We start from the raw sequence: 72089 nt of genomic DNA, 5'->3' as shown, positions 1-72089 counted from the left end.
CGTGGTAAAGGAATGGCTAAATCGGGCTAGGATGAAGGTTTTAGAATGGCCTTCCCAAAGTCCTTGTCACTGCTGCAATCAATCGCCGGCAATCTGCACACCTGGAGCTGATGATCATACCTGCCTTCAAAAGCCTGCACAACCTGCCATCCCTCGCCGAAACATAGCCTTCTGTTGATGTCCCGTAAGCGATCGTTAGCTCTTTTGCTCTCCGTGCTTGATTTGTCCCCTTGTGCCCCGCAGTGTTTTCCTTCCTTCGCCTTGGATTCGAGCTGTGCGTCTCGCTTTCTTGCACCCCACCCCTGGATCTTGACTGCCTCCCTTGATCCTCGACCCCCGCTCTGGACACGGACCTCTTGACGCCTCTCTCTGCCCCACGGACCTCGCCTAGCACCTTTGGATTTGTCTGCTTCCTCATCCAACAGTTATGGTAATACTCAACAGCTAATTATTCATACACATAGTCTTCCACCATTCCTTTGTTGTTTCATTAAATTATTATTATATTATATTGTAAATCCCAATGTTGGAGCCCAGTGTAAGGTGCAAGGTTCAAAATGTCAATGCGAGGGTCTGCCAATGTGATTACAATGGTCATAGTTCCGAGAGCACCCATGTGTTTTTAGGAATTTTCTGCAAACATGTTACTGTCTCAGGGGCCACTTATTCATCATAAATACAACTGTTCTCGAGACTTTTAAAAAATATACATATTTTATATATGTATGTATGTATGTATGTATGTATGTGTCTCTTTGCAGATTAGACAAACTGCCTTCTCCTTACACTGAAGAAAAAAACAGTCATATGTCCACTGATGTTTAAAAACTCTACACTCAAAATCTATTTTATGTTTCCCCAAAGACGTTTATTGGGAAAGTTACTGACTGTTCAGTCCAAGCTGGCGGACGACTGGCGTAAACACTCCACAATATATAATAAATACATAGAGCAATATTGCCCCCTTGTGGAACTGTGCCGTCACAACTCCCTCCTCCAACCCATAACAGTCCTGACTTAAACGTGCGGACAATTTAAGAGAAATAATTGATAAGAAAAGTCAATTCCTGCTCCAGAGGTTACGCTTAGAAAAATGTGAACATGACAATAAACCAAGCAAATATTTGGCTAACCAACTAAAATTAAACAAAGAAAAAAACTCTATACCATCCATCAAGGATTCAGCTGGGAACATTACACACGTTCCTGAGGAAATTAACTCCATCTTTAGAGACTTTTACAGAAACTTGTATACACCCCAGATTGACCCATCTCTTTCAGACATTGAGACATTTCTCAATGGTATAGACTTACCTAAATTGAATACAAGGCAGGTATCAAATTTAGATCTTGCTATTTCTGTAGGCGAACTACACGATGCTCTTCAACAGATGCCAAACAATAAAGCACCAGGGCCTGATGGGTTCCCTGTGGAGTTCTACAAAACATTCTGGTCACTGCTAGCTCCGATATTTACGAAAATGGCTTTAGAGATTAAAGAAAACTCATTCCTTCCTCCAAATATGAACTCTGCCACGATCAGTCTCTTGCTAAAACCTGATAAAGACCCAACACTTCCATCCAGTTACCGGCCAATCTCCCTGATTAATGCTGATCTTAAAATTATCTGCAAAGTATTAGCTCAAAGATTAGAAAAAGTCACTCCATATATAGTACATTCTGATCAAACAGGTTTCATCAAAGAGAGACAATCGTCCAACAATGTTCGCCGTCTACTCAATGTGATAGACTATTCTGTTATTCATAATCTAAAAACAGCTGTTGTTTCATTAGATGCTGAAAAAGCATTTGATAGAGTGAACTGGAATTTTCTTCTAGCTACTCTACAGAAATTTGGATTTGGAGACTCATTTATAGAATGGATTAAGGTCCTATATAGTTTTCCTACAGCTTCGGTTAGAACGAACAGCCAAATAACTCCAAGGTTTAATCTTATGAGGGGCACAAGGCAAGGGTGTCCACTTTCTCCGTCACTGTTTGCTATATTTATTGAACCTCTTGCAACCGCTATTCGACAGCATGCAAATATTAAAGGCATCCATACCGCAACCGTTCATCATAAAATAAGCCTTTATGCTGATGATGTATTACTTTTCTTACAAAATCCACATTCTTCTCTTCAAGATACAATCTCACTTATCAATAAATTCAGTTCTATTTCAGATTACTCCATCAACTGGTCCAAATCTACTGTGTTACCAATTAATTTTGACTTTCAGAGCACCTCATCGATTCCACTGCATAAAGGGAACATTAAATACCTGGGAATCAATATTTCCTCCACATTGTCAGATCTGAATCGCTTGAATTACTCCCCAATCTTAAAATCGATTGAGGATGATCTGGCGCGTTGGAAAACACTGCCAATCTCACTTATGGGAAGGGTTTCTACCGTGAAAATGATGGTCTTGCCTAGGGTTAATTATCTATTTTCAATGATTCCAACCAAACCTTCTCAAATCTGGTTTAAGTCACTAGACTCACACATCAATCAGTTTCTTTGGAAGAGTAAACCAGCACGAATCAGCCTTAAAACTTTACAAAAACCCAAAGAACATGGGGGTCTAGAACTCCCAAACTTTTCCTATTATTTCCTTGCAAATAAACTACAATATATATTAAAATGGATCAATCCAACTTTATTAGATAGTTGAACAATCACTTAGCCAGGAGATCCCAATTTCTAACTTGCCCTTTATTAGCCAAATTCTCCGAAAACACAACTGCTTTAAAAGTATTAATATACGCACTACCTTAACAGCTTGGTGGGAGTTTTTGAAAATAACTGGGTCCCCGCTCACTCCATGCCAATTTACGCCTATTTGGAATAATCCTGATTTTCTTTTAAACAAGAAGCCATTGAACTTTCCAACATGGTATGATAAGGGAGTCGGATGCCTTGGGGATATCATCAATGCAAACAGTTTTATCTCTTTTAAAAGTTTAATAACACAAAACGTGCGGACAATGCTGAAGAAACAAGTCCATGTCAGAAAAGCAACACATTTAGCTGAACTTCACCAATTTAGTGGTGAAGTGGTCAAGCAGAAGCTTGTGGATGGCTACCAAAAGCGCCTTATTGCAGGTAAACTTGCCAAGGGACATGTAAGCAAATATTAACATTGCTGTATGTATACTTTTCACCCTCACATTTTTAGTAGAGCCATAATAAATTCATAAAAGAAGCAAACTTCATGAATGTTTTTTGTGACCAACAAGTATGTGCTCCAATCACAAAAAAAATAAGAGTTGTAGAAATGATTGTAAACTCCAGACAGCCATGACATGATGTTCTTTACACGTGTATGTAGACTTTTGATCGCGACTGTACGTGGATGGAGAGATGCAGAGGGGCTGCATGTGACACAGACTATGGTTTGTGTTTTGTCGGTGGACCAGAGAAGATGCGCTCTCAAAGAGGCGACCTCCACCAATGCCAGCCCTGCAGCGTGAGAGAAAGGCCTGTCGTCTGCCACCGAACTCAACTTTTCTTTGCTAAATTTGTGCACACATTCGATTTTCAACCCGTACTAATCTATACTCAACACCTTGTTTAGGTTCCTCGTCAGTCTGATCTGTGAGAATTGTGATGAAGACATTTTCTTCCTCATCTGCGTGCGCCTCCATAGAAGTTCCTTTATCTTGCCAAGGAATCCCTCTTGTGGTTAATTACAAAACTACAAAATTATGTCATTATCGCACCTTTACAAACGCAGCTAAAAAATTCATACTATGAACAGATTCTGGGTTAAATATCATGTTTTATTAAAATCATGTATGTCTTGTGACCGGAGAGGACATACATGCAATGTAACAAATGTATTTTAACAAACAATTAAATGTGTATGAATTTATTTTGGAAAGAACTAATCAATGAATCTGTAATGATAATGTCAATAATGGAGCATTGGATACATTTGTGTGAATTTAGCTTGGAAAGTAGTTATAGTCTGTAATAATAATGAACTATTATTTTTGTGTTTCTGAATAATGCAACACATGTTATCGTTCATTAATTTTTGTTTTATATACAGGTAAAAGCCAGTAAATTAGAATATTTTGAAAAACTTGATTTATTTCAGTAATTGCATTCAAAAGGTGTAACTTGTACATTATATTTATTCGTTGCACACAGACTGATGCATTCAAATGTTTATTTCTGTAACGACTTGGTCGCATAGTGATGCGGGTGTGGTTCTCCCAAGGATGCAGACGGCTTCGGACACAGCTTGCAGGTAGGAAAATGATTTATTTACAATATAAATCATTCGAAGAACAAACAAAAAACGTGCAAATAGCAAAAGGCAAAAACAAAAAGACTAGCGTGGGAGCTAGCAGGCAAAATGGCATAGCGTGAAAAGCTAGCGGGAATCAAAGTTGTCGTCATCAGTTGTGTAAGAACAAACTACGAAGCCAGACAGAGTGAGGCCAGAGCAAAGACTAAATAGCCCTCTGATTAGTGCCCGGGCAACAGGTGCGCGTCCCGAACACTAACCAGAGGCAGGTGAAAGTAATCAGCTGACATGGCAACTGAACACAAACAAAATCAAATGTGCTGAAAACATATGTGACGAGAAACATAAACAAACTATGATCCGTGCAGCGGATCGTAACAGTACCCCCCCCTTAAAGGACAGATTCCAGATGTCCCTTGACACTAAATAAAACTAGAACCCAAAAAACAAGAAATAGTTCGAGAGTCAAGGGAGGGTGGAGGGAGGATTTGGTGGTGGGTCGCCAGGCCACGTGTCCCCGAATCCACCGGGGAAGAGTCAGGTGGCGGCGAGTGGAACGCCGCTGCCGCAGGCGAGGCGGGCGACCACGGAAAGGCCACATTCGTGGCTGACGAGAAGGTGGGCGTGAGTGGCGCCAGAAGATCAGCAGCCGGAGAGTTCTACGACTACGTCTCGGGTGTCGCTGCTGTTTGCGCCACTGGCGTCCATAAACAAACCTCCGAGAGCGCCGCTTGCGCAGCCAGACCACTCGAGGTCGCTGAGACGAAGACAAGGAGAGAGCAGACGTCGCCGTGGAAACAGGAGGAGCCGACGTCGCCGTGGAGGCAGGAGGAGCCGACGTCGCCGTGGAGGCAGGAGGAGCCGACGTCGCCGTGGAGGCAGGAGGAGACGTCGTCGCCGTGGAGGCAGGTGCAGGTTCTGGTACCAGCCGTGGAGCAGATGCAGGTTCTGGTACCAGCCGTGGAGCAGATGCAGGTTCTGGTACCAGCCGTGGAGCCGGCGCTGGTGGAGGTACTGGAGACGAAGCTTGGTGTGTCAGCCGAGGTGCAGGAACAGGTGCTAGCCGAGGTGCAGCTGGAGGTGGCCTAGCTGGCGGTTGTGGCTTAGCAGGACGAAGGACTGGTGGAGGTGGCCGTGCAGGAGGTTGCGGTTTAGCACGCCGGAAGACTGGTGGCGGTGGCCTTGCAGGAGGTTGCGGTTTAACACGCCGAAAGACTGGTGGCGGTGGCCATGCAGGGGGTTGCGGCTTAGCACGCCGAAAAACTGGTGGCGGTGGCCGTGCAGGAGGTTGCGGCTTAGCACGCCGAAAGACTGGTGGCGGTGGCCGTGCAGGGGGTTGCGGCTTAGCACGCCGAAGTTGTGCCACCGCACTAGCACAGTTCCCAGTACTAGCCCCCCCCTCAAGACGCGGATACCAGACGCGCTCTTTGCGGTTTGGAACCGTCTTCAAGGGCGGGTGGGGGGAGGTATGGAGGGGGGTATACTCTTCTTTAAATTGTCCAAATTGACTATTATAATCCCCCACTTGAGATTGGGTGGGAGCACAGGGGGAAAAAATATGTGCAGTGGGCGGAGCAATAGTCACTGGGGGCGGAAACAAAGTCACTGGAGGTGGAGTTTGAAAATCAGAATGTGACTGACTAGATTTACACTTAGCAAAAATGTCCTGATACTGTTTTATCTTAGAATGAAAATTATTTGGCATTGGCTGACAGAAAGAAGCAGATGGAAAAAAAAAATCTTGCTCAATGAAGTCATCGGGAGTGGGCGGAGTTACCTCTTCGGGGGGCGCCAATGAAATGACGTCATTGTTGGAAATGTCCATGTGACTGACAGCCCAATCGGAGAAGTGTTTGGCGAAGTGGTCGATTGGGTTGCCAAACGTCTGAGCTTGTAGCTTGCTTTGGTCCGAGGGAGGAGTTTGCAGGAGCGGCGCGTCTTGGCGGCGAGGGAAAGACCTTCTGGCCGGCTTCCGTCTTTGACGGCGCGCACCGTACTGCGGGGGTGTGGCGATGTCCTCGGGCCAAACGGAGTGGATTGGGACCAGCTTTCCGTTGGGACCCCATATCAGGTCCTGGCGCTCCGAGGGGGAATAGCGAAGAGTTTCCGCTTCCATTGCTCGCAACACCTCCCACGTACCTTCGTCAAACTCCTCAATGGCTGCTGCGGGAGAATTGTTATTTGCTGGCTTCGTACTGTAACGACTTGGTCGCATAGTGATGCGGGTGTGGTTCTCCCAAGGATGCAGACGGCTTCGGACACAGCTTGCAGGTAGGAAAATGATTTATTTACAATATAAATCATTCGAAGAACAAACAAAAAAACGTGCAAATAGCAAAAGGCAAAAACAAAAAGACTAGCGTGGGAGCTAGCAGGCAAAATGGCATAGCGTGAAAAGCTAGCGGGAATCAAAGTTGTCGTCATCAGTTGTGTAAGAACAAACTACGAAGCCAGACAGAGTGAGGCCAGAGCAAAGACTAAATAGCCCTCTGATTAGTGCCCGGGCAACAGGTGCGCGTCCCGAACACTAACCAGAGGCAGGTGAAAGTAATCAGCTGACATGGCAACTGAACACAAACAAAATCAAATGTGCTGAAAACATATGTGACGAGAAACATAAACAAACTATGATCCGTGCAGCGGATCGTAACAATTTCATTTAATTTTGATGATTTGAAGTGGCAACAAATGAAAATCCAAAATTCCGTGTGTCACAAAATTAGAATATTACTTAAGGCTAATACAAAAAAGGGATTTTTAGAAATGTTGGCCAACTGAAAAGTATGAAAATGAAAAATATGAGCATGTACAATACTCAATACTTGGTTGGAGCTCCTTTTGCCTCAATTACTGCGTTAATGCGGCGCGGCATGGAGTCGATGAGTTTCTGGCACTGCTCAGGTGTTATGAGAGCCCAGGTTGCTCTGATAGTGGCCTTCAACTCTTCTGCGTTTTTGGGTCTGGCATTCTGCATCTTCCTTTTCACAATACCCCACAGATTTTCTATGGGGCTAAGGTCAGGGGAGTTGGCGGGCCAATTTAGAACAGAAATACCATGGTCCGTAAACCAGGCACGGGTAGATTTTGCGCTGTGTGCAGGCGCCAAGTCCTGTTGGAACTTGAAATCTCCATCTCCATAGAGCAGGTCAGCAGCAGGAAGCATGAAGTGCTCTAAAACTTGCTGGTAGACCGCTGCGTTGACCCTGGATCTCAGGAAACAGAGTGGACCGACACCAGCAGATGACATGGCACCCCAAACCATCACCCAACCATGCAAATTTTGCATTTCCTTTGGAAATCGAGGTCCCAGAGTCTGGAGGAAGACAGGAGAGGCACAGGATCCACGTTGCCTGAAGTCTAGTGTAAAGTTTCCACCATCAGTGATGGTTTGGGGTGCCATGTCATCTGCTGGTGTCGGTCCACTCTGTTTCCTGAGATCCAGGGTCAACGCAGCCGTCTACCAGCAAGTTTTTGAGCACTTCATGCTTCCTGCTGCTGACCTGCTCTATGGAGATGGAGATTTCAAGTTCCAACAGGACTTGGCGCCTGCACACAGCGCAAAATCTACCCGTGCCTGGTTTACGGACCATGGTATTTCTGTTCTAAATTGGCCCGCCAACTCCCCTGACCTTAGCCCCATAGAAAATCTGTGGGGTATTGTGAAAAGGAAGATGCAGAATGCCAGACCCAAAAACGCAGAAGAGTTGAAGGCCACTATCAGAGCAACCTGGGCTCTCATAACACCTGAGCAGTGCCAGAAACTCATCGACTCCATGCCACGCCGCATTAACGCAGTAATTGAGGCAAAAGGAGCTCCAACCAAGTATTGAGTATTGTACATGCTCATATTTTTCATTTTCATACTTTTCAGTTGGCCAACATTTCTAAAAATCCCTTTTTTGTATTAGCCTTAAGTAATATTCTAGTTTTGTGACACACGGAATTTTGGATTTTCATTTGTTGCCACTTCAAATCATCAAAATTAAATGAAATAAACATTTGAATGCATCAGTCTGTGTGCAATGAATAAATATAATGTACAAGTTACACCTTTTGAATGCAATTACTGAAATAAATCAAGTTTTTCAAAATATTCTAATTTACTGGCTTTTACCTGTATATGTAGCAGGTATATAAGATATGTTGTATGCATTCCACCAAAATTCCCTCACGTTTTATTTGATTGCTGTATTGCAGTGGTTCTTAACCTGGGTTGGATGGAACCCTAGGGGTTCGGTGAGTCGGCCTCAGGGGTTCGGCGGAGGTCAAGACACACCCGACTCATCGTGTAAATAAAAACTTCTCCCTATCGGCGTATTACGGATACGACAACAGCAGAAGTCAGACTGATTTGCAGGTGTGTAATTTGTTGTGAGTTTATGCACTGTGTTGGTTTTGTTCTTTGAACAAGGTGATGTTCATGCACGGTTCATTTTGTGCACCAGTAATAAAACATGGTAACACTTTAGTATGGGGAACATACTCACCATTAATTAGTTGCTTATTAACATGCAAATTAATAAGATATTGGCTCTTAGCTAGTCATTATTAAGTACTTATTAATGCCTTATTCGGCATGGCCTTATTATAACCCTAACCCTCTAACCCTGACCCTAACCAAATAACTCTAAATGAAGTCTTTATTACTTAGAATATGTTCCCATAGTGTCCGTCCATCCATCCATCTTCTTCCGCTTATCCGAGGTCGGGTCACGGGGGCAGCAGCCTAAGCAGAGAAGCCCAGACTTCCCTCTCCCCAGCCACTTCGTCCAGCTCTTCCCGGGGGATCCCGAGGCGTTCCCAGGCCAGCCAGGAGACATAGTCTTCCCAATATGTCCTGGGTCTTCCCCGTGGCCTCCTACCGGTCAGACGTGCCCTAACACCTCCCTAGGGAGGCGTTCGGGTGGCATCCTGACCAGATGCCTGAACCACCTCATCTGGCTCCTCTCCATGTGGAGGAGCAGCGGCTTTACTTTGAGCTCCTCCCGGATGGCAGAGCTTCTCACCCTATCTCTAAGGGAGAGCCCCGCCACCCGGCGGAGGAAACTCATTTCGGTCGCTTGAACCCGTGATCTTGTCCTTTCGGTCATAACCCAAAGCTCATGACCATAGGTGAGGATGGGAACGTAGATCGACCGGTAAATTGAGAGCTTTGCCTTCCGGCTCAGCTCCTTCTTCACCACAACGGATCGATACAGCGTCCGCATTACTGAAGACGCCGCACCGATCCGCCTGTCGATCTCACGATCCACTCTTCCCTCACTCGTGAACAAGACTCCGAGGTACTTGAACTCCTCCACTTGGGGCAAGATCTCCTCCCCAACCTGGAGATGGCACTCCACCCTTTTCCGGGAGAGAACCATGGACTCGGACTGCTGAATCCCATCCCAGTCGCTTCACACTCGGCTGTGAACTGATCCAGCGAGAGCTGAAGATCCTGGCCAGATGAAGCCATCAGGACCACATCATCTGCAAAAAGCAGAGACCTAATCCTGCAGCCACCAAACCGGATCCCCTCAACACCTTGACTGCGCCTAGAAATTCTGTCCATAAAAGTTATGAACAGAATCGGTGACAAAGGGCAGCCTTGGCGGAGTCCAACCCTCACTGGAAACGTGTCCGACTTACTGCAATGCGGACCAAGCTCTGACACTGATCATACAGGGAGCGGACAAGCCACAATCAGACAGTCCGATACCCCATACTCTCTGAGCACTCCCCACAGGACTTCCCGAGGGACACAGTCGAATGCCTTCTCCAAGTCCACAAAGCACATGTAGACTGGTTGGGCAAACTCCCATGCACCCTCAAGGACCCTGCCCAGAGCATAGAGCTGGTCCACAGTTCCACGACCAGGACGATTGTGTCCAAATAACTCTAAATTAAGTCTTTGTTACTTAGAATATGTTCCCCATACTAAAGTGTTACCAAAAACATATAACTTTGTCTTGAATTTGAAAAAAACCAAACATTTTATCTTTCACTAAAGAAGGGTTCGGTGAAAGCGCGTATGAAACTGGTGGGGTTCGGTACCTCCAACAAGGTTAAGAACCACTGCTCTATTGTATTCATTGTCACTTTCATTTAGTAATTTCTTCAGCAAATAGTTCGTTTTGGGAGCATTTGTCATTTTATTTTGAAGTCCTACCTTCTTCCGGTAGTGACGTTGTCGCCCTCACTTGCTATGGATGCATTATTTATCAATCTGCTTCAGAAACATTACTTGGGAAAATAGACAGGATCCAATCACAGGCTTTAAGGTCATGTTGTGGAGCTACTAAATCAACCCCAGTTGCAGCATTACAAGTAGAGATGAATGAAAAACCTTTAGACATGAGGAGAGACCAACTGTCAGCAGTTTATTGGGCAAACTTAGAAGGGTCCAAGCAAGGACATCCAACTCACCAAGTGTTACTAAACTGCCAAGAAAAAGAGAAGAAAAAAATGAATAGTTTGGGATGGATAATAGGAGACATATGTAATTAAAGCTGCAAGCAGCATTGGTCGGGCCCGCGTATTTGGCAGGTGCTAGTCCTAAGTGTCCCAATACTTTTGTCCAGTTTTATTCCTAATTTGTCCCAATACTTTTGTCAAGTTGTAGTCCTAAGTGTCCCAATACTTGTATCCAGTGTAAGTGTCCCAATACTTTTGGCCAGTGGTAGTCCAAAATGTCCCAATACTTTTTTCCAGTCGTAGTCCTAAGTGTCCTAATACTTTTGTCCCGTGGTAGTCCGAAGTTTCCCAATACTTTTCTCAAGTTTTAGTCCTAAGTGTCCCAATATTTTTGTCAAGTTTTAATACTAAAAGTCCCAATTTTTTTGTCTAGTTGCAGTCCTAAGTATCCCAAAACTTTTGTTCAGTTGTAGTCCTAAGTGTCCCAATACTTTTGTCCAGTTGTAGTCCTAAGTGTCCCAATACTTTTGGCCAGTGTAAGCGTCCCAATACTTTTGTCCAGTGGTAGTCCAAAGAGTTCCAATACTTTTGTCAAGTTTTAGTCCCAAGTGGCCCAATACTTTTGTCAAGTTTTAGTCCTAAGTGTCCCAATACTTGTGTCCAGTTTTAGTCATAAGTGTCCAAAACTTTTGTCCAGTTTTAGTCCTAAGTGTCCAAATACTTTTGTCAAGTTGTAGTCCTAAGTGTCCCAATACTTTTGTCCAGTGTAAGTGTCCCAATACTTTTGTCCAGTGTAAGTGTCCCAATACTTTTGTCAAGTGGAAGTCCTAAGTATCCCAATACTTGTGTCTACGTTTAGTCCGAAGTGTCCCAATACTTTTGTTCAGTGGTAGTCATAAGTGTCCCAATACTTTTGTCAAGTTGTAGTCCTAAGTGTCCCAATACTTTTGTCCAGTGTAAGTGTCCCAATACTTTTGTCCAGTTGTCGTTATAAGTGTCCCAATACTTTTTGTCCAGTGGTAGTCATAATTGTCCCAATACTTTTGTCCAGTTTTCGGCCTAAGTGTCCCAATACTTTTGTCCAGTGGTAGTCATAAGTGTCCCAATACTTTTGTCTACTTGTAGTCATAAGTGTCCCAATACTTTTGTCCCGTGGTAGTCCGAAGTTTCCCAATACTTTTGTCAAGTTTTAGTCCTAAGTGTCCCAATATTTTTGTCAAGTTCTAATACTAAAAGTCCCAATTTTTTTGTCTAGTTGGAGTCCTAAGTATCCCAAAACTTTTGTTCAGTTGTAGTCCTAAGTGTCCCAATACTTTTGTCCAGTTGTAGTCCTAAGTGTCCCAATACTTTTGGCCAGTGTAAGTGTCCCAATACTTTTGTCCAGTGTAAGCGTCCCAATACTTTTGTCCGGTGGTAGTCCAAAGAGTTCCAATACTTTTGTCAAGTTTTAGTCCCAAGTGGCCCAATACTTTTGTCAAGTTTTAGTCCTAAGTGTCCCAATACTTGTGTCCAGTTTTAGTCATAAGTGTCCAAAACTTTTGTCCAGTTTTAGTCCTAAGTGTCCAAATACTTTTGTCAAGTTGTAGTCCTAAGTGTCCCAATACTTTTGTCCAGTGTAAGTGTCCCAATACTTTTGTCCAGTGTAAGTGTCCCAATACTTTTGTCAAGTGGAAGTCCTAAGTATCCCAATACTTGTGTCAACGTTTAGTCCGAAGTGTCCCAATACTTTTGTTCAGTGGTAGTCATAAGTGTCCCAATACTTTAGTTCAGTGGTAGTCATAAGTGTCCCAATACTTTTGTCAAGTTGTAGTCCTAAGTGTCCCAATACTTTTGTCCAGTGTAAGTGTCCCAATACTTTTGTCAAGTGGAAGTCCTAAGTATCCCAATACTTGTGTCAACGTTTAGTCCGAAGTGTCCCAATACTTTTTTTCAGTGGTAGTCATAAGTGTCCCAATACTTTAGTTCAGTGGTAGTCATAAGTGTCCCAATACTTTTGTCAAGTTGTAGTCCTAAGTGTCCCAATACTTTTGTCCAGTGTAAGTGTCCCAATACTTTTGTCCAGTTGTCGTTATAAGTGTCCCAATACTTTTTGTCCAGTGGTAGTCATAATTGTCCCAATACTTTTGTCAAGTTGTAGTCCCAAGTGTCCCAATACTTTTGTCCAGTTTTCGGCCTAAGTGTCCCAATACTTTTGTCCAGTGGTAGTCCGAAGTGTCCCAAGACTTTTGTCTAGTGTACCTACCTTGTCTGCATTGTGTGGGCACGTTGGTGCTTCCTGCTTTTAAGCAGCCATCTTAAAAAAACAGCAGCGCAGCGGTTCTTTGAAGGGTCGTAAAATCAAAACCGGAGCAGGTATCAAAACTCGTTCGATAACTTTTAATCAGAAGGGTTCAATCTCTCTCCTGTGTTAGTTTGAAGCCGAAACAACAAACGCGCTCAGAGGAGATAATGTTTGATGAAAGGTGACCGGTTTTTACAAAAATGATGTTTTGAAGGGGGAAAAGCAAACTTCCTGTAGAATTTTGCTGAGGGTTGTCAATTTATGAAATGTAGGTCTAAGTAAGACCTACATAGAAGTTTTTGTTTCATGTCTCTCCGACCTTCCCAGTGGGAGTTACAGGCAGTTTTGTCATTTTTTTCTTCCGAGGAGCAGTTTTTTCGGCGTTTTATTTAAAAATTGCAGTAGAGCGCAATTTTTAAATTTGGGGTTAGGTTTTTTTACTAGATCGCAATTTTTGCCAGTCCTGATGTGTGCGTTCAGTTTGGTGAGTTTTGAAGCATGTTAAGGGGGTCAAATTACAGCTCAAAGAGGCAAAAGTGACTGTTTTTAGTACATTTTTGTCTTGAAGGGGGAATAGCCAACTTCCTGTTGATTTTAAGTCAGACCTACATAGAGGGACGGCGTGGCGCAGTGGAAGAATGGCCGTGCGCGACCCGAGTGTCCCTGGTTCAATCCCCACCTAGTACCAACCTCGTCATGTCCGTTGTGTCCTGAGCAAGACACTTCACCCTTGCTCCTGATGGGTGCTGGTTAGCGCCTTGCATGGCAGCTCCCTCCATCAGTGTGTGAATGTGTGTGTGAATGGGTAAATGTGGAAGTAGTGTCAAAGCGCTTTGAGTACCTTGAAGGTAGAAAAGCGCTATACAAGTACAACCCATTTATCATTTATTTATTTTTCATGTCTCTCCGATCTTTCTAGTGAGAGTTACAGAGAGTCTAGTTTTTTTTTTTCCTAGGGGGCGCTAGAGCGCAATTTTGAGTTTTGGGGTTCGGTTTTTTTATTAAAAGGCAATTTTCGCAGGTCCTGATGTGTGGGTCAAATATGGTGAGTTTTGAAGCATGTTAAGTGGGTCAAATTACAGCTCAAAGAGGCGGCCGGTATAATAATAATAAAACCTTACAAATTCAATAGGTCCTTATGTCCCATTGCATAAGGACTCCCTTTGGGAGTCCTTATGCAATGGGCCATGCGGGCCCTAATTATGTCCCATTGCATAAGGACTCCCTTTGGGAGTCCTTATGCAATGGGCCATGCGGGCCCTAATAAAGCTCAAATTGACAATATTAAAGTTAGCCCTACAGTACCAATCCCTGCATTACCACCGTGGATGTATGACAACCCAAAGGTAAACATGCAATTACTAAAGAATAGAAATTGAAATAGTTACCAGATAGAACAATGGATTGAGGAAACGTTTTTAGACATCATCATGGTGTACACAGATGCATCAAAAACTAGAAATAATAAGGTAGGAGCTGCAAGCTGTTATCCCACAAGGAAATTGATTGATTGATTGAAACTTTTATTAGTAGATTGCACAGTACAGTACATATTCCCTACAATTGACCACTAAATGGTAACACCCCAATAAGTTTTTACACTTGTTTAAGTCGTGGGCCACTTAAATCAATCATTCTATATTGATGTGGCATAGAAGGAGAATGAGTGAAGACCTTTGTTAGATGGGAATCTGGGAAACATAGTATTAAATAAAATAATTAGTGATAAGTTATCTGTTTTTACGGGGGAATCGGTAGCAATTTATTTGTCAGTTAATTGGATGGAGGAAAATAAAGCAAGGAAAGTGTCATGTCTGTGTAATCATGTTTTGTTTTAAGTCATGTTTTGTTTAGTTATAGGACTCTTTAGTTTCTGTCTTTTCACTCCCTTGTCTTGTTTCCATGATTATACCCCATTAGTTTCACCTGTTCCACGTTTGGACTCATTGTGCACTCTTGATTGTCACCATAGCAACCCATTAGTTTTCACCTGTCACGTCACGCACCTGTTTCACGTCTTGAGTCACGCACCTGTTTTCGTCAATCATGTCTGTAGTATTTAAGTTCAGTGTTTTTCAGTTTGTCTTTCTGACGACCTCACCACATTTATGCTCTGTCCATGCCTGATACTTCTTTCCATGTCCATTTTTCATGCAACTATTTTTGTCCAAGCCAAGTAAGTTTTTGTTTCATGTTTATAGTCTTTTTGGTTTCATAGTTTGTTCTCCGCCATTGTGCGTGTTTTTCGTTTGTACTTTTTTGCTATAGTCTTTTGTAGTGATGGGTTGATGAGGCGTCATGAAGCGTTTCGACACATTGCAAAACTGTATTGATACTGTGTCGATACTGTGTCACTAAATACTGACATCTGCTGGACATTAAAAATCCCTACAGGCAACCTATGGACCGACTCAACTGACACTGATTTGATGCCCTAGTACAGGGGTCACCAACCTTTTTGAAACCAAAAACTACTTCTTGGGTACTGATTAATGCGAAGGGCTACCAGTTTGATACACACTTAAATAAATAAATATATTGTCATTTGTAAGTTACACGTAAGTGTGATTTAAACAAGAATAGCTAAATAAATACATTTATATATATAAAAAAATGGGTATTTCTGTCTGTCATTCCGTCGTATATTTTGTTTTTCCTTTTACGGAAGGTTTTTTGTAGAGAATAAATGATGAAAAAAACACTTAATTTAACGGTTTAAAAGAGGAGAAAACAAGATAAAAATTAAAATAAAATTTTGAAACATAGTTTATCTTCAATTTCGACTCTTTAAAATTCAAAATTCAACCGACAAAAAGAAGAGAAAAATTAGCTTATTTGAATCTTTTTGAAAAAATTAAAAGAATTTATGGAACATCATTAGTAATTTTTCCTAATTAAGATAAATTTTAGAATTTTGATGACATGTTTTAAATTGGTTAAAATCCAATCTGCACTTTGCTAGAATATTTAACAAATTGGACCAAGCTATATTTCTAACAAAGACAAATCAGTATTTCTTCTAGATTTTCCAGAACAAAAATTTGAAAAGAAATTCAAAATACTTTGAAATAAGATTTAAATTTGATTCTACAGATTTTCTAGATTTGCCAGAATCATTTTTTTGAATTTTAATCATAGTAAGTTTGAAGAAATATTTCACAAGTATTCTTCGTCGAAAAAACAGAAGCTAGAATATTTATTATTCTTTACAATAAAAAAAAATAAAAATTACTTGAACATTGATTTAAATTGTCAGGAAAGAAGAGGAAGAAATTTAAAAGGTAAAAAGGTATATTTGTTTAAAAATCCTAAAATCATTTTTAAGGTTATATTTTTTCTCTAAAATTGTATTTCTAAAAGTAATAAGAAGCAAAGTAAAAAATAAATGAATTTATTTAAACATTTTCTACCGCTTATTCCAAGTGAAGACCAAGTCTTTAAAATATTTTCTTGGATTTTCAAATTCTATTTGAGTTTTGTCTCTTTTAGAATTAAAAATGTCGAGCAAAGCGAGACCAGCTTGCTAGTAAATAAATAAAATTAAAAAAATAGAGGCAGCTCACTGGTAAGTGCTGCTCTTTGAGCTATTTTTAGAACAGGCCAGCGGGCGACTGATCTGGTCCTTACGGGCTACCTGGTGACCGCGGGCACCGCGTTGGTGACCCCTGCCCTAGTATATACAATAATATAAACCAAGTCATCGTATTTCATTTAGGATTATTTCATATCTTCATTTAAATAAAAATATATTTTTTATCTTTTTTAGATACAGTCAATAAATAATGTGAACATGTATCATAACATGGAAATCTAAGAGAACGTGTTGTGGATGATTGTGGACTGGGAATTTTTTTAATTTAATTTTTTTACACATTTTTATTAAAAAAAAAAAAAAAAGTTTTTCTGACGTATTACATTTTAGACGATTTCTCTTAGTTATTATTTCTCCGGCTGTAGAAAAGAGCCGCTCACAGGGCACAGAGGAGGCGACACAGTTGGCGTATCGGTCACGTGACCAAAACAGCTCATGATCGGTCACGTGACTTTCTAAAAGCGGTACGCGCACCGACACAGGGTTTTGCTCTATGAGCTCGACGCATGCGCCGATGCATCGGTGTAGCCGGACCCATCACTAGTCTTTTGGTTTCATAGTTTAGTCTCCGCCACTGTGCGCACTTTCATTTATTCCTTTTTTTTTGATAATAATAAATAAATCATGTACTTTCATTCCCGTCTCGCCCGAGCCAACTTTGCGTTGCATCCAGGAAAAGCACACACCCAAGACCAAGTCATGACAGAAAGCAGTCGAGTGCTCGGACTCCAGCACTGCATTGATGAGCAGGCCCGGCCCTAACCAATCTGGCGCCCTAGGCAAGATTTTAGGTGGCGCCCCCCCACATCGGCAGTGAAGTGTAAATATACTCACAAGAAACCGAATAGCTTTGTCTTTGACCTTTTTTTTTTACTTACAACTATACCTAATATATAAAGGGGTGGAAAAGTGACTATTACCTGCAGGGCAACATTAGCTAACCAGAAGGCAATAATGTAAACAAAAACACCTGCTTAAAAGATCTAATACAAATGTCCCTGAGGAATGTAAGGTGGGAGTACTGTAATTACCTAACGTTACATTATTATTTTCCATAACAATTTAGCCCCCTCCACAATATTAACCCGACGTTAAAACAGAACTAGCTATTTATTGATTAGCAATTGCCGAATCATGTAACATTAGCTTAATGCTAAAAAGCCAGGTTACTATCACATTCTGTAACAGACAAATAATTTCATGTAGGCTAACGTTACCTACCTGCTACCTCTGTCTTTTCTCGTTTCTCCTCCTCTTCTTTTCTCTTTTTTCTTCCCTGGGCACCTGACAGTTTTGGCCGTTTTGACATCTTGTGTTGATTTTTTGATGTGGTGACGTCCAAAAAGAGTCATGATACGGGAAGGGGGGGGGCACACCGTGCGGGGGGGGGGGGGGGGGGGGGTAATGTTGAAACAAATAATATTTCTATTAAATAGGCTTTAATTTGCATTTTAATTAACGTGGGATTATTTTTTGTATTTAGAAATAATAGTACCAACTTTTTTTCTTTTTTTTTTTCTCCAACATTTGTGGCACTGGCGTGGCGCCCCCTGATGGACGGCGCCCTTAGCATTTGCCTATACGGCCTTTGCCACGGGCCGGCCCTGTTGATGAGCATAAAAAACAGCATCAGAAACAAGGCAGGATTTAGTTTATGAAATAGTTCAGGCAATCTGCAGAATAAATAGAGCGGGAGGTGTGGTAACATTTCTTTGGGTTCCTGCTCATGGAGGAGTTGTGGGGAATTGAATTAGCTGATAGATATGCAAAACAAGCAACTAATACACGCATTGTGAGGGTTTGCTGGGAACGTCTGGCAGAACCTCCTGTCAGAGAGAGTTTCAATTCCCACCTCCGGAGGAACTTTGAACATGTCACGAGGGAGGTGCTGGACATTGAGTCCGAGTGGACCATGTTCCGCGCCTCTATTGTCGAGGCGGCTGATTGGAGCTGTGGCCGCAAGGTAGTTGGTGCCTGTCGTGGCGGTAATCCTAGAACCCGTTGGTGGACACCGGCGGTGAGGGATGCCGTCAAGCTGAAGAAGGAGTCCTATCGGGTTCTTTTGGCTCATAGGACTCCTGAGGCAGCGGACAGGTACCGACAGGCCAAGCGGTGTGCGGCTTCAGCGGTTGCGGAGGCAAAAACTCGGACATGGGAGGAGTTCGGGGAAGCCATGGAAAACGACTTCCGGACGGCTTCGAAGCGATTCTGGACCACCATCCGCCGCCTCAGGAAGGGGAAGCAGTGCACTATCAACACCGTGTATGGTGAGGATGGTGTTCTGCTGACCTCGACTGCGGATGTTGTGGATCGGTGGAGGGAATACTTCGAAGACCTCCTCAATCCCACCAACACGTCTTCCTATGAGGAAGCAGTGCCTGGGGAATCTGTGGTGGGCTCTTCTATTTCTGGGGCTGAGGTTGCTGAGGTAGTTAAAAAGCTCCTCGGTGGCAAGGCCCCGGGGGTGGATGAGATCCGCCCGGAGTTCCTTAAGGCTCTGGATGCTATGGGGCTGTCTTGGTTGACAAGACTCTGCAGCATCGCGTGGACATCGGGGGCGGTACCTCTGGATTGGCAGACCGGGGTGGTGGTTCCTCTCTTTAAGAAGGGGAACCGGAGGGTGGGTTCTAACTATCTTACTATATTTCAGCACCGAAGGCTTGGAATAACCTACAATCGAACATTAAACTTCAAACCCTAGTTACGTTGAATGAGTTTAAAGCTTCTGTGAAAGGATTGCAGTCTACCTTGTCTGTATGCACATGTGTCATGTGAGCAAGTTTTAATGTTGTAAATGTGATGTTTTATGTATTTGTTTACTGTTTTTAATGTAACCTTGCTGCTGCCCTCTTGGCCAGGTCTCCCTTGGAAAAGAGATCTTTGATCTCAATGGGATTTTACCTGGTTAAATAAAGGCTAATAAATAAAATAATAAATAATCGTGGGATCACACTCCTCAGCCTTCCCGGTAAGGTCTATTCAGGTGTACTGGAGAGGAGGCTACACCGGATAGTCGAACCTCGGATTCAGGAGGAACAGTGTGGTTTTCGTCCTGGTCGTGGAACTGTGGACCAGCTCTATACTCTCGGCAGGGTCCTTGAGGGTGCATGGGAGTTTGCCCAACCAGTCTACATGTGTTTTGTGGACATGGAGAAGGCATTCGACCGTGTCCCTCGGAAAGTCCTGTGGGGAGTGCTCAGAGAGTATGGGGTATCGGACTGTCTGATTTTGGCGGTCCGCTCCCTGTATGATCAGTGCCAGAGCTTGGTCCGCATTGCCGGTAGTAAGTCGGACACGTTTCCAGTGAGGGTTGGACTCCGCCAAGGCTGCCCTTTGTCACCGATTCTGTTCATAACTTTTATGGACAGAATTTCTAGGCGCAGTCAAGGCGTTGAGGGGATCTGGTTTGGTGGCTGCAGGATTAGGTCTCTGCTTTTTGCAGATGATGTGGTCCTGTTGGCTTCATCTGGCCAGGATCTTCAGCTCTCACTGGATCGGTTCGCAGCCGAGTGTGAAGCGACTGGGATGAGAATCAGCACCTCCAAGTCCGAGTCCATGGTTCTCGCTCGGAAAAGGGTGGAGTGCCATCTCCAGGTTGGGGAGGAGATCTTGCCCCAAGTGGAGGAGTTCAAGTACCTCGGAGTCTTGTTCACGAGTGAGTGAAGAGTGGATCGTGAGATCGACAGGCGGATCGGTGCGGCGTCTTCAGTAATGCGGACGCTGTATCGATCCGTTGTGGTGAAGAAGGAGCTGAGCCGGAAGGCAAAGCTCTCGATTTACCGGTCGATCTACGTTCCCATCCTCACCTATGGTCATGAGCTTTGGGTTATGACCGAAAGGACAAGATCACGGGTACAAGCGGCCGAAATGAGTTTCCTCCGCCGGGTGGCGGGGCTCTCCCTTAGAGATAGGGTGAGAAGCTCTGTCATCCGGGGGGAGCTCAAAGTAAAGCCGCTGCTCCTCCACATCGAGAGGAGCCAGATGAGGTGGTTCGGGCATCTGGTCAGGATGCCACCCGAACGCCTCCCTCGGGAGGTGTTTAGGGCACGTCCGATCGGTAGGAGGCCACGGGGAAGACCCAGGACACGTTGGGAAGACTATGTCTCCCGGCTGGCCTGGGAACGCCTCGGAGTCCCACAGGAAGAGCTGGACGAAGTGGCTGGGGAGAGGGAAGTCCGGGCTTCTCTGTTTAGGCTGCTGCCCCCGCGACCCGACCTCGGATAAGCGGAAGAAGATGGATGGATGGATGGATACTGAATCGCATTCGTACAACGTGAGAATGGCGATTTGAATGCGAATTTTTCCCCACACCCCCTAATATCTAAATAGTTCATTGAAAATGATAGGGATACATACTACAGGACTGTGTGACTGTTGTCATCACATAGAAAGTGTAGGTCATGTTTTAATACATTGTAGGAAATACAATAGAGAAAGGGAAATACTGGAAAGAGAATATTAGGTTAGCAGTGGAAGATATATTAGGATTGAACTCAGAACACATAGGATGTAAAGCAACATATTTAAAAAACACTGGGTTCAATAAAAGAATACAGAGTAGGGATCCACCTCGTTCCACACTCCAGTAGGTGGCGCTAATGCACACCAGAAGGTTGTGCAAAACAAAAGACGAAGAAGAAGGAAGGAGGAGTCAGCACCAAATACCGGTTGCTGTTGAGACACGTTTTGAGGAGGTGAGCGGCTTTTCTCTGCTCTCGTGTTTTAAAGAGAATGTAACTGTGAAACGAGGTTATAAGTTACTCTTGTGCTGCTAATGTTGCTGATACGTTCATGTACATTTGTTTTGCTCAGAGTTTGAGTGCTTCAGCAAACTTTAGCATCTAGCATTAGCATTTAGCACGGGTTGAGTTTTCCTTGCCCTTATGTGGGCTCTGTACCGAGGATGTCGTTGTGGCTTGTGCAGCCCTTTGAGACACTCGTGATTTAGGGCTATATAAATAAACAGTAGTGATGGGTTGATGAGGCGTCATGAAGCGTTTCGACACATAGCAAAACGGTATTGATACTGTGTAGACACTGTGCAGGTGCCGGCCCGTGGCATAGGCCGTATAGGCAAATGCTAAGGGCGCCGTCCATCAGGGGGCGCCACGCCAGTGCCACAAATGTTGGAGAAAAAAAAAAAAAAAAGTTGGTACTATTATTTCTAAATACAAAAAATAATCCCCCTCCCTTCCCGTATCATGACTCTTTTTGGACGTCACCACATCAAAAAAACAACACAAGATGTCAAAACGGCCAAAACTGCCCAGGGAAGAAAAAAGAGAAAAGAAGAGGAGTAGAAAAATTATGAAATGATTTGTCTGTTACAGAATGTGATAGTAACCTGGCTTTTTAGCATTAAGCTAATGTTACATGATTCGGCAATTGCTAATCAATAAGTAGCTAGTTCTGTTTTAACGTCGGGTTAATATTGTGGAGGGGGCTAAATTGTTATGGAAAATAATAATGTAACGTTAGGTAATTACAGTACTCCCACCTTACATTCCTCAGGGACATTTGTATTAGATCTTTTAAGCAGGTGTTTTTTTGTTTACCGTATTTTCCGCACTATAAGGCGCACCGGATTATTAGCCGCACCTTCTATGAATTACATATTTCATAATTTTGTCCACCAATAAGCCGCCCCGGACTATAAGCCGCGCCTACGCTGCGCTAAAGTGAATGTCAAAAAAACGCTGCGCTAAAGTGAATGTCAAAAAAACAGTCAGATAGTTCAGTCAAACTTTAATAATATATTGAAAACCAGCGTTCTAACAACTCTGTCCCAAAATGTACGCAAATGTGCAATCACAAACATAGTAAAATTCAAAATGGTGTAGAGCAATAGTAACATAATGTTGCTCGAACGTTAATGTCACAACACACAAAATAAACATAGCGCTCACCTTCTGAAGTTATTCTTCATTCGTAAATCCTTCGAATTCTTCGTCTTCGGTGTCCGAATTGAAAAGTTGCGCAAGCGTGGTATCCAAAATGGCCGGTTCTGTCTCGTCGAAGTCATCGGGAGTCAGTGTCGCTGTTGTTCTGTGAATCCTGCCTTCCGGAAAGCTCGGACCACAGTTGTGACCGAAATATCTGCCCAGGCATTTACGATCCACTGGCAAATGTTGGCGTATGTCGTCCGGCGCTGTCTGCCCGTCTTAGTGAAGGTGTGTTCGCCTTCGGAGCTGTGTGAAAAAAGCCACCCGGCCTCTTCGCGTAAACTTCCCTTAACCACTCGCTCATCTTTTCTTCATCCATCCATCCCTTCGAGTTAGCTTTTATGATGACGCCGGCTGGAAAGGTCTCTTTTGGCAAGGTCTTCCTTTTGAATATCACCATGGGTGGAAGTTAGCATGGCAAGCTAGAACCACAGTGAAGGATGACTTCTCATTCCCTGTGGTGCGAATATTCACCGTACGTGCTCCCGTTCCACAGTGCAGTTCACAGGAATATCAGTTGCTGTGAAATACGGTAGTAATCCGTGTGCGGATGGAGAGATTGCGTCTTTTTATGAACCGGATCCTTGTCGCGTAGTAGGAGCCATTTTGTGGTCTTTACAGATGTAAACAGGAAATGAAACGTACGGTGATATCCGCGCGTTTTTTCTTCTTCTTCCGGGGGCGGGTGGTTGCTTAAAGCGCTTCCTGTTCTATGGGGGCGGGTGCTTTCCTTGGCGGTTGCTTGCGTAGAAGAAGAAGCGCTTCCTGTTCTACCGGGAAAAAAGATGGCGGCTGTTTACCGAAGTTGCGAGATCGAAACTTTATGAAAATTAATCGTAATAAAGCGCACCGGGTTATAAGGCGCACTGTTAGCTTTTGAGAAAATTTGTGGTTTTTAGGTGCGCCTTATAGTGCGGAAAATACGGTACATTGTTATTGCCTTCTGGTTAGCTAATGTTTGCCCTGCAGGTAATAGTCACTTTTCCACCCCTTTATATATTAGGTATAGTTGTAAGCCTAGTTGTTAAAGTGCACATCATTAATGTTAATTAAGCAATATGTATGTAAAAAATATTGTATTTCATATATTCATTTTTAATTTTTTGCATTGATTTATTTATTCATATTTTTTTTTATCTTGTTAACTATTCTGATTGTTAATTTGCTTTCTTTAAGTAAAAAAAAAGGTCAAAGACAAAGCTATTCGGGTTCTTGTGAGTATATACACTTCACTGCCGATGTGGGGGGGGGGGCGCCACCTAAAATCTTGCCTAGGGCGCCAGATTGGTTAGGGCCGGGCCTGATACTGTGTCACTAAATACTGACATCTGCTGGACATTAAAAATCCCTACAGGCAACCTATGGACCGACTCAACTGACACTGATTTGATGACCTAGTACAGGGGTTCTCAAATGGGGGTACGCGTACCCCTGGGGGTACTTGAAGGTATGCCAAGGGGTACGTGAGATTTTTTTTTTAAATATTCTAAAAATAGCAACAATTCAAAAATCCTTTATAAATATATTTATTGAATAATACTTCAACAAAATATGAATGTAAGTTTGTTCATAAACTCAGTGAAGCACAAGCTCAGGTTTGTCACTAAAATGTCCGTCGAAAAGAAATGCAACAATGCAATATTCAATGTTGACAGCTAGATTTTTTGTGGACATGTTCCATAAATATTGATGTTAATGATTTTTTTTTTTGTGAAGAAATGTTTAGAATTAAGTTCATGAATCCAGATGGATCTCTAATACAATCCCCAAAGAGAGCACTTTAAGTTGATGATTACTTCTATGTGTAGAAATCTTTATTTATAATTGAATCACTTGTTTATTTTTCAACAAGTTTTTAGTTATTTTTATATCTTTTTTTCCAAATAGTTCAAGAAAGACCACTACAAATGAGCAATATTTTTGCACTGTTATACAATTTAATAAATCAGAAACTGATGACATAGTGCTGTATTTTACTTCTTTATCTTTTTTTTTTTTTCAACCAAAAATGCTTTGCTCTGATTAGGGGGTACTTGAATTAAAAAAATAATTCACAGGGGGTACATTGCTGAAAAAAGGTTGAGAACCACTGCCCTAGTATATACAATAATATAAACCAAGTCATTGTATTTCATTTAGGATTATTTCATAACTTCATTTAAATAAAAATATATTTTTTGTCTTTTTTAGATACAGTCAATAAATAATGTGAACATGTATCATAACATGGAAATCTAAGAGAACGTGTTGTGAATGAGGATGCTTGTGGACCTGGAAATTATTATTATTATTATTTTTTTACACATTTCTATTAAAAAAACAACAGTTTTTCCAACGTATTAAATTTTAGACGCTTTCTCTTCTTAGTTATTATTTCTCCGGCTGTAGAAAAGAGCCGCTCACAGGGCACAGAGGAGGCGTCAGTGCGACACAGTTTGCGTATCGGTCACGTGACCAAAACAGCTCATGATCGGTCACGTGACTTTCTAAAAGTGGTACGCGCACCAACACAGGGTTTTACTCTATGAGCTCGAAGCATGCGCCGATTAGAGATGCGCGGATAGGCAATTATTTCATCCGCAACCGCATGAGAAAGTCGTCAACCATCCGCCATCCACCCGATGTAACGTTTGATCAGAACTGCACCCGCCCGCCATCCGCCCGTTGTTATATATCTAATATAGACGATGCAAGGCATTAGTGAGGCATACCTGCCAACTACTCCGGTTTTCCCGTAATTCGTACGGTTTTCATCAACCTATTCCGGGTTACGTTTGCAGTGATAAAAAAATACGGTTTTTCATTAATAAAAAAAAAAAAAGGGTGAAAACTACGCGAATTGCACCTTGTGCAGACAAGATTTTTCGATCGGACACGGAGGAATTAGCGATGTAAAAGACCACGTTGGGACAAAAAAACACAAGTCTAATGCCGTTGCTAGCGATACAAGTGGAAAACTTTCAACGTTTTTCGTCGCCCAAACAGATTCTTTGGATGTGATAAATGCCGAAGTTTTATTTACGGAGGCAATAATTGAGCATGGACTTCCAATCGCACTGGCTGATCACATGGGACAGTTAAATGTTTGTAATGCAACCTTTAAAAATCATTACGCGGTGATCGCGGTCCCAAAAATAAACTTTTCTTGCATGATAATGTCCAGAAAAATTCGCTTTATATTACTATAGAGTCCTTTTAACGAATGAGTTTGATGGTTTATCACAAACCTTAAATGAAAGAAGTCCTTTGTTCTCCTGCACCATGCATATGCGCTTTGGCCTTGCTTCGTGTTTGGTGCGCAATCCTGTCGGCTGTATTTCACAGCACGACATACTGTTAAAAGTGTTTATACTATTTATGCTTTCAAGTCCAAGTTGAAGAAATCTTGTTAAATGTTGACAGCATAACTACCAAAATACAGAAGTATGTCCTTAATATTTTTGCAGTGCTATTTCTGTTGAAAAGTTCAAATGATTACATTAGAGATGTGATGTGCCACTTTTCAAGTGTCTGATGGCTTCAATTAATTTTCATTCATTTTTCATATTTTGAATTCTTTTGAAAGGCTTACAAAAAAACTACATTTGAATTGTAATTCCATGCTATTGACAGGACTATTAATTTTAATGAAGTTAGCTTACCATGTTTACAGTATGATAATTGTGATGGAAATGTGAATTTTAGGCACAGAATATTTTTTACAATTGAACAAGGCAGTAGATTATACAAGCTTGGACAGAAAGTTAATAATGACACCAATTTTTTTTTTTATGGAATTGTTTAGTACTGTTTTACCATTTGTTTACTGTAAAAAGTGTTTATACTTTCAATTAACAAATTGAAGTCTTGTGAAAGGTTGACAGGATAACTGGCATTAACTGTCAAAATAATTTCAAACTATTGAAGTTAGCTTACAGAATAAACATGTCAATCAACCCATATGATTTTTGCTGTAATATTTTTGTTTTGAAAAGTCACTGTGACTGATAGAAAAGTGATGGTTTTAGCAACATTTTAACCTGTCTGAATGCTAATAATCATTTTGCGTCGGGGGGCGAAGCCTGAACCCCCCACCAGGACTTTGTCCTGGACCTACCGGGGCCTGCGGCCCCTGGACCCTGGCTACTAGGTTTTTCTGATTTCAAAAGTTGGCAGGTATGGTGTTGTTGCAAGAAGATTTGATGTGCCTCCCTGTACAATCTCCAGAGCATGGAGGAGATTCCAGGAGACAGGCAGTTACTCTAGGAGAGCTGGACAGGGCCGTAGACGGTCCTCATCCCATCAACAGGACCCATATGTGCTGCTTTATGCAAGGAGGAACAGGTTGAGCACTGCCTGATCCCTACAGAATAACCTCCAGCAGGCTACTGGTGTGAATGTCTCTGCCCAAACAGACTTCACCAGGGTGGCCTCAGGGCACCACGTCCTGTAGTGTGCCCTGTGCTCACTGCTCAGAACCGTGGAGCTCCATTGGCATTTGCCATAGAACACCAGAATTGGCAAGTCCGCCACTGGCGCCCTGTGCTTTTCACAGATGAGAGCAGGTTTACCCTGAGCACCTGTGATAGACGTGAAAGGGTCTGGAGAAGCCAAGGAGAGCGCTATGCTGCCTGCAACATCATTCAGCATGACCCGTTCGCTGGTGGGTCAGTGATGGTCTGGGGAGGCATTTCCATGGAGGGACCAACAGACCTCTACAGGCTAGAGAACGGCAGGTATCTGGATGAAATCCTTGCACCCATGGTCAGACCCTACGCTGGTGCAGTAGGTCCTGGGTTCCTCCTGGTCCACGACAATGCCCGGCCTCATGTGGCAAGAGTATGCAGACAGTATCTGGAGGATAAAGGAATTGACACAATTGAATAGCCCTCACCATCACCTGATCTAAAGCCGATAGAACCCCTCTGGGACATAATGTTTGGGTCCATCAGACGCCGCCAGGTTGCTCCTCAGACTTTACAGGAGCTCACTGATTCCCTTAGACAGATCTGGGAGGACATACCACAAGACACCATCCGTCGTCTCATTAGGAGCATGCCGCCACGTTGTCAAGCATGCATACAAGCACGTGGGGGCCACACAAGATGTTGAAAAGAATTTGGAGTTGCAGAAATTGAACCCTTTTTGGATTCTCTCGAGGGAGTACTGGAGAGTGCTCCCCCGGGTGATTCCCTCGTTCTACTGGGGGACTTCAACGCTCATGTTGGCAACGACAGTGAAACCTGGAGAGGCGTGATTGGGAAGAATGGCCGCCCGGATCTGAACCCGAGTGGTGTTTTGTTATTGGACTTTTGTGCTCGTCACAGATTGTCAATAACAAACACCATGTTCAAACATAAGGGTGTCCATATGTGCACTTGGCACCAGGACACCCTAGGCCGCAGTTCCATGATCGACTTTGTAGTTGTGTCATCGGATTTGCGGTCTCATGTTTTGGACACTTGAGTGAAGAGAGGGGCGGAGCTTTCTACCGATCACCACCTGGTGGTGAGTTGGCTGCGATGGTGGGGGAGGATGCCGGACAGACCTGGCAGGCCCAAACGCATTGTGAGGGTTTGCTGGGAACGCCTGGCAGAGTCTCCTGTCAGAGAGAGTTTCAATTCCCACCTCCGGAAGAACTTTGAACATGTCACGAGGGAGACACTAGACATTGAGTCCGAGTGGACGATGTTCCGTGCCTCTATTGTCGAGGCGGCCGATTGGAGCTGTGGCCGCAAGGTGGTTGGTGCCTGTCGTGGCGGTAATCCTAGAACCCGCTGGTGGACACCAGCGGTAAGGGATGCCGTCAAGCTGAAGAAAGAGTCCTATCGGGCTCTTTTGGCTCATAGGACTCCGGAGGCAGCAGACAGGTACCGACAGGCCAAGCGGTGTGCGGCTTCAGCGGTCGCGGAGGCAAAAACTCGGACATGGGAGGAGTTCGGGGAAGCCATGGAAAACGACTTCCGGACGGCTTCGAAGCGATTCTACATAGAAAAACATAGAAACATAGATAAAAATAGAAATAAAAACATAAAAAATACTAGATAAACACTAGATAAAACATACATGGACCCCGACTTAAACAAGTGGAAAAACTTATTGGGGTGTTACCATTTAGTGGTCAATTGTAGGGAATATGTACTGTACTGTGCAATCTACTAATAAACGTTTCAATCAATCAATCAAATAGAAACATAGATAAAAAATAGAAATAAAAACATGAAAAACACTAGATAAACACTAGATAGAACATAGAAACAGATAAAAATAGGAATAAAAACATGAAAAACACTAGATAAACATAGATAAAAAAATAGGAATAAAAACATGGAAAAACACTAGATAAAACATAGATAAAAAATAGAAATAAAAACATGAAAAACACTAGATAAAACATAGAAACATAGATAAAAATAGAAATAAAAACATGAAAATCACTAGATAGAACATAGAAACATAGATACAAATAGGAATGAAAACATGAAAAACACTAGATAAACATAGATAAAAAATAGAAATAAAAACATGAAAAACACTAGATAAACACTAGATAAAACATAGAAACATAGATAAAAATAGAAATAAAAACATGAAAATCACTAGATAAACACTAGATAGAACATAGAAACATAGATAAAAATAGAAATAAAAACATGAAAAACACTCGATAAACACTAGAAAAAACATAGAAACATAGATAAAAATAGAAATAAAAACATGAAAAACACTCGATAAACACTAGAAAAAACATAGAAACATAGATAAAAATAGAAATAAAAACATGAAAAACACTCGATAAACACTAGAAAAAACATAGAAACATAGATAAAAATAGAAATAAAAACATAAAAAATACTAGATAAACACTAGATAAAACATACATGGACCCCGACTTAAACAAGTGGAAAAACTTATTGGGGTGTTACCATTTAGTGGTCAATTGTAGGGAATATGTACTGTACTGTGCAATCTACTAATAAAAGTTTCAATCAATCAATCAAATAGAAACATAGATAAAAATTAGAAATAAAAACACGAAAAACACTAGATAAACACTCGATAGAACATAGAAACATAGATACAAATAGGAATGAAAACATGAAAAACACTAGATAAACATAGATAAAAAATAGAAATAAAAACATGAAAAACACTAGATAAACACTAGATAAAACATAGAAACATAGATAAAAATAGAAATAAAAACATGAAAATCACTAGATAAACACTAGATAGAACATAGAAACAGATCAAAATAGAAATAAAAACATGAAAAACACTCGATAAACACTAGAAAAAACATAGAAACATAGATAAAAATAGAAATAAAAACATAAAAAATACTAGATAAACACTAGATAAAACATACATGGACCCCGACTTAAACAAGTGTAAAAACTTATTGGGGTGTTACCATTTAGTGGTCAATTGTAGGGAATATGTACTGTACTGTGCAATCTACTAATAAAAGTTTCAATCAATCAATCAAATAGAAACATAGATAAAAAATAGAAATAAAAACATGAAAAACACTAGATAAACACTCGATATAACATAGAAACAGATAAAAATAGGAATAAAAACATGAAAAACACTAGATAAACATAGATAAAAAAAATAGGAATAAAAACATGGAAAAACACTAGATAAAACATAGATAAAAATAGAAATAAAAACATGAAAAACACTAGATAAAACATAGAAACATAGATAAAAATAGAAATAAAAACATGAAAATCACTAGATAGAACATAGAAACATAGATACAAATAGGAATGAAAACATGAAAAACACTAGATAAACATAGATAAAAAATAGAAATAAAAACATGAAAAACACTAGATAAAACATAGATAAAAAATAGAAATAAAAACATGAAAAACACTAGATAAACACTAGATAGAACATAGAAACATAGATCAAAATAGAAATAAAAACATAAAAAACACTCGATAAACACTAGAAAAAACATAGAAACATAGATAAAAATAGAAATAAAAACACAAAAAATACTAGATAAACACTAGATAAAACATACATGGACCCCGACTTAAACAAGTGTAAAAACTTATTGGGGTGTTACCATTTAGTGGTCAATTGTAGGGAATATGTACTGTACTGTGCAATCTACTAATAAACGTTTCAATCAATCAATCAAATAGAAACATAGATAAAAAATAGAAATAAAAACATGAAAAACACTAGATAAACACTAGATAGAACATAGAAACATAGATAAAAATAGAAATAAAAACACTGGAGAAACACTAGAAAAAACATAGAAACATAGATAAAAATATAAATAAAAACATGAAAGCACTGGACTAATAATACACAACATTTTGTTTTGCCTTGATTGATTGATTGATTGAGACTTTTATTAGTAGATTGCACAGTACAGTACATATTCCCTACAATTGACCACTAAATGGTAACACCCCAATACGTTTTTCAACTTGTTTAAGTCGGGGTCCACGTTAATCAATTCATGGTAGAGTATGTAGCTGAGTGAAAAAGTGCTTTTCAAAATTGTAATTTGTTGTTGCGTGTGAACATTCTCAAAGCTTGCTTGTTTTGTTTTGGCGAAAAATATATATGAACATATATTTTTTTTGTTTCCGTCCAGTTGTTGCACGGGGGACTTTTGATAGCGACGGACACCGGGAGGCGCACATGTTTGCCGGCAAAAAGTAAGGAAGAAGTCGTCTCTCGACGCTAACTGTGTTTTGAGGCTTTTAATTTCGCCTTGTACCGATGGTGAACTTAGTTAGAGCTATTGTTGTGATGTTTGAGGCCTCGTTTGTTAAGTTTGGTTGGAGGGAAATCTGACTTTGTCAAACTTTGTGAAGTTAACGTTCTCCTTCCTCTTTGTCACGTGGTTTTGTCGCCGGAAGCAGAGACTGCTGACTTGTGTGCGTCAATTGACTGTCCTCCTTGCCACTTTTGTTCCATTCATAGGTATGTTCATCAAAATAATTGTGTCAAAAGTATTATCCTTGATAAGTAACTGCATAATTTGTATTTCTTTGACTGTGTCATGATGCTGTATATGTGTTGTCTGTCTAATTATACTGTTGCATGCTGGGTAGTGTAGTTCTTATATTCCCTAGCTTACAACATCACACTATACAGGTAAAAGCCAGTAAATTAGAATATTTTGAAAAACTTGATTTATTTCAGTAATTGCATTCAAAAGGTGTAACTTGTACATTATATTTATTCATTGCACACAGACTGATGCATTCAAATGTTTATTTCATTTAATTTTGATGATTTGAAGTGGCAACAAATGAAAATCCAAAATTCCGTGTGTCACAAAATTAGAATATTACTTAAGGCTAATACAAAAAAGGGATTTTTAGAAATGTTGGCCAACTGAAAAGTATGAAAATGAAAAATATGAGCATGTACAATACTCAATACTTAATTGGAGCTCCTTTTGCCTCAATTACTGCGTTAATGCGGCGTGGCATGGAGTGGATGAGTTTCTGGCACTGCTCAGGTGTTATGAGAGCCCAGGTTGCTCTGATAGTGGCCTTCAACTCTTCTGCGTTTTTGGGTCTGGCATTCTGCATCTTCCTTTTCACAATACCCCACAGATTTTCTATGGGGCTAAGGTCAGGGGAGTTGGCGGGCCAATTTAGAACAGAAATACCATGGTCCGTAAACCAGGCACGGGTAGATTTTGCGCTGTGTGCAGGCGCCAAGTCCTGTTGGAACTTGAAATCTCCATCTCCATAGAGCAGGTCAGCAGCAGGAAGCATGAAGTGCTCTAAAACTTGCTGGTAGACGGCTGCGTTGACCCTGGATCTCAGGAAACAGAGTGGACCGACACCAGCAGATGACATGGCACCCCAAACAGTCACCCAACCATGCAAATTTTGCATTTCCTTTGGAAATCGAGGTCCCAGAGTCTGGAGGAAGACAGGAGAGGCACAGGATCCACGTTGCCTGAAGTCTAGTGTAAAGTTTCCACCATCAGTGATGGTTTGGGGTGCCATGTCATCTGCTGGTGTCGGTCCACTCTGTTTCCTGAGATCCAGGGTCAACGCAGCCGTCTACCAGCAAGTTTTAGAGCACTTCATGCTTCCTGCTGCTGACCTGCTCTATGGAGATGGAGATTTCAAGTTCCAACAGGACTTGGCGCCTGCACACAGCGCAAAATCTACCCGTGCCTGGTTTACGGACCATGGTATTTCTGTTCGAAATTGGCCCGCCAACTCCCCTGACCTTAGCCCCATAGAAAATCTGTGGGGTATTGTGAAAAGGAAGATGCAGAATGCCAGACCCAAAAACACAGAAGAGTTGAAGGCCACTATCAGAGCAACCTGGGCTCTCATAACACCTGAGCAGTGCCAGAAACTCATCGACTCCATGCCACGCCGCATTAACGCAGTAATTGAGGCAAAAGGAGCTCCAACCAAGTATTGAGTATTGTACATGCTCATATTTTTCATTTTCATACTTTTCAGTTGGCCAACATTTCTAAAAATCCCTTTTTTGTATTAGCCTTAAGTAATATTCAAATTTTGTGACACACGGAATTTTGGATTTTCATTTGTTGCCACTTCAAATCATCAAAATTAAATGAAATAAACATTTGAATGCATCAGTCTGTGTGCAATGAATAAATATAATGTACAAGTTACACCTTTTGAATGCAATTACTGAAATAAATCAAGTTTTTCAAAATATTCTAATTTACTGGCTTTTACCTGTATAAAGCGGTTAAGAATATTTTGCCCTCTTTTGAGGTAAAATTCCCTGCAAAGCTTTTGTCATAAGGAATGTGTTTCATTTTTGAGTATACATGTTATTATAATAAAGAAAATGCCAAAATGTGGATTTTTGTAATTCGATAATTCAACTTTTGATGTTTTGTAAAAATTATTCCCCTTCATAATATTGTAATATTGGCCACCCGCCTTGACTCACATATGAACTTGAAGTGTGTTGCGTTTTGGACCAGTTGTTCCTCCCAGGGAATTCAAGTCACAATTCGCTCCCAAGTTCTTTCCGACACTTAAAGCTGAGTTGAAAAACCACCAGAGACAGAATAGGTATTTTCTTGTATATTCTCAAAGCTTTGCCAATATACATTGATTGAGACCAGTCTAACCCTAGAACATTCTATTGCGCCTCCCAAAATGGTCTGTCCTCCCGATCCCACCACCCTCTCTCTCGTCCCATCTCTATAGACAAAACAAATGCTAGTCAAAACACATTCCAAAGAACTCAAGGTTAACACACACAGTATATTTGCTGACAGAGCATCAAGAGAAGAAATGGAAAACACGAGCTGTTTTCAAATATGACTATGAAATAAAAGAAGTACAACTTAAATTCGGATATATGTAAATATCTGCCTCCGACAAGTGCCATCCCATTCCTAACCCATAGGGTTCAATATGACACCTTTTGCAGCTATTACAGCTTCAACTCTTCTGGGAAGGCTGTCCACAAGGTTGCGGAGTGTGTTTATAGGAATTTTCCACCATCCTTTCAAAAAGCGCATCGGTGAGGTCACACACTGATGTTGGTGGAGAAGGCCTGGCCGTTCTAATTCATCCCAAAGGTGTTCTATCGGGTTCAGGTCAGGACTCTGTGCAGGCCAGTCAAGTTCATCCACACCAGACTCTGTCATCCATGTCTTTGTGGACCTTGCTTTGTGCACTGGTGCACGGTCGTGTTGGAAGAGGAAGGGGCCCGCTCCAAACCGTTCCCACCAGGTTGGGAGCATGGAATTGTCACAAAAATGTTTTGGTATCCTGGAGCATTCAACGTTCCTTTCCACTGGAACTAAGGGGCCAAGCCCAACTCCTGAAAAACAACCCCACTCCATAATTCCTCCTCCACCGAAATTGTAGCGTTTTCCTGGCAACCTCCAAACCCAGACTGGTCCGTCAGATTGCCAGATGGAAAAGTGTGATTTATCAGTCCAGAGAAGGCGTCTCCACTGCTCTGGAGTCCAGTGGCGACGTGCTTTACACCACCGCATCCCACACTTTGCATTGGACTTGGTGACGTATGGCTTAGACACAGCTGCTCGGCCATGGAAAGCCATTCCATGAAGCTCTCTGCGTACTGTACGTGGGCTAATTGAAGTTTTGGAGCTCTGTAGCAACTGACTGTGCAGAAAGTCAGTTTACGTGGCCTACCACTTGGTGGCTGAGTTGCTGTTGTTCCCAAAATCTTCCATTTTCTTGTAACAAAGCCGACAGTTGACTTTGGAATATTTAAGAGCGAGGACATTTCACGGCTGGATTTGTTGCACAGGTGGCATCCTATGACAGCTCCATGCTGGAAATCACTGAGAGCGGCCCATTCTTTCACATACAGGTAAAAGCCAGTAAATTAGAATATTTTGAAAAACTTGATTTATTTCAGTAATTGCATTCAAAAGGTGTAACTTGTACATTATATTTATTCATTGCACACAGACTGATGCATTCAAATGTTTATTTCATTTAATTTTGATGATTTGAAGTGGCAACAAATGAAAATCCAAAATTCCGTGTGTCACAAAATTTGAATATTACTTAAGGCTAATACAAAAAAGGGATTTTTAGAAATGTTGGCCAACTGAAAAGTATGAAAATGAAAAATATGAGCATGTACAATACTCAATACTTGGTTGGAGCTCCTTTTGCCTCAATTACTGCGTTAATGCGGCGTGGCATGGAGTCGATGAGTTTCTGGCACTGCTCAGGTGTTATGAGAGCCCAGGTTGCTCTGATAGTGGCCTTCAACTCTTCTGCGTTTTTGGGTCTGGCATTCTGCATCTTCCTTTTCACAATACCCCACAGATTTTCTATGGGGCTAAGGTCAGGGGAGTTGGCGGGCCAATTTAGAACAGAAATACCATGGTCCGTAAACCAGGCACGGGTAGATTTTGCGCTGTGTGCAGGCGCCAAGTCCTGTTGGAACTTGAAATCTCCATCTCCATAGAGCAGGTCAGCAGCAGGAAGCATGAAGTGCTCTAAAACTTGCTGGTAGACGGCTGCGTTGACCCTGGATCTCAGGAAACAGAGTGGACCGACACCAGCAGATGACATGGCACCCCAAACCATCACTGATGGTTTGGGTTGGTTTGGTTTGCATTTCCTTTGGAAATCGAGGTCCCAGAGTCTGGAGGAAGACAGGAGAGGCACAGGATCCACGTTGCCTGAAGTCTAGTGTAAAGGTTCCACCATCAGTGATGGTTTGGGGTGCCATGTCATCTGCTGGTGTCGGTCCACTCTGTTTCCTGAGATCCAGGGTCAACGCAGCCGTCTACCAGCAAGTTTTAGAGCACTTCATGCTTCCTGCTGCTGACCTGCTCTATGGAGATGGAGATTTCAAGTTCCAACAGGACTTCGCGCCTGCACACAGCGCAAAATCTACCCGTGCCTGGTTTACGGACCATGGTATTTCTGTTCTAAATTGGCCCGCCAACTCCCCTGACCTTAGCCCCATAGAAAATCTGTGGGGTATTGTGAAAAGGAAGATGCAGAATGCCAGACCCAAAAACGCAGAAGAGTTGAAGGCCACTATCAGAGCAACCTGGGCTCTCATAACACCTGAGCAGTGCCAGAAACTCATCGACTCCATGCCACGCCGCATTAACGCAGTAATTGAGGCAAAAGGAGCTCCAACCAAGTATTGAGTATTGTACATGCTCATATTTTTCCTTTTCATACTTTTCAGTTGGCCAACATTTCTAAAAATCCCTTTTTTGTATTAGCCTTAAGTAATATTCTAATTTTGTGACACACGGAATTTTGGATTTTCATTTGTTGCCACTTCAAATCATCAAAATTAAATGAAATAAACATTTGAATGCATCAGTCTGTGTGCAATGAATAAATATAATGTACAAGTTACACCTTTTGAATGCAATTACTGAAATAAATCAAGTTTTTCAAAATATTCTAATTTACTGGCTTTTACCTGTATGTCGGTAGAAACAGTCTCCATGCCTAAGTGCTTGATTTGATACACCGGGCCAAGTGATTAGGACACCTGATTGTCATCATTTGGATGGCTGGCCAAATACTTTTGTCAATATAGTGTATGAGAACGTGACCGCTCGTGGAACTGTTGCTGCTGATGTGTGCGCGTGAATTGACAGTGTCCTCCTTGCCACTTTTTTTTCCATTCATAGGAAAAATAAATTTGCAGAAGTGGAGTGTTGAAGTTTTTCGTCAAAGCAAATCATTCAGAGCGTGCTACACCCCGTCCCCTGGCATGTGTGATTTCATTGGCTGTTACAAGGTGACTCACTTCTAACTTCCTCTTGACTTCATCACTTCCAGCACATTGTTTTTTCTTCACTTAGACGGTCAACATGTTTGCTCGCTCCCTTGTTGGAAGAATTATTTTCTTTACTTGCTTATGCGGGTTAATCGCCAAGGGAGTGTCAGGTAAGTCTTGTTGTAAAGCAAGTTGTGTGAATGTGGCTCTTTTAATGAGAAGGCTATCTAAGAAAGGTATTGTTTTACAGGATGCCGACCAGTGTCAGTCGACTGCGAAGACATTAAGACAAAGGACGGCTTCAAGTACGACTTTGATTGTAATTGTGGATTGGGCACCACATGCGAAATAGAAGTAAAGAATGAGACGGTATGTTGTTGATCATGTCTTTGGATTAGGGCTGCAGCATTCTGGCAAACAACTGAATATTATTACAATTGTTTTTTTTTCTTTTTCAATTTTAAAAATCCATTCGTCGTCATGTCTTTCACAATGATTGTGAACAACACACGACATTCCAAACAAAGTGGCATAGATCACAATTACATTTGCATGGATTACTTTTCCAACTTTGTTCAGTTAAAGGTATTCAAAGTTGTTGGGTTCTGGCATCTTTTTTTTCCAGCCTTTCCTTTCGTCACTGGCATGCATCAGAGGCGGACTCTCCCCTTTTCCTCTCCCTTTTACCTCCTGCTTGCTACTTTGTCTTGTCTTTTGTTGTCTTAATAATACATAGGGTAAATAAATAATAACCGTAATAAAATAATTACAGAACACAGCTAATGTGCAAAAAACAAACAAACATGTTTTTGAAAAATCTCTTACTGGCTATTTGGTCAGACATGAGCCATAGGCAGAGGTGGGTAGAGTAGCCAGAAATTGTACTCAAGTAAGAGTACTGTTACTTTCGAGATTTATTACTCAAGTAAAAGTAAGGAGTAGTCACCCAAATATTTACTTAAGTAAAAAGTATGTTGTGAAAAAACTACTCAAGTACTGAGTAACTGATGAGTAACATACACACTCATATCATATATATATATATATATATATATATATATATATATATATTTATATATATATATATATATATTAGAGATGCGCGGATAGGCAATTATTTCATCCGCAACCGCGTCAGAAAGTCGTCAACCATCCGCCATCCACCCGATGTAACGTTTGATCAGAACTTCACCCGCCCACCATCCGCCCGTTGTTATATATCTAATATTAATTAAAAAAATAAAAAAAAGGGTGAAAACTACGCGAATTGCACCTTGTGCAGACAAGATTTTTCGATCGGACACGGAGGAATTAGCGATGTAAAAGACCACGTTGGGACAAAAAAACACAAGTCTAATGCCGTTGCTAGCGATACAAGTGGAAAACTTTCAACGTTTTTCGTCGCCCAAACAGATTCTTTGGATGTGATAAATGCCGAAGTTTTATTTACGGAGGCAATAATTGAGCATGGACTTCCAATCGCACTGGCTGATCACATGGGACAGTTAATAATGTAATGCAACCTTTAAAAATCATTACGCGGTGATCGCGATCCCAAAAATAAACTTTTCTTGCATGATAATGTCCAGAAAAATTCGCTTTATATTACTATAGAGTCCTTTTAACGAATGAGTTTGATGGTTTATCACAAACCTTAAATGAAAGAAGTCCTTTGTTCTCCTGCACCGCATGCGCAATCCTGTCGGCTGTATTTCACAGCACGACATACTGTAAAAAGTGTTTATACTATTTATACTTTCAATGAACAAATTGAAGTCTTGTGAAAGGTTGACAGGATAACTGGCATTAACTGTCAAAATAATTTCAAACTATTGAAGTTAGCTTACAGAATAAACATGTCAATCAACCCATATGATTTTTGCTGTAATATTTTTGTTTTGAAAAGTCACTGTGACTGATAGAAAAGTGATGGTTTTAGCAACATTTTAACCTGTCTGAATGCTAATAGTCATTTTGCGTCGGGGGGCGAAGCCCTGAACCCTCCACCAGGACTTTGTCCTGGACCTACCGGGGCCTGCGGCCCTTGGACCCTGGCTACTAGGTTTTTCTGATTTAAAAGTTGGCAGGTATGGTGAGGTTATAAAGCTTTTGCCTGTTAAAGAAAGGAGACTGATCCAATGCAGCACAGACATTCGCGTGCCACGCTGTCACGACCCAGACGCACACCAGTGCGCAATCATATGGGAGCCGCGCTGAGCGCACCTCCAAGCGCGTCTCGCTGCCGGCGACGGCCAGATATGGGCCCACGCTCCAGCGCCATCCATTTTCAGGGCTAGTTGATTCGGCAGGTGGGTTGTTACACACTCCTTAGCGGGTTCCAACTTCCATGGCCACCGTCCTGCTCTCTATATCAACCAGGGTGAGCCCCACCCCTTTCATGAGCGCACTACGCGCGGAGTGACCCCTGTTACGCGCCCCCGGCAACAGGGGTGGCAAGCAGGTAAGCTGCGCGGGCGGAGCGCGCGGAGTGACCCATGTTACGAGCCCCCGGCCACGGGGGTGGCGGGCAGGTAAGCTGCTTACCTGCTGCGCGTGACGCCGGCCGCGGCGAAAGCGGACGAGGCGGGGTGTCGGTGCGGTGGGCGCGGTAGTGACCCTGGACGTGTGTCGGGCCCTTCTCGCGGATCGCTTCAGCTACGGCTCCCGGTGGGGCCCTCTCGGGGGAAGGGGCCTCGGTCCAGGACCCCGGCGAGGCGTCCCTTCTCCGCTCCGTAAAAGTGTCCATCTCTTTTCTTTTTTTTTCTTCTGTTGTGGCATATGCAGCAGGTGCCTGCTCGTTTTTCGTATGTGGGTAACAACATTTAACTATGTATATATATTTCCCAATTGGTTTAACTGCCACCCGCAAAAAAAAAAAAAAAAAATTAATCCGCCCGACCCGACCCGCGAGCGGATAAAATCTTAGTTTTTTTAATTTCATCCGCCCGATCCGCGGATAATCCGCGGACTCCGCGGTTGTGTCCGCAAACCGCGCATCTCTAATATATATATATATATATACAGTATATAATTTATATTTATTTATTTTGCTGTTTTTGTTTACATGTTAAAGGTGTTTTAATGAATATACATGCATGTTTAACACATATAGATTCCTTTCTTTCATGAAAACATGAATATAAGTTGGTGTATTACCTGATTCTGATGACTTGCATTGATTGTAATCAGACAGTAGTGATGACAACGTCCACGTTTTCAAATGGAGGAGAAGAAAAGTTCCTCCTTTCTGTCTAATACCACATGAAAGTGGTGGGTTTTTGGCATCTTATTTGTCCAGCTTCCATATTCGTTTTTATACACTTTACAAGAAATATATTGGCGGCAAACTCCGTAGCTTGCTAGCTTGTTTGCGCTGGCTTTCGGAGACTCTTATTTTGAAAGCGCAGGCGCGACGCAGTGGCACTTTTATTGTGAAGACAGGAACGTCCTCATGTGCGGTCAGTCTTTAGGCTTTTGACGGGATGTACGGTTGAAATAAAAAAAGGATCTTTTTTCCTTCACACTTTTGATTGATTAATTGAAACTTTTATTAGTAGATTGCACAGTACAGTACACATTCCGTACAATTCACCATTAAATGGTAACACCCCAAAATGTTTTTCAACTTGTTTAAGTCAGGTCATGTGACCGCCTGGCTCTGTTTGATTGGTCCAACGTCACCAGTGACTGTATTTGTTGAAACGCAGGCACTATGAAGGTCTGTCTGACAGACCAAAACAAACAAAGCGTGCATTAACAGATGGATCAAAATTAGTAGCGAGTTGCGAGCTGAATGTAGATAAAAGTAGCGGAGTAAAAGTAGCGTTCCTTCTCTATAAATATACTTAAGTAAAAGTAAAAGTATGTTGCATTAAAACTACTCTTAGAAGTACAATTTATCCCAAAAGTTACTCAAGTAGATGTAACGGAGTAAATGTAGCGCGTTACTACCCACCTCTGGCCATAGGGCAGGGCCGACATCCGGGCAACTGAGCTACATACGGGTTCTTCGAGCCATAGCAACCTGACTGGCGTTGAAAACAAACCGTCGCCATTACTCTTTAACCTGTCGACCTGCGCTGATTAAACCCGTCATTCTGCCTCCAAAATGCCAAAAAACTGTGTTGTTTTTGGTTGTGCAAACCACAACTGGAAACAGGGAAAACAAAGGTCGTATTTTGTTCTGCCAAAGCGTGCTAAAAGCCCACAGAGACGAGACAAATGGCTCGCAGCTTTACACCGGGAAAACGAGGACGGTTCTCACTGGAGTCCCCCCAAAATCCCGGGTCGTGTGTTCGGATCACTTCGTTTCTGGTAAATATAAGGAACAAAAATCCACCTTCTTAACCACAACTTGGCTATACCGTCCATGCTAATGTTGACCCTGTTGAATTTTTACTGAATAACGTTCGACAGCTGAAGTTGTTGTTGTTGCACAACAATAACATACGGTATAAAGGCTATTTCCAGTAATTCAGCAAATAATAAATCAGAATACTGAACTGAATTTGAATGAGCTCTCTACAGATATAATAAATATACAGATACTGGTAGCCACCGTGTCATCCTTATTATCATTTATCAACATACCTTGGGTGATTTAACAATTTTTATGTGATTTATTCGTTATATAACAACCGAAGCTAACAACCGACCTGGTGCGCTTGTGAGGTAGACATAAAGATTTCCAAATTCCATGTCCGGCCATTGTGTTGGATTATCAGTCCACGCATCTGCTGGAAGGCGGTAAGGGCAGTCGTTTAATCCAACCACAGAACATTTTAACTCGTATCTTAACCTAGCCTCACTGGAAAGACTATTTACATAATCATACGCCATTTAGAACAGTTTAAAATGCCGTGAAACCTCGTTAAATGCCTTTTCTGTCAATGCTGTGTTCGCTGTGAGCTGGTTTGTTTTCAACGAATTCAATATGGCGACCGGTTGCTAGGGGATTGGCAGGCGGAAGTGACGTAGGTCCGCCCTCGCCTATACCTGCCAACTACTCCGGTTTTCCCGTAATTAGTACGGTTTTCATCAACCTATTCCGGGTTACGGTTGCAGTGATCAAAAATACGGTTTTTCATTATTTAAATTTTTTTTTTTTTTTTTTTTTTAAGTTTTATTCACGAAATCGCGTAACAACAATGACAATCGACACTGCTTCCCGTAACTTCCTATCGAGCCATTCCGAATGCCATGCGGGAGGCTATTTATAGCACCGCTGCCAAGCACGAGGCACCAGTTGCCATTGTTTCCAAACGAGCGAACGATCACGGAATCAGCCGGAGAAAAATCGCAAACGAGTCTTAAACCGAAAAGAAAACCGCAGTCATTCCGTGAAGAATATTCAAAAGCCTATCCGGGAATAATTATCCGTTCCAAAAAGGGTGAAAACTACGCGAATTGCACCTTGTGCAGACAAGATTTTTCGATCGGACACGGAGGAATTAGCGATGTAAAAGACCACGTTGGGACAAAAAAACACAAGTCTAATGCCGTTGCTAAATTTGGATTTTAGCCACAAAAAGGTAATGACACCAATGTTATCTATTGGAATTGTTTAGTACTGTTATACTGTTAAAAGTGTTTATACTATTTATACTTTCAAGTCCAAGTTGAAGAAATCTTGTTAAATGTTGACAGCATAACTACCAAAATACAGAAGTATGTCCTTAATATTTTTGCAGTGCTATTTCTGTTGAAAAGTTCAAATGATTACATTAGAGATGTGATGTGCCACTTTTCAAGTGTCTGATGGCTTCAATTAATTTTCATTAATTTTTCATATTTTGAATTCTTTTGAAAGGCTTACAAAAAAAACGACATTTGAATTGTAATTCCATGCTATTGACAGGACTATTAATTTTAATGAAGTTAGCTTACCATGTTTACAGTATGATAATTGTGATAGAAATGTGAATTTTAGGCACAGAATATTTTTTACAATTGAACAAGGCAGTAGATTATACAAGCTTGGACAGAAAGTTAATAATGACACCAATTTTTTTTTTAATGGAATTGTTTAGTACTGTTTTACCATTTGTTTACTGTAAAAAGTGTTTATACTTTCAATGAACAAATTGAAGTCTTGTGAAAGGTTGACAGGATAACTGGCATTAACTGTCAAAATAATTTCAAACTATTGAAGTTAGCTTACAGAATAAACATGTCAATCAACCCATATGATTTTTGCTGTAATATTTTTGTTTTGAAAAGTCACTGTGACTGATAGAAAAGTGATGGTTTTAGCAACATTTTAACCTGTCTGAATGCTAATAATCATTTTGCGTCGGGGGGCGAAGCCTGAACCCCCCACCAGGACTTTGTCCTGGACCTACCGGGGCCTGCGACCCCTGGACCCTGGCTACTAGGTTTTTCTGATTTCAAAAGTTGGCAGGTATGCATGAGCACTTTTATTGTGAAGGGTGTAAATGTGTTGTTGGTCTTTAAAGGGTCTTGACCACTATTTGTCGACTTCTGGTCTGCTCTCTTTTCTCAACATCTTACAAAACCCAAAAAGCCATCCATAGCTACTTATTTTTTTCGGTTCGGTTACATGGTGCCATTAAGAAATGGAGTTTCAGTGCACATCCATAATTACCACCAAGGTTTTCATCCCTTTCTCTGTCCTGAACACGGAAGTTCTTCTGACCTCATTTGTACTTTTCTCTCTGCTGTTGTTCAAATCTCAAAGTGCTACAAAGTATAAAAAAAAAAAGAAAGCAAGAATATCTAATAGAAAATTTACATTGGAATAAAAACATGAAAAACACTAGATACACATTAGATAAAACATAGAAACATAGATAAAAAATAAAAACATGAAAAACACTCGATAAACACTAGATAAAACGTAGAAACATAGATAAAAATAGAAATAAAAACATGAAAAACACTAGATAAAACATAGAAACATAGGTAAAAATTGAAATAAAAACATGAGAAACACTAAATAAACACTAGATAAAACAAACATAGATACAAATAGAAATAAAAACATGGAAAACACTAGATGAAACATAGATAAAAACATAAATAAAAACATGAAAAACACTAGATGAAACATAGATACAAATAGAAATAAAAACATGAAAAACACTAGATAAAACATAGATAAAAAAGAAATAAAAACATGATAAACATCAGATAAAACATAGAAACATAGATACAAATATAAATAAAAACATGAAAAACACCAGATAAAACAAAGAAACATAGATAAAAATATAAATAAAAACATAAAAAACACTAGATAAACACCAGATGAAACATAGATAAAAATAGAAATAAAAACATGAAAAACACTAGATAAAACATAGATAAAAATACAATTAAAAACATAAAACACACTAGATAAAACATATAAACATAGATAAAAATAGAAATAAAAACATGAAAAACACTAGATAAAACATAGAAACATAGGTAAAAATAGAAATAAAAACATGAGAAACACTAAATAAACACTAGATAAAACAAACATGGATAAAAATAGAAATAAAAACATGAGAAACACTAGATGAAACAGATAAAAATATAAATAAAAACATGAAAAACACTAGATGAAACATAGATACAAATAGAAATAAAAACATGAGAAACACTAAATAAACGCGAGATAAAACAAACATGGATAAAAATAGAAATAAAAACATGAAAAACACTAGATGAAACAGATAAAAATATAAATAAAAACATGAAAAACACTAGATGAAACATAGATACAAATAGAAATAAAAAAAAAGAAAAACACTAGATAAAAATATAAATAAAAACATGAAAAACACTAGATAAAACATAGATAAAAAAGAAATAAAAACATGATAAACATCAGATAAAACATAGAAAAATAGATACAAATATAAATAAAAACATGAAAAACACCAGATAAAACAAAGAAACATAGATAAAAGTATAAATAAAAACATGAAAAACACTAGATAAACTTAGATAAAAATAGAAATAAAAACATGAAAAACACTAGATAAAACATAGAAACATAGATAAAAATACAATTAAAAACATAAAAAACACTAGATAAAACATATAAACATAGATAAAAATAGAAATAAAAACATGAAAAACACTAGATAAAACATAGAAACATAGATACAAATAGAAATAAAAACATGAAAAACACTAGATAAAACATAGCAACATAGGTAAAAATAGATAATAAAAACATGAGAAACACTAAATAAACACTAGATAAAACAAACATGGATAAAAATAGAAATAAAAACATGAGAAACACTAAATAAACGCGAGATAAAACAACCATGGATAAAAATAGAAATAAAAACATGAAAAACACTAGATGAAACATAGATAAAAATATAAATAAAAACATGAAAAACACTAGATGAAACATGGATACAAATAGAAATAAAAACATGAAAAACACTAGATAAAAATAGAAATAAAAACATGATAAACATCAGATAAAACATAGAAACCCTAGATACAAATAGAAATAAAAACATGAAAAACACCAGATAAAACATAGATAAAAATATAAATAAAAACATGAAAAACACTAGATGAACACCAAATGAAACAGATAAAAATATAAATAAAAACATGAAAAACCCTAGCTAAACACTAGATAAAACATAAAAACATAGATAAAAATAGAAATAAAAACACTAGATAAAACACAGAAACAGACAAAAATAGAAATAAAAACAGGAAAAACACTAGATAAAACATAGAAACATAGATGAAAATAGAAATAAAAACACTCGATAAAACAGATAAAAATAGAAATAAAAACATGACAAACACTAAACACTAGATAAAACAGAAACATAGATAAAAAATAGAAATAAAAACATGAAAAACACCAGATAAAACATAGAAACATAGATACAAAATAGATGTTGTAAAGACTCTTTAAAGGAGGAGGCAGAGATGTTGCTAATGCAGCATGTGGAAAATTGTGTTTAAAAATGAAAAAACATACATGTGTAAATCGAGGTAAGGACTTTTTAACTATTGACCGTGCAGCCTTAATTTGGATTGTTTTATTTATTGTCCATTTTTTCTTTTTTTATAATTCTGAAACGATACTGGTGCATTTGAAATGATCAACATACAACTAATGCTGTGACAAATCATGTTTGGATTCAATTGAAAAAAACGTGCTTGTGTCCATACAGGAATACCTCATCGGGTACGCGAATTGCAGCCAACAGGACTGCAGGCTGCTTGGCAGAGACGAAGAGGTTGTTGTTGGAATCGACCGTAACAACACTGTGCTCACAACTTGCCTGAGCATACAAGTCGACTGCGTGGTGAGTCTCTGGGGGGGGGGGGGATCTAATCACAATATTATTTTTTCCATATCAGTCGATATCGACATGTATCAAGATATTAATGAAATCACTATCTTTGTCATGTTTTAATTGCTAACAAGTGAAATGTGAAGACATCAGAAGGTTATTTTTTTGACCCCCTTTGTCAGGGGTTGAACATGAGCGCTGCACTGAAGCTTCATGTACAGTATCGTACTGTAAAATATTTACTATGGGTGTGCCGATTGCATGGAAGCTACTTTTACAAACCTCGTTTCCATATGAGTTGGGAATTTGTGTTAGATGTAAATATAAACAGAATACAATGATTTGCAAATCCTTTTCAACCCATATTCAATTGAATGCACTACAAAGACAACATATTTGATGTTCAAACTCATAAACTTTATTTTTTTTTGCAAATAACAATTTAGAATTTCATGGCTGCAACACGTGCCAAAGTAGTTGGGAAAGGGCATGTTCACCACTGTGTTACATCACCTTTTCTTTTAACAACATTCAATAAATGATTGGGAACTGAGGAAACTAATTGTTGAAGCTTTGAAAGTGGAATTCTTTCCCATTCTTGTTTTATGTAGAGCTTCAGTCTTTCAACAGTCCGGGATCTCCGCTGTCGTATTTTACGCTTCATAATGCGGCACACATTTTCGATGGGAGACAGGTCTGGACTGCAGGCGGGCCAGGAAAGTACCCGCACTCTTTTTTTACGAAGCCACGCTGTTGTAACACGTGCTGAATGTGGCTTGGCATTGTCTTGCTGAAATAAGCAGATGGCGCTTAGATGGCAGCATATGTCCTTCACAGGTGTGTAAGTTACCCATGCCCTGGGCACTAATGCACCCCCATACCATGACAGATGCTGGCTTTTGAACTTTGCATCGATAACAGTCTGGATGGTTCACTTCCCCTTTGGTCCGGATGACACGATGTCGAATATTTCCAAAAACAATTTGAAATGTGGACTCGTCAGACCACAGAACACTTTTCCACTTTGCATGAGTCCATCTTAGATGATCTCGGGCCCAGAGAAGCCGGCGGCGTTTCTGGGTGTTGTTGATAAATGGCTTTCGCTTTGCATAGTAGAGCTTTAACTTGCACTTACAGATGTAGCGACCAACTATTTAGTGACAGTGGTTTTCTGAAGTGTTCCTGAGCCCATGTGGTGATATCCTTTAGAGATTGATGTCGGTTTTTGATACAGGATGGAAGGTCACGGTCATTCAATGTTGGTTTCCGGCCATGCCGCTTACGTGGAGTGATTTCTCCAGATTCTCTGAACCTTTTGATGATATTATGGACCGTAGATGTTGAAATCCCTAAATTTCTTGGAATTGCACTTTGAGAAACGTTGTTCTTAAACTGTTTGACTATTTGCTCACGCAGTTGTGGACAAAGGGGTGTACCTCGTCCCATCCTTTCTTGTGAAAGACTGAGCTTTTTTTGGGAAGCTGTTTTTATACCCAATCATGGCACCCACCTGTTCCCAATTAGCCTGCACACCTGTTGGATGTTCCAAATAAGTGTTTGATGAGCATTCCTCAACTTTATCAGTATTTATTGCCACCTTTCCCAACTTCTTTGTCACGTGTTGCTGGCATCAAATTGTAAAGTTAATGATTATTTGGCAAAAAAAATAAATGTTTATCAGTTTGAACATCAAATATGTTGTCTTTGTAGCATATTCAACTGAATATGGGTTGAAAATGATTTGCAAATCATTGTATTGAATGAATGATCGTTATTGTCATTGTGCATGTACAGGTACAGGTCCAACGAAATTTAGGTTGCTTCCCTGAGGTGCTTTGCATTTAAAAAAAAAGAAGAAACCACACGATATACAAAAACAACACAATATACACAATATGCAATATACAATATGGCCTAAGACCACTCTAAGAGGCAATGTAAAAAAAAAAAAACGAGACAATAAAAAGTGTAAAGTGACTAGAGAGGAGTAATGCTGGTTCCCAGTGTGCTGGGGGGGGGGGGTGGCAGTCAGTATTTCCTACCTCCTATGCTGTGCAGGCTTTTATTGTGGATTAAATATGTAAATGAATATGGCAAATATTGTCCAGTTGGTGTGTAATCGCTGATTGCACAGCATATTATTATTAGTATTTCGTTTATATTTACATCTAACACAATTTCCCAACTCATATGGAGACGGGGTTTGTATACCCAATCATGCACCAGCCTGCTCACCTGTTTGATGAGCATTCCTCACCTTTCTCAGTCTTTTTTGCAACATGCATACCTGCCAACTACTCCGGTTTTCCCGTAATTAGTACGGTTTTCATCAACCTATTCCGGGTTACGGTTGCAGTGATAAAAAATACGGTTTTTCATTAATTAAAAAATTTTTTTTTTTTAAATGCACGAGGCTATTTATAGCACCGCTGCCAAGCACGAGGCACCAGTTGCCATTGTTTCCAAACGAGCGAACGATCATGGAATCAGCCGGAGAAAAATCGCAAACGAGTCTTAAACCGAAAAGAAAACTGCAGTCATTCCGTGAAGAATATTCAAAAGCCTATCCGGGAATAATTATCCGTTCCAAAAAGGGTGAAAACTACGCGAATTGCACCTTGTGCAGACAAGATTTTTCGATCGGACACGGAGGAATTAGCGATGTAAAAGACCACATTGGGGAAAAAAACCACAAGTCTAATGCCGTTGCTAGCGATACAAGTGGAAAACTTTCAACGTTTTTCGTCGCCCAAACAGATTCTTTGGATGTGATAAATGCCGAAGTTTTATTTACGGAGGCAATAATTGAGCATGGACTTCCAGTCGCACTGGCTGATCACATGGGACAGTTAAATGTTTGTAATGCAACCTTTAAAAATCATTACGTGGTGATCGCGGTCCCAAAAATAAACTTTTCTTGCATGATAATGTCCAGAAAAACTCACTTTATATTACTATAGAGTCCTTTTAACGAATGAGTTTGATGGTTTATCACAAACCTTAAATGAAAGAAGTCCTTTGTTCTCCTGCACCATGCATGCGCTTTGGCCTTGCTTCGTGTTTGGTGCGCAATCCTGTCGGCTGTATTTCACAGCACGTCTTTGACAACTTGAAGTGGCATAAACATTTAAAACAAAGGGGTTATAGGAACAATCACTTTCAGTGTTTTATGCCACTTCAAGTTGTCAAAGACGGTATGCTGGTGCCCGACTGCCACAAGTGGAACAAACATTTGAAACAAAGGGGTTATAGGAACAATCACTTTCAGTGTTTTATGCCACTTCAAGTAAACTTATCATAAAGTTACCATATCATTTTTGCAGTATGATCAATCTGATAGAATAAATTTGGATTTTAGCCACAAAAAGGTAATGACACCAATGTTATCTATTGGAATTGTTTAGTACTGTTATACTGTTAAAAGTGTTTATACTATTTATGCTTTCAAGTCCAAGTTGAAGAAATCTTGTTAAATGTTGACAGCATAACTACCAAAATACAGAAGTATGTCCTTAATATTTTTGCAGTGCTATTTCTGTTGAAAAGTTCAAATGATTACATTAGAGATGTGATGTGCCACTTTTCAAGTGTCTGATGGCTTCAATTAATTTTCATTAATTTTTCACATTTTGAATTCTTTTGAAAGGCTTACAAAAAAACGACATTTAAATTGTAATTCCATGCTATTGACAGGACTATTAATTTTAATGAAGTTAGCTTACCATGTTTACAGTATGATAATTGTGATAGAAATGTGAATTTTAGGCACAGAATATTTTTTACAATTGAACAAGGCAGTAGATTATACAAGCTTGGACAGAAAGTTAATAATGACACCAATTTTTTTTTTTAATGGAATTGTTTAGTACTGTTTTACCATTTGTTTACTGTAAAAAGTGTTTATACTGTCAATTAACAAATTGAAGTCTTGTGAAAGGTTGACAGGATAACTGGCATTAACTGTCAAAATAATTTCAAACTATTGAAGTTAGCTTACAGAATAAACATGTCAATCAACCCATATGATTTTTGCTGTAATATTTTTGTTTTGAAAAGTCACTGTGACTGATAGAAAAGTGATGGTTTTAGCAACATTTTAACCTGTCTGAATGCTAATAATCATTTTGCGTCGGGGGGCGAAGCCTGAACCCCCCACCAGGACTTTGTCCTGGACCTACCGGGGCCTGTGGCCCCTGGACCCTGGCTACTAGGTTTTTCTGATTTCAAAAGTTGGCAGGTATGCAACATGTTGCAAAGTTTTCCCAGTTGGAACATTAAATATTGAATATAAGTTGAAAAGGATTTGCAAATCATTGCATTTTCTTTTTATTGACCATTTACACAACGTGACAACTTCACTGCTTTTGGGTTTTGTAGTACATGTACACACGCCGTTCCAGAGACGCAAATGACAATTTGCGTTATACAATGTGCAACATTATTTTGTTTTAAAAACGTTTTCAACGACAAAACATGAAATTATTTGCTCATGAATGTTGGTTTCATTTCATCATTTGTGACATGCATGGGTGATTTAAAACAACATTCTCCTCATGTACGTGTGCTCTGAATTTAAATAGGATATTGTGCATGTAATATACCGCTGTATTGACAGATGATGCATGTTGAGCAGGTCTCATGACAGAGTGAGACCTCTTTTTCAACTTGGCTACATATTATCGTTGTGCTGAGTGTGTAAGTTGCTGCAGGCTCCTCTTTTAGAACGTGGATAAGTTGATACCATCAAAATGATCTCTTATTACTACTATCGAAGGAAGTTATTTTTCAGTATAGCAATATCGTTTTATTAGCCAGCCCTAAGTATACACATTTATTTTTACAAGTTAAATGTGTACTGCAGGAAATCACATTTTGACTTTTTCTTTTCCTATTTCATCAGGATGCCAACCTCTGTTTGAACTACACAGCTGTTGGTAATGGTATGTATTTCTATTCAATTCAATTAAAAAAAACCAACCAATTTGTCCCCAGAGGGCAATTAAAGTCACACAGAGCAGTAAATTAGAGACAATTTCAAGGTAAACACAAAATTATAGTTAAATAAAAGCCAGTGGTGTGCCGTCTCTGCTGGCCTAACATAACCAGAAATCATCCATCCATCCATCTTCTTCCGCTTATCCGAGGTCGGGTCGCGGGGGCAGCAGCTTAAGCAGGGATGCCCAGACTTCCCTCTCCCCAGCCACTTCATCCAGCTCCTCCCGGGGGATCCCGAGGCGTTCCCAGGCCAGCCGGGAGAGATAGTCTTCCCAGCGTGTCCTGGGTCTTCCCCGTGGCCTCCTACCGGTCGGACGTGCCCGAAACACCTTCCTAGGGAGGCGTTCGGGTGGCATCCTGACCAGATGCCCGAACCACTTCATCTGGCTCCTCTCGATGTGGAGGAGCAGCGGCTTTACTTTGAGCTCCCCCCGGATGACAGAGCTTCTCACCCTATCTCTAAGGGAGAGACCCGCCACCCGGCGGAGGAAACTCATTTCGGCCGCTTGTACCCGTGATCTTGTCCTTTCGGTCATGACCCAAAGCTCATGACCATAGGTGAGGATGGGAACGTAGATCGACCGGTAAATTGAGAGCTTTGCCTTCTCAGCTCCTTCTTCACCACAACGGATCGATACAGCGTCCGCATTACTGAAGACGCCGCACCGATCCGCCTGTCGATCTCACGATCCACTCTTCCCCCACTCGTGAACAAGACTCCGAGGTACTTGAACTCCTCCACTTGGGGCAAGATCTCCTCCCCAACCCGGAGATGGCACTCCACCCTTTTCCGGGCGAGAACCATGGACTCGGACTTGGAGGTGCTGAATTCTCATCCCAGTCGCTTCACACTCGGCTGCGAACCGATCCAGTGAGAGCTGAAGATCCTGGCCAGATGAAGCCATCAGAACCACATCATCTGCAAAAAGCAGAGACCTAATCCTGCAGCCACCAAACCAGATCCCCTCAACGCCTTGACTGCGCCTAGAAATTCTGTCCATAAAAGTTATGAACAGAATGTGTGACAAAGGGCAGCCTTGGCGGAGTCCAACCCTCACTGGAAACGTGTCCGACTTACTGCCGGCAATGCGGACCAAGCTCTGGCACTGATTATACAGGGAGCGGACTGCCACAATCAGACAGTCCGATACCCCGTACTCTCTGAGCACTCCCCACAGGACTTCCCGAGGGACACGGTCGAATGCCTTCTCCAAGTCCACAAAACACATGTAGACTGGTTGGGCAAACTCCCATGCACCCTCAAGGACCCTGCCGAGAGTTTTATTAAAGATAAAAGTAATTTTTAATTTACTGTCCCTAAATATTAGGGGTGTAACGGTACGTGTATTTGAATTGAACCATTTCGGTACAGGGGTTTCGGTTCGGTTCGGTTCGGAGGTGTACCGAACGAGTTTCCACACGAACATATTAAAGGGGAACATTATCACCAGACCTATGTAAGCGTCAATATATACCTTGATGTTGCAGAAAAAAGACCATATATTTTTTTAACCGATTTCCGAACTCTAAATGGGTGAATTTTGGCGAATCAAACGCCTTTCTAATATTCGCTCTCGGAGCGATGACGTCACAACGTGGCGTCACATCGGGAAGCAATCCGCCATTTTCTCAAACACCGAGTCAAATCAGCTCTGTTATTTTCCGTTTTTTTCGACTGTTTTCCGTACCTTGGAGACGTCATGCCTCGTCGGTGTGTTGTCGGAGGGTGTAACAACACGAACAGGGACGGATTCAAGTTGCACCAGTGGCCCAAAGATGCGAAAGTGGCAAGAAATTGGACGTTTGTTCCGCACTTTTTACCGACGAAAGCTATGCTACGACAGAGATGGCAAGAATGTGTGGATATCCTGCGACACTCAAAGCAGATGCATTTCCAACCATAAAGTCAAAGAAATCTGCCGCCAGACCCCCATTGAATCTGCCGGAGTGTGTGAGCAATTCAGGGACAAAGGACCTCGGTAGCACGGCAAGCAATGGCGGCAGTTTGTTCCCGCAGAGGAGCGAGCTAAACCCCCTATCGACCCTAGCTTCCCTGGCCTGCTGACATCAACTCCAAAACTGGACAGATCAGCTTTCAGGAAAAGAGCGCGGATGAGGGTATGTCTACAGAATATATTAATTGATGAAAATTGGGCTGTCTGCACTCTCAAAGTGCATGTTGTTGCCAAATGTATTTCATATGCTGTAAACCTAGTTCATAGTTGTTAGTTTCCTTTAATGCCAAACAAACACATACCAATCGTTGGTTAGAAGGCGATCGCCGAATTCGTCCTCGCTTTCTCCCGTGTCGCTGGCTGTCGTGTCGTTTTCGTCGGTTTCGCTTGCACACGGTTCAAACCGATATGGCTCGATAGCTTCAGTTTCTTCTTCAATTTCGTTTTCGCTACCTGCCTCCGCGCTACAACCATCCGTTTCAATACATGCGTAATCTGTTGAATCGCTTAAGCCGCTGAAATCCGAGTCTGAATCCGAGCTAATGTCGCTATAGCTTGCTGTTCTTTCCGCCATGTTTGTTTGTGTTGGCTTCACTATGTGACGTCACAGGAAAATGGACGGGTGTATATAACGATGGTTAAAATCAGGCACTTTGAAGCTTTTTTTAAGGATATTGTGTGATGGGTAAAATTTTGAAAAAAACTTCGAAAAATATAATAAGCCACTGGGAACTGATTTTTAATGGTTTTAACCATTCTGAAATTGTGATAATGTTCCCCTTTAAGTAGTCACCTCCGCTTCCTTATTAAGCGGAGGTGACTTATTATTAAATATTAGATTTTTTTTTTTTTTAAGTAGCGCAATAGTTACTTTCCTAGTAATTAATTACATTAATTAAAGAATAATTACGTTAGTAATCACTTACTTTTTGGCAAAGTAACACGTAACTATAATTCATTACTTTTTTTAAAGAAAGTTTCCAAACACTAAAGACTTAATGTGTGCTTGTCTCAAATAGGGATTGTGAATGATAAGCAAAATTCCATAAACAATGTTGTTCCTATTTAAGAATATGGTTACGCGATATAGACAATGTACAATATAAATGATAAACATTTGGGAATACTACCACTATATCATGACAATGTAAGTTCATGACGCATTCTGGCTGTGTCCCACAAGCGCAGCTTTAAAGCAATGTAGCCTCGGCTAATGTCTCTCCACAGTGCTGAGCCACTTCTAAGTAACTAATCCTCGTCTCCATGGCAACAAAAACGTTTTTTTTTAGCCAGTATTGCTATCACTGGTTAAAGTTAAAGTACCCATGATTGTCACACACACACACTAGGTATCCCACATCTGTGGACCCCTCCAAGGTTTCTCATTGACCCATTGGGTTGAGTTTTTTCTTGCCCTGATGTCGGATCTGAGCCGAGGATGTCGTTGTGGCTTGTGCAGCCCTTTGAGACACTCCTGATTTAGGGCTATATAAGTAAACAATGATTGATTGATATGATCATACTTATTTTTATTTTTTTCCCTCAAACAGACATTAGTGACCCAGGGATCAACACAAAGATCAGCTCGACAGCCATCGCAGGCATTGGTGAGGTTTCTTCTTTTCCCCCCAGCTGGGGTCTTTTGAGTTTTTCCTTGTCCGGCTGTGGACTTAGATCAGGGGATGTCGTGAGTTTGCGAAGCCCTTTGAGACATCTTTCATACACAAATTTAGATTTTTAGATGCATTTCTTTTGTACTTCTTTCATTCAGTACTAATACTATGCATAAACATACCTGCCAACTACTCCGGTTTTCCCGTAATTAGTACGGTTTTCATCAACCTATTCCGGGTTACGGTTGCAGTGATAATACGGTTTTTCATTAATTAAAAAAAACTTTTTTTTTTTAAGTTTTATTCACGAAATCGCGTAACAACAATGACAATCGACACTGCTTCCCGTAACTTCCTGTCGAGCCATTCCGAATGCCATGCGCGAGGCTATTTATAGCACCGCTGCCAAGCACGAGGCACCAGTTGCCATTGTTTCCAAACGAGCGAACGATCATGGAATCAGCCCGAGAAAAATCGCAAACGAGTCTTAAACCGAAAAGAAAACTGCAGTCATTCCGTGAAGAATATTCAAAAGCCTATCCGGGAATAATTATCCGTTCCAAAAAGGGTGAAAACTAGGCGAATTGCACCTTGTGCAGACAAGATTTTTCGATCGGACACGGAGGAATTAGCGATGTAAAAGACCACGTTGGGACAAAAAAAAACACAAGTCTAATGCCGTTGCTAGCGATACAAGTGGAAAACTTTCAACGTTTTTCGTCGCCCAAACAGATTCTTTGGATGTGATAAATGCCGAAGTTTTATTTACGGAGGCAATAATTGAGCAAACAAAAAGGTAATGACACCAATGTTATCTATTGGAATTGTTTAGTACTGTTATACTGTTAAAAGTGTTTATACTATTTATGCTTTCAAGTCCAAGTTGAAGAAATCTTGTTAAATGTTGACAGCATAACTACCAAAATACAGAAGTATGTCCTTAATATTTTTGCAGTGCTATTTCTGTTGAAAAGTTCAAATGATTACATTAGAGATGTGATGTGCCACTTTTCAAGTGTCTGATGGCTTCAATTAATTTTCATGAATTTTTCATACTTTGAATTCTTTTGAAAGGCTTACAAAAAAACTACATTTGAATTGTAATTCCATGCTATTGACAGGACTATTAATTTTAGTGAAGTTAGCTTACCATGTTTACAGTATGATAATTGTGATAGAAATGTGAATTTTAGGCACAGAATATTTTTTTACAATTGAACAAGGCAGTAGATTATACAAGCTTGGACAGAAAGTTAATAATGACACCAATTTTGTTTTTTTAATGGAATTGTTTAGTACTGTTTTACCATTTGTTTACTGTAAAAAGTGTTTATACCGTATTTTCCGCACCATAAGGCGCCCTGGGTTATAAGCCGCGCCTTCAATGAACGGCATATTTCAAAACTTTGTCCACTTATAAGCCGCCCCGTGTTGTAAGCCGCATCTAACTGCGCTAAAGGAATGTCAAAAAAACAGTCAGATAGGTCAGTCAAACTTTAATAATATATTAAAAACCAGCGTGATGTGGGCGCGCATGGAGTCGTATATCAACATGGACGGAGCTGCGTGAAAAAAGCCATCCGGCCTCTTCGCGTAAACTTCCCTTAACCACTCGCTCATCTTTTCTTCATCCATCCATCCCTTCGAGTTAGCTTTTATGATGACGCCGGCTGGAAAGGTCTCTTTTGGCAAGGTCTTCCTTTTGAATATCACCATGGGTGGAAGTTTCTGGCCATTAGCATGGCAAGCTAGAACCACAGTGAAGGATGACTTCTCATTCCCTGTGGTGCGAATATTCACCGTACGTGCTCCCGTTGTATCCACAGTGCGGTTCACAGGAATATCAAAAGTCAGTGGAACCTCGTTCATGTTGATAATGTTCTCTGGCCGGATCTTTTTTTCAGCTATCTTGTTTTTACAATATGCACGGAAAGTAGCCAGCTTTTCTTGAAAGTTTTTAGGCAGTTGCTGTGAAATAGTAGTCCGTGTGCGGATGGAGAGATTGCGTCTTTTCATGAACCGGAAACCTGTCGCTTAGTAGGAGCCATTTTGTGGTCTTTACAGATGCAAACACACAAAGGAAATGAAACGTAATATCCGCGCGCTTCTTCTTCTCCTTCTACGCGGGCGGGTGGTTGCTTACAGTAGAAGAAGAAGCGCTTCCTGTTCTATGGGGGCGGGTGCTTACCTTGGCAGTTGCTTGCATAGAAGAAGAAGCTCTTCCTCTTCTACGGGGAAAAAAGATGGCGGCTGTTTACCGTAGTTGCGAGACCTAAACTTTATGAAAATGAATCTTAATATTAATCCATATATAAAGCGCACCGGGTTATAAGCCGCACTGTCAGCTTTTGAGTAAATTTGTGGTTTTTAGGTGCGGCTAATAGTGCGGAAAATACGGTACTCATTTTTATGAACAGTCAATTTGATGAAAAACACACATTTTCAGGAACTTCTAGGGTGGTCTATGCTGTATATACAAGTTGGCTTTGCGTATGATTTTGGTAATGTGTCATGTGTACAACACTGTTGGCGTGATCAAGTTCTGCATTGTTCTTCTGGCAACCAGCATGCATGTGCTGACTATGTTCACTTGCAGTGAAAGTCCAGGAAACAGTTCTCGCTGTCCGAGAAGCAAAAACGCACTTCACACTTGAGACATTGTGTGTTGGTGTACCCAGTAGGGCAATGCCTGCAGCGGCCTCTCGTTGTCTTTTTGGGTAAATGCCCAATCTGATCGTGGCGTACATCCAGTGGCAGGTGTCCACATGATTTCTTGTATGGGGTACTGGTTGGAGCCGAGGATGGTCTCTTGCCAGTGACCGGGCTGCTTGTGACTGGGCTGCCATTGCCTGAAGGTCGTCCTCTCTTTGGAGTGACTGTGTCCACCAGAATGAGAGCGGATGTCATCTGTGCTTGGAACCTTCGCAGGTTAAGCTCAGGTTTCTCCTTGAGAGCTTGGCAGTCGCGCTTGTAGAGGAGCCAGGCGTTGACCACAGCAAGTGTGATGGTGTGCCAGAAGATGTACAGGTACCAGCGGCGGGATTTGATGCGGAACTTGTATTTTGCAGTGAACGAGTCCAGCAAATCAACACCTCCCATGTACTGATTGTAGTTACCCACAATGTACGGCCTTTCAACTTCAATGTAGGTCTTGTTGGCTTTGTCCCAGCGTTGAATCTTCTGCAAAGGTTCCGTTCCAGCAAAGGATGACACAAGTGTGACGGCCCTGTTGTCAAACCATTTGACAGCAGAGATGTTGTGGTTCGCCTCCATTCTGTGGTCGAAGGTTCCTCTCCCTTTCTTCTTCAAGCTCTTGTCATCTTCAAGGTTGCAATTGGGGATGCGGACTTGCCTTGCTGTACCCACACAATGGATGCCAAGCCCAAGGAGCTTCTCGATCAGTGGGACTGATGTGAATTGACCATTGCATGGGGGTTGGCTGGATGGCAAACTGATACCCCATTAGTACCCTATTAGTACCCAAGTACCCTATTCACAAACCAAACAATACTGTCTGGCTGACCTTATTATCATCCTAAAAGGAATTCATTCACCTGTACACAAAGGAACCTGTTCTGGTGGTGAATTACCAATCTATATTCCCAACACCATCCTTGAACAAAAGAACCTGTTTTATAAAGTTGCAGAAGCCTTCTAATAAAAACTGTTCTTAACTTTTAGTTTGCAAAAGTAATGTACAAATGTGCACAAAGAGAAGGAAAACATGAACCTACCCATCTACAGGTAAAAGCCAGTAAATTAGAATATTTTGAAAAACTTGATTTATTTCAGTAATTGCATTCAAAAGGTGTAACTTGTACATTATATGTATTCATTGCACACAGACTGATGCATTCAAATGTTTATTTCATTTAATTTTGATGATTTGAAGTGGCAACAAATGAAAATCCAAAATTCCGTGTGTCACAAAATTAGAATATTACTTAAGGCTAATACAAAAAAGGGATTTTTAGAAATGTTGGCCAACTGAAAAGTATGAAAATGAAAAATATGAGCATGTACAATACTCAATACTTGGTTGGAGCTCCTTTTGCCTCAATTACTGCGTTAATGCGGCGTGGCATGGAGTCGATGAGTTTCTGGCACTGCTCAGGTGTTATGAGAGCCCAGGTTGCTCTGATAGTGGCCTTCAACTCTTCTGCGTTTTTGGGTCTGGCATTCTGCATCTTCCTTTTCACAATACCCCACAGATTTTCTATGGGGCTAAGGTCAGGGGAGTTGGCGGGCCAATTTAGAACAGAAATACCATGGTCCGTAAACCATGCACGGGTAGATTTTGCGCTGTGTGCAGGCGCCAAGTCCTGTTGGAACTTGAAATCTCCATCTCCATAGAGCAGGTCAGCAGCAGGAAGCATGAAGTGCTCTAAAACTTGCTGGTAGACGGCTGCGTTGACCCTGGATCTCAGGAAACAGAGTGGACCGACACCAGCAGATGACATGGCACCCCAAACCATCACCCAACCATGCAAATTTTGCATTTCCTTTGGAAATCGAGGTCCCAGAGTCTGGAGGAAGACAGGAGAGGCACAGGATCCACGTTGCCTGAAGTCTAGTGTAAAGTTTCCACCATCAGTGATGGTTTGGGGTGCCATGTCATCTGCTGGTGTCGGTCCACTCTGTTTACTGAGATCCAGGGTCAACGCAGCCGTCTACCAGCAAGTTTTAGAGCACTTCATGCTTCCTGCTGCTGACCTGCTCTATGGAGATGGAGATTTCAAGTTCCAACAGGACTTGGCGCCTGCACACAGCGCAAAATGTACCCGTGCCTGGTTTACGGACCATGGTATTTCTGTTCTAAATTGGCCCGCCAACTCCCCTGACCTTAGCCCCATAGAAAATCTGTGGGGTATTGTGAAAAGGAAGATGCAGAATGCCAGACCCAAAAACGCAGAAGAGTTGAAGGCCACTATCAGAGCAACCTGGGCTCTCATAACACCTGAGCAGTGCCAGAAACTCATCGACTCCATGCCACGCCGCATTAACACAGTAATTGAGGCAAAAGGAGCTCCAACCAAGTATTGAGTATTGTACATGCTCATATTTTTTCATTTTCATACTTTTCAGTTGGCCAACATTTCTAAAAATCCCTTTTTTGTATTAGCCTTAAGTAATATTCTAATTTTGTGACACACGGAATTTTGGATTTTCATTTGTTGCCACTTCAAATCATCAAAATTAAAAGAAATAAACATTTGAATGCATCAGTCTGTGTGCAATGAATAAATATAATGTACAAGTTACACCTTTTGAATGCAATTACTGAAATAAATCAAGTTTTTCAAAATATTCTAATTTACTGGCTGTTACCTGTATATGCTTATCATAAATACCATTATCACCATTTTTTTTACTTTTAGTTTGCAATATTAAAGTGCAAATGTGCCCAGACAGAAGGAATAAGTGTGTGTAAATTAAAATATATTGTAGATTCCTGACAAAGCATATCTATTTAGACTACACAGTATCCTGCTAGGTATTAGTCACAAGGGAATATTTGCTACCACATTGACCCATGGTTGTACATATACAACCAATATAAAACATCATCTAAATCATATTTTTTGGAGGTATTTCACAATAATAACATAGGTACATGTTCTAGACAATATAAAGATCACAGTAAAAAATATTAGATGCATTCTACTTACACTGATTTGATCAATGTGGTCCAGTAAAGAAAAGGGTTGTCACTCTGCGAAGATTTTCAAGTTGTGTGAGATTCTATAGCCTGTGGGCGGTCCTTAAATACAAATTTCGAATGTAAAGTCATTGTTAGACTGAACAATAGACCCCAATAACTATGTTAATGTGGTGGTGGGGGCAAAATGAAAAAACTTTTAACCCTTTTTTAAATAAAATAAAAATGTTGTAAATATGTCACTGTGGGTCTTAGAGGGTTAAAGTACCCATGATTGTCACACACACACACACACACACACTAGGTATCCCACATCTGTGGACCCCTCCAAGGTTTCTCATTGACCCATTGGGTTGAGTTTTTCCTTGCCCTGATGTCGGATCTGAGCCGAGGATGTCGTTGTGGCTTGTGCAGCCCTTTGAGACACTCCTGATTTAGGGCTATATAAGTAAACATTGATTGATTGATATGATCATACTTTTTTTTCTCTTTCTCAAACAGACATTAGTGAACCAGGGAACAACACAAAGATCAGCTCGACAGACATCGCAGTCATTGGTGAGGTTTCTTCTTTTCCCCCCAGCTGGGGTCTTTTGAGTTTTTCCCTTGTCCGGCTGTGGACTTAGATCAGGGGATGTCGTGAGTTTGCGAAGCCCTTTGAGACGTCTTTCATACACAAATTTAGATTTTTAGATGCATTTATTTTGTACTTCTTTTATTCAGTACTAATAGTATGCATAAATGATTTTATAGGTAAGGTAAACATTAAAATACAGTTGAAAATACAGCCTTTCCTTGATTATTGCAGAGTTTACGTCCCTCCTCCACCACCCCCCCATGGTACACACATACGAAGAAGGGATGTGTCGGGTTCAAACACCAAACTATCTATTAAACAAGTCAAGAAGCAATGAATCAAACAGACAAGATTCAATTTAGCTCATGAGAGCGTTTGTGGACCTGTACCTTCGTACAGTGTCCCCCCCACCACTCTAAAGAAAAAGCTCCACGCCTCCTCATTTATTTGGACATTTTCTGATTACATAGCTGCAGCTGCTTCTAAGGGGAGGGGTCATAAACACCTGCTGCACTGGGTCATAAAACAGTTCAAACAAAAAGGGGCTTGGAGCGGTGTCAGGTTTGCCTCCTCTCTGCTTGTAGATTTCAGGTCCTTCCTTGTGGCAGTCTAATAGATCAAAGAAACCGACACCTCCACGGCGCATTCCATCGCACAGTGGTGGTTTACAAGCCGTCCGCCTTTTGCTTGATAAGATCAAAGACAGCTTTTGAGAAAATCAGCTATATATAAAAAAAAAAAAATCTAATTTGAGCCAATTCGGCCTGCATAGTCTTTAAGAGCACCAAATGTGAGCAAAATCAATCATTTTGATGAAATCTTGTTTGTTCCATATTTGAGATAAAAGGTTCTCTATCAGTCACTTCTGAAGTTGTCGGGTTTTTTTTAGGTCACGAAGGATAAACCTCCTTCCTCAAGGACACGATATCCTGTGACCCAAATTATCCTGGATAATATACACCCGAGGCAGTGAAATTAGTGACAAATGGTATAACATGAAACCATAAATATTATACATTAAATATATCAAACAATATTATAAACTCCTGTCTACCATGAGCAAATATGGTATTATTGGTTTTGCCGTGTTAAAATGTTACTTAAAACATTGCTTGCTCATTTAATGAGATTTTTCGATGGTTTAACTCAAACGCATAATTAGGGCCCGCATGGCCCATTGTATAAGGACTCCCAAAGGGAGTCCTTATGCAATGGGACATAAGGACCTATTGAATTTCTAAGGTTTTATTAGGGCCCGCATGGCCCATTGTATAAGGATTCCCAAAGGGAGTCCTTATGCAATGGGACATAAGGACCTATTGAATTTGTAAGGTTTTATTATTATTCTTTCTTATTCCGCAGCTTTGCGCGGTACTTTGACCCCCTTAACATGCTTCAAAACTCACCAAATTTGACGCACACTTAAATAACCTCGAACAAAACTCTTTGGTAAAAAAACCAAACCCCATAACTCAAAATTGCGCTCTAGCGCCCCCTACAAAGTAAACATTTTCTAACTCCCAGTATGAATGTCGTAGAGACATGAAACAAAAACCTCTATGTAGGTCTTACTTAGACTTAAATGTTATTAATTTATTTCCTCGGCCAAAAATCTACAGGAAGTTTGCTATTCCCCCTTCAACACTAAATTTTAGTAAAATCAGTCACTTTTGCCTTTTTGAGCTTTAATTTGACCCCCTTAACATGCTTCAAAACTCACCAAACTGAACACACACATCAGGACTGGCTAAAATTGCAATCTATTGAAAAAAACCTAACCCCAAATCTAAAAATTGTGCTCTACCGCAATTTTTGAATAAAACCGAGAAAAAACTGCTCCTCGGGGGAAAAAAATGACAAAACTGCCTGTAACTCCCACTGGGAAAGTCAGAGAGACATGAAACAAAAACCTCTATGTAGGTCTCACTTAGACCTACATTTCATAGATTGACAACCCTCAGCAAAAATCAACAGGAAGTTTGCAATTTCCCCTTCAAAACAAATTTTTTTTATAAACCGGTCACTTCTCTTCAAACATTATCTCCTCTGAGCGTGTTTGTCGTTTCAGCTTCAAACTAACACAGGAGAGAGATTGAACCCTTCCAAATAAAAGTTATAGAAAGAATACGAATACCACTGAACAAAAGTATTGCGACACTTAGGACGAAAACTGGACAAAAGTATTGGGACACTTACACTGGACAAAAGTATTGGGACACTTATGGCAACTACTTGACAAAAGTATTGGGACACTTATGGCAACTACTTGACAAAAGTATTGGGACACTTAGGACTAAAACTGGACAAAAGTATTGGGACACCTACACTGCCCAAAAGTATTGGGACACTTAGGACTACCACTGGACAAAAGTATTGGGACACCTACACTGCCCAAAAGTATTGGGACACTTAAGACTACAACTTGACAAAAGTATTGGGACACTTGGGACTAAAACTTGACAAAAGTATTGGGACACTTAGGACTAGCACCTGCCAAATACGCGGGCCCGACCAACACTGCTTGCAGCTTTAATTATTATTATTATACCGGCCGCCTCTTTGAGCACTAATTTGACCCACTTAACATGCTTCAAAACTCACCATATTTGACCCACACATCAGGACCTGCGAAAATTGTCTTTTAATAAAAAAAAACGAACCCCAAAACTCAAAATTGTGCTCTAGCGCCCCCTAGGAAAAAAAAAACTAGACTGCCTGTAACTCCCACTAGGAAGGTCAGAAAGACATGAAACAAAATTCTCTATGTAGGTCTAACTTAGACCTAGATTTCATAATTGTACATCCTTGGGCAGAAATCAACAGGAAGTTGGCAATTCCCCCTTCAAGACAAAAAAGTACTAAAAACAGTCACTTTTGCCTCTTTGAGCTGTAATTTGACCCCCTTAACATGCTTCAAAACTCACCAAACTGAACACACACATCAGGACTGGCTAAAATTGTGATCTAATAAAAAAACCTAACCCCAAATCTCAAAATTGTGCTCTGGCGCAATTTTTTAATAAAACGCACAAAAAACTGCTCCTCGGATGAAAAAACTGACAAAACTGCCTGTAACTCCCACTGGGAAAGTCGGAGAGACATAAACAAAAACCTCTATGTAGGTCTCACTTAAACCTACATTTCATAAACTGACAACCCCCAGCAAAAATCAACAGGAAGTTTGCTATTCCCCCTTCAAAACAAATTCTTTGTAAAAACCGGTCACCTTCCTTCAAAAACTGTCTTCTCTGTGCGCGTTTGTCGTTTCGGCTTCAAACTAACACAGGAGAGAGATTAAACCCTTGTGTATAAAATAACAGAAGAGCGTTTTAATACCTGCTCCGGTTTTGATTTTATGACCCTTCAAAGACCCGCTGCACTGATGCTGCTGCGCTGCTGTTTTTTTAAGATGGCTGCTTAAAAGCAGGAAGCACCAACGTGCCCACACAATGCAGACAAGGTAGGTACACTAGACAAAAGTATTGGGACACTTATGACTACCACCGGACAAAAGTATTGGGACACTTAGGCCGAAAACTGGACAAAAGTATTGGGACACTTAGGCCGAAAACTGGACAAAAGTATTGGGACACTTGGGACTACAACTTGACAAAAGTATTGGGACACTTAGGACTACAACTTGCCAAAAGTATTGGGACACTTGGGACTAAAACTGGACAAAAGTATTGGGACACTTAGGACTAGCACCTGCCAAATACGCGGGCCCGACCAACGCTGCTTGCAGCTTTAATTTAAATTATAATGGAATAGTTTGAAAAGAAACGGAAGCTTTGGAATTTCCACTGTGAATGGTGACATCTAAAGTGTGTGTTGTTCTCTTTTCTGCCAGCGGTGTCCGTGGTGATGACCGTGGGGGTGTTGTTGTTGTTGGTGGTGGTGTTGGGGTGCCTTTATCGCAAATGGAAGAAAGCCAGGTGACATGAGGCTCTTTAAATTTCTCCTCCCACTTTACTGTCAAGATGTTTTCTAGTAATGTGTTTTTTCTGTATGGCAGAACGAGTGATGCAACATTTCCTGAATATCTGACAAGAATTATCCAAAAACGGTGAGAACATATTTGCATAACAATATTCTCAAATGTATTAAAAAAAAAAAAGAATGTTTACTGTTACAATTACACCGTGAAGCTGAATAGATGACAAAGTAACACTGGTCAGGGGCTCAGTGATTGTTGGTTTTTTTTTATAAAGAAAACTTGCTGCTTCTCAAAACCGATAACATGTCTTACCTATTTATTTTTTTTCAATTAAATTTAAAGAGGTAAATTATAAAATTTTTTTTTTACACATTTAAAACACTTCCTTGAGGTCTTCATAACATTTAAAAGTGGTGCTTTGGTCAAAATTTTGCATAGATTTCATTTTACACATCTGACTCTTCAGAAAACACAAGGGCTGCACAATTTTAAGAAAAAAACAAAACAAATTGCCATTTTTCTCTCCAAATTTGCGATGTTTATATTTTATACACATGCTTATAACTAATAATGAGTGAAATAAGTTAATTATATTCATGTAGCGCTTTTCTCCAGAGACTCAAAGCGCTTTACATAGTGAAACCCATTATCTATATCTTTGAAGGGGAACTGCACTTGTTAGGTTCAAACACTGATGACATCTATTAAACAAGACAAGAAGCAAGGAATTATGTGGAATTAAATGATGGAATGGATTAAGCAAAGCAATCAAACAATGTACTAATATGAACCACTTCAAGAAACTCTTCAAACTTAAAGTGTTTACAAAGTACAAAGAAGAAGAACCATGATAAACATTCTGAATTTATTTAACTCATCCATTCTTTCATTCTTTCACTCACAAAATAATCTTACTTATCTCAACATATGAAATGTAACTTACTTCACCAATTATTATTTATTTACTTATTTTTTTGTGATTACTTATGGAGTATATTGTGAATAAATCGAGAACAGGAAGTGAACAAAAGTTTTAGCAAACTGTTATGTAAAAGAAAAGGGGTAGGATTAAATAAGCTCTGCTTCTTCCTACTCCTTTTCGAACATGTTGAAAAGAGAAACTGGAGATTGTGATGTATCATGTTGTATACTTGCATGTTCGAAATAAACTCAAACTCAAACAGAGACAGAATTCAATTTGGCTCAATTGAGGAGAGACGTCTGGACTCTACTCTTGTACAGTCTCACCACGCTCTGACGAAAGATTGTACGCCTCCTCTTTTACTTGGACTTTCCCTGATTGCATGGCAACAGCTGTTTCTAAGGAACGGGGGTCGTAAACGGCCATCGCCTTTGATTAAAACAGTTCAAAGAAAAGGTCGCCTTGAAGAGAGTCAGGCCCTGCTTCCTCTCCGCTTTGTAGTTATAGGAACAATCACTTTCAGTGTTTTATGCCACTTCAAGTAAACTTATCATAAAGTTACCATATCATTTTTGCAGTATGATCAATCTGATAGAATACATTTGGATTTTAGCCACAAAAAGGTAATGACACCAATGTTATCTATTGGAATTGTTTAGTACTGTTATACTGTTAAAAGTGTTTATACTATTTATGCTTTCAAGTCCAAGTTGAAGAAATCGTGTTAAATGTTGACAGCATAACTACCAAAATACAGAAGTATGTCCTTAATATTTTTGCAGTGCTATTTCTGTTGAAAAGTTCAAATGATTACATTAGAGATGTGATGTGCCACTTTTCAAGTGTCTGATGGCTTCAATTAATTTTCATTAATTTTTCATATTTTGAATTCTTTTGAAAGGCTTACAAAAAAACGACATTTGAATTGTAATTCCATGCTATTGACAGGACTATTAATTTTAATGAAGTTAGCTTACCATGTTTACAGTATGATAATTGTGATAGAAATGTGAATTTTAGGCACAGAATATTTTTTACAATTGAACAAGGCAGTAGATTATACAAGCTTGGACAGAAAGTTAATAATGACACCAATTTTTTTTTAATGGAATTGTTGAATACTGTTTTACCATTTGTTTACTGTAAAAAGTGTTTATACGTTCAATTAACAAATTGAAGTCTTGTGAAAGGTTGACAGGATAACTGGCATTAACTGTCAAAATAATTTCAAACTATTGGAGTTAGCTTACAGAATAAACATGTCAATCAACCCATATGATTTTTGCTGCAATATTTTTGTTTTGAAAAGTCACTGTGACTGATAGAAAAGTGATGGTTTTAGCAACATTTTAACCTGTCTGAATGCAATCAATCATTTTGCGTCGGGGGGCGAAGCCCTGAACCCTCCACCAGGACTTTGTCCTGGACCTACCGGGGCCTGCGGCCCCTGGACCCTGGCTACTAGGTTTTTCTGATTTCAAAAGTTGGCAGGTATGCCTTAGTTTGATATTCGCAGGTGGATTGGATTACTTCTCGTAGGAAAAGAGGCTCTAATTGGGATTTCGGAATGCAAAAGTGATAGCCCTATCCTTGAGAAGAGACTACCTGTCTAGCTCAACGCCAACATTTAAGTTGTGACTTAAAGCAGATGTTTTCCCAGACACTTGCACACAAACATCTCCTTTTATGGTCAGGGTGTGCTGTCCTGACTCAGCACACACACCCAGAGACAGGAAGGAGGAATATAAAACTGATGTTTTGACTTCTCCAAGTTAGGAGTCCTTCATTTTTTGACCTAGGCTCCTCCGGGTACTGCAGACCTGTTTAATGACACTCGCTTGTAATCAAGCAACATTTTGTTCAGCAACGTCTCTTTTGATCCAGCCGCACTGCCGTGTCGCCTTCCTGCCTGGGAGGGGGTGACAAAACCAGAAACACATAACAAAGAGGTGCTGCACCGCTATTTGACTTTTGGGGAATTTCCTTTTGTCTACCAAATTACAAAATCTCTCAGATTGTGACGTTGTGTAGATATAAAATACTCATATTTTTCTTAATCAAATCGTGTAAAAAAATAAATCAATATTGTGTGAATGTGTCATAATGAGCGACATTCCGGTTCACGTTAACGTCTGGCTAAAAGCTTGACTTAATGTTTGAATCCAGAACGACGTGCACGCTGTTGGGTCGACCAGCTCTTCCTCCCAGGGAATCTAAGTTACTGGTCAATCCCAAGTTCTTTCGATGACATACTGTATATGCTGAGTAAGAAGGACCATCAAGACAGAATTGGAATATTTTCAAGTTTATACCAAAGCTTTAGGAGATCAGCTTAACCCAGCGTTTCTCAAAGTGTGGGGCGCGCCCCACTGGTGGGGAATAGAGACATGACAGGTGGGGCGCGAGGAACGGGAGGATATTTCACTTTAAAAAAAAAATTTAAATTATTATATTCTTCGATTATTTTTTTTACTATGCTTTCATTTTCTATACACACTGTAAATCACTTTGTGATTCTGTCTGTGAAATCCGCTATATAAATAAATGGAAATTACCGGTACTTATTTTTACTGTAGGCTTTATATTTCTCGGTACGAGCGAAAGTTTGACAGACATAGCAACAGTAACTAATGGGGGCGGGGCTAAGCGGAACAAACTTTCGCGCGGATGGGTAGCAGGCTAATGTGTGGATCACAATTACACAAGTATATACATTTGTGACTCGCACCTCAAAAGGTCGTCGAGCCAGAGCCAGCGCCTGCAGAGAAACAAAAATGTGACGGGCACACACTCTGTCATTCACCGGGAAGCCCTCGCGTCAAGGCAGCTCAGCCCCGAACTCAATGAGGTTTTAACATGTTGTGAGCGCGGTAAATTTGATCAAAACACGACCACTGAAAGTGCGACTGTTCTCTGCACTGTGTGAGGAAATGGGAGCTGATCATACAGCCGTGCTGTTTCACAGTGAAGCAAGGTGGCTCTCCTGGGGGAAAGTGCTGTCACTTGCCCTGTCTTGCCAAATGCATAGCTCCTCCTTTTTTTTTGTTGCAAAGATTGCAAAGTGGCACTTTTATTGTATTTATTATTGAACTTGATGCAAGTTATTTGATTTATTATTGAACTTGATGCAAGTTATAACACTTTTTTTGATTTATTATTGAACTTAATGCAAGTTATAACACTTTTGTTTTATTTATTATTGAACTTGATGCAAGTTATAACACTTTTTTTGATTTATTATTGAACGTGATGCAAGTTATAACACTTTTTTTTATTATTGAACTTGATGCAAGTTATAACACTTGTTTTATTTATTATTGAACTTGATGCAAGTTATAACACTTTTTTTGATTTATTATTGAACTTGATGCAAGTTATTTGATTTATTATTGAACTTGATGCAAGTTATAACACTTTTTTTGATTTATTATTGAACGTGATGCAAGTTATAACACTTTTTTTTATTATTGAACTTGATGCAAGTTATAACACTTGTTTTATTTATTATTGAACTTGATGCAAGTTATAACACTTTTTTTGATTTATTATTGAAATTGATGCAAGTTATTTGATTTATTATTGAACTTGATGCAAGTTATAACACTTTGATTTATTATTGAACTTGATGCGAGTTATAACACTTTTATTTGATTTATTATTGAACTTGATGCAAGTTATAACACTTTTTTTAAATTATTGAACTTGATGCAAGTTATAACACTTTTTTTGATTTATTATTGAACTTGATGCAAGTTATTTGATTTATTATTGAACTTGATGCAAGTTATAACACTGATTTATTATTGAACTTGATGCGAGTTATAACACTTTTTTTGATTTATTATTGAACTTGATGCAAGTTATAACACTTTTGTTTTATTTATTATTAAACTTGATGCAAGTTATAACACTTTTTTTGATTTATTATTGAACTTGATGCAAGTTATTTGATTTATTATTGAACTTGATACAAGTTATAACACTTTTTTGATTTATTATTGAACTTGATGCAAGTTATAACACTTTTTTTGATTTATTATTGAACTTGATGCAAGTTATAACACTTTTATTTGATTTATTATTGAACTTGATGCAAGTTATAACACTTTTTTTGATTTATTATTGAACTTGATGCAAGTTATAACACTTTTATTTGATTTATTATTGAACTTTATGCAAGTTATAACAGTTTTTTTGATTTATTATTGAACGTGATGCAAGTTATAACACTTGTTTTGATTTATTATTGAACTTGATGCAAGTTATAACACTTTTGTTTTATTTATTATTGAACTTGATGGAAGTTATTTTATTTATTATTGAACTTGATGCAAGTTATACCACAGCTGCACAGATTTATTTTATTTATTATTGAACTTAATGTTATTTTATGTTATTGAGTTCGAATGTATACAACTTGATGTTCAATAAATTTGAAAATGTTAAAGCTTGGCATTAGCGCTCTGTTGGGGCGATGGGGGCAGGTGGGGCTTGAAAACCCCCCCTTGTCCAAAGTGGGGGATGACAAAAAAAGTTTGAGAACCACTGGCTTAACCTATACATTCATATCGGCTGCTCTAGTTGATCTGGCATTCCAAGGGAACAACTTCTTTTCACACAAAGACAACCTCGCAACACTGATAAGAAACCAATGGGGGAGGTGATAAGAAACCAATGGGGGAGGTTTTCACATTCCAAGGTTGAGACATAAAACAGACAATCTGAAGATAAAGAGAGACTGGTAGAATAAAGAAAGGAAAAGTACTACCGACTCTAAACATGGCTATGTGAAAAGAAAGAACTCTTAAACATATCTGCATCCTTCCACAACGCCCAGGCCAAAGTGAATGAACCTTATTGGCATTATTTAGCACAAATATCCAACATCATAACACCATTTTGTAAGTCACAAAAGAAAACCCGTCATGGATTCCCTTTTAAGCTGCTGAAGATAATCATTTATATTGATATTTATTGTGTGGAATATTGTTGTTTTGTTATTTTTGGTAACTTAAGTTGAAGAACAACGTTGACACTGAAGTATTCACAGCTCAGGCTACATGTTCACTGCAGGTTTTGTATAAGCGACCGGAGTGGCGAGCCTGCAGACATGAACGGGGGGGTGCGCTATTCTGCTGTGAATGGCGGACTAGAGCCTATGAGGTACATCTCTTCACTTTTGAAGAAAACAAGATAAGACAAAGTGTTGCAGACCAGTTTCTCCATTTTTAGCGTTGGTGTCTGCAGTGATGCTGATCAACCGCTGACTGCTCCTGAAGTTGTTCCTCTCCAAAATGGAAATGGCTCTTCTACCGCAGTGAGTACCGATCTACCTTTAATTCTGCCTTCCCATTGATCCCTGCCTATTTTTATTTTTTCTGCTACAGTATTGACATGGAGTCAACATCTGCATCAAGAGCCAAAGGGAACATGAGAAAAAGAAACAATATAGTATATAATATTTATAAACAATAATATATTACTAGGGGTGTAACGGTCCGTGTATTTGTATTGAACCGTTTCGGTACGGAGGTTTCGGTTCGGTGCGGAGGTGTACCCATACCTGCCAACTACTCCGGTTTTCCCGTAATTAGTACGGTTTTCATCAACCTATTCCGGGTTACGGTTGCAGTGATAAAAAATAGGGTTTTTCATTATTTAAAAAAAAGTTTTATTCACGAAATCGCGTAACAACAATGACAATCGACACTGCTTCCCGTAACTTCCTATCGAGCCATTCCGAATGCCATGCGCGAGGCTATTTATAGCACCGCTGCCAAGCACGAGGCACCAGTTGCCCATTGTTTCCAAACGAGCGAACGATCACGGAATCGGCCGGAGAAAAATCGCAAACGAGTCTTAAACCGAAAAGAAAACCGCAGTCATTCCGTGAAGAATATTCAAAAGCCTATCCGGGAATAATTATCCGTTCCAAAAAGGGTGAAAACTAGGCGAATTGCACCTTGTGCAGACAAGATTTTTCGATCGTACACGGAGGAATTAGCGATGTAAAAGACCACGTTGGGACAAAAAAAAACACAAGTCTAATGCCGTTGCTAGCGAAACAAGTGGAAAACTTTCAACGTTTTTCATCGCCCAAACAGATTCTTTGGATGTGATGAATGCCGAAGTTTTATTTATGGAGGCAATAATTGAGCATGGACTTCCAGTCGCACTGGCTGATCACATGGGACAGTTAAATGTTTGTAATGCAACCTTTAAAAATCATTACGTGGTGATCGCGGTCCCAAAAATAAACTTTTCTTGCATGATAATGTCCAGAAAAACTCGCTTTATATTACTATAGAGTCCTTTTAACGAATGAGTTTGATGGTTTATCACAAACCTTAAATGAAAGAAGTCCTTTGTTCTCCTGCCCCATGCATGCGCTTTGGCCTTGCTTCGTGTTTGGTGCGCAATCCTGTCGGCTGTATTTCACAGCACGTCTTTGACAACTTGAAGTGGCATGAAA

The 72089-nt window shown here is 40.3% G+C and overlaps 1 protein-coding gene across 1 annotated transcript; it reads left to right on the top strand.

The window, feature by feature from the left end:
- The first annotated feature begins 30925 nt into the window (after positions 1-30925).
- LOC133620529 (uncharacterized) lies at positions 30926-64799 on the top strand. The gene is made up of 9 exons (XM_061982114.1): positions 30926-31401; positions 36587-36696; positions 36761-36845; positions 36926-37044; positions 45837-45971; positions 50860-50899; positions 54460-54516; positions 60683-60739; positions 64609-64799. Exons 2-9 carry the CDS (start codon positions 36670-36672, stop codon positions 64695-64697), a joined length of 609 nt encoding a protein of 202 aa, XP_061838098.1. The 5' UTR covers positions 30926-31401; positions 36587-36669; the 3' UTR covers positions 64698-64799.
- Positions 64800-72089: the final 7290 nt, after the last annotated feature.

This window comes from Nerophis lumbriciformis, linkage group LG24 (assembly GCF_033978685.3).
Source record: "Nerophis lumbriciformis linkage group LG24, RoL_Nlum_v2.1, whole genome shotgun sequence".
NCBI lineage: Eukaryota > Metazoa > Chordata > Actinopteri > Syngnathiformes > Syngnathidae > Nerophis > Nerophis lumbriciformis.
The sequence above is the reverse complement of the archived record's forward strand: the minus strand, read 5'-3'. Positions and strand labels throughout refer to the sequence as shown.

What these genes read in the sequence shown, in the direction of transcription:
- LOC133620529 (XM_061982114.1), top strand. Translation starts at nt 36,670, where the DNA reads ATGTGTGATTTCATTGGCTGTTACAAG. An exon ending in GCATACAAGTCGACTGCGTG is followed by an intron (nt 45,972 to 50,859) that starts GTGAGTCTCTGG and finishes CTATTTCATCAG; the next exon opens with GATGCCAACCTCTGTTTGAA. An exon ending in GACAGCCATCGCAGGCATTG is followed by an intron (nt 54,517 to 60,682) that starts GTGAGGTTTCTT and finishes TTTCTCAAACAG; the next exon opens with ACATTAGTGAACCAGGGAAC.